At 34.6% G+C, this 72,089-nt stretch overlaps 1 long non-coding RNA gene across 1 annotated transcript; it reads right to left on the minus strand.

The window, feature by feature from the left end:
- Window positions 1-12,293: 12,293 nt before the first annotated feature.
- Window positions 12,294-45,137, minus strand: LOC309628730. Its single transcript, XR_014244677.1, has 2 exons — window positions 25,599-45,137; window positions 12,294-19,383 (listed from the first exon to the last, which is right to left on the minus strand). It is a non-coding gene; the product is annotated as an uncharacterized lncRNA (long non-coding RNA).
- Between the last annotated feature and the right edge of the window lie 26,952 nt (window positions 45,138-72,089).

The raw sequence follows: 72,089 nt of genomic DNA on the forward strand, positions 1-72,089 counted from the left end.
TATTACATATATATTATTACTATATATTATATAATGTATTATATATTATATATGTTATATAATATTCTATATAGGATATGTATTAGTAGTACTTTGATTATATAGTTGTTTAGTGGCTTTGATGGAAATTTGAAACCATATCAAATATTCACTTCCTGGTGCTCTCAGCCATAGACATATTTATAATTATTAGCTAATATTAAATTCCCAAATCTTCCAATACTAGTGATTGAATCTAATATGTTTCCCATTGAAGTGATTCTCACTTTGAAATGATGGTCCCGAACATAAATATGTGACAACTCTGGGGTTTCTTTTGAGGCTTTTCATCCTACAACCCAGTGACTGAAGCTGATAATGAGTGGGCATTTGACATATCTGAAAAATGCATATCTGAAAAAAATACATATGTCACCAGAACATCAAAAAGCATGATAAAATACGTAAAGAATTAAAGAGTTTAATTAACAAGATTTGAGTTTACCTCATTATCTTTATAAATTAAATTCTGTACCAATGGAGCAATCTAAGCTTTAAATCCAAAATGGAGTTTATATACTTCTTGATATAATTTCTCTATCTTTTCATGATTATAGCCGGCATACTGAGAGCTTTAACTTGCTTGGTTTACAAACACACATGGAGATAATTATACATGTTTCTTAAATGTCTCCTTCTCATGGAAATAAGAAAAATTTAGTTTATTTTTAAGCTGCACAGATTTTAGAAGGAAAAAATTGTGGAGCAGATTTAAGTGTATGAGGTCGTAATCCTTTATGATATGTTTGGATTAAGGGATAAATTAATAGCAAAACTAAGAATATAAAAATTAAACTTTATCAAAAACACATGGCAAATCCTAGGACAAAAATGAAGAGAATTTGCTGAAAAGAGAAAAGAGCATGTGGACGGTAAAAACAATGTAAAAATGAAAACATTTTATTAAGAACTAAGTATGTGGTATGAGTTATGACTGCCATCTAAGAAACAGACTATATTTGAAAAGCAGCAGCATATAAGTAAACACAGGGCAAAAATTTTAAATGACTCAGACTATTATAAGAACAGTTGAGATTCATTAAAATATAAAAACTGAAAATGCAAAAGAAAGTGCATAAGATAATGAAAATTTTAGTGGCAGAAATGAAAACATTTGCAATAAAAGTCAACCAAGATGAAGGATTATGCAAAAGTATATTTCTCCCCTGTGTGAGAAAGTCTCTGTGTGAGGTTCAGATGGAAAACAGGATTACAAATTTAAAGACTGTTAGGTTTTGTGATGTTAAAGTCTACTTTCTAAAAATGTGTACCCAGATCTTATGGGAAAATGACATATACTGAATTATATTTGTCAAGGATGCAGTATTACACTGGGTACCAAATCTTATTTACTGTGACGGGTGTCTCTGTAGACCCTGGAGTCGTCCTCTGGTCATTAACTTTGTGTAGATCTCAGAGGTCCCATGCCTGTGGGATCTCTAGGACATATTACACTTTCATTCAGGTCATCACAGAGCTCAGAAATGTCATTAAAAATTAATCAGTGGTGAAACCAAGCACTTAATCATTTATTTGGAAAATGATTTCACACTGGGTAACACGGTGTAACCTCCTTTTCTATTCTAGCCTTTGGTCAAGAGCTTGGAGATCCTTCAATGCATCAAAGGGAGATGCTAAGGCAGGTGCTCTCCTGAAAATGTTCTCTGCCTGACACTCAAGCAGGTCCTTATTCACCTTGTAAAAGAATGGAGGATGAGAATTGGCCTGGGTGACTTAGAGGGTTCACCTTTCCATCATTGTTTTGGCATGAAGAATTTATGCGTTAAGACCCCATTTTGAAAAAAACTAGAAGTGAAGGGATTTCAGAAATTTGTCAATTCCCTGTTCATAAAGGCTTAGTAGCAATAGGAATTGATTACTCCCTCAGTCATTCGCTTTTTATTTATAAGAAACATTTTAGCACTTTATTCCAGAATGTCTTTTATAACCATAGTGAGTGCACTGCATATCTATGATTGTCAAATAAGTGCCCAAAGACTTTTGAATCTTAATTTTGTCAGAATGAACATCGACTATTCATATATGTAAAACAGGGTGCTATCAAGAGAGAGATTAAACACAGTGCCCTTTTATAAGAGTGTTTAAAATGCCAGCTTCTCCTTAAAGTGCCTGAAGCTGGCTAGATTTAGGAAACAAGGAATTGAAATGATACTAATTTATAGAGAAAAAGGTTTTTTTAAACTTAATTTTATGGCAGTTTTGTGCTTTATGTGGATTACTCACTCAATTGTCATAACAAATCTTTAAAGTAAGTGCTGTTTTAATTCCCATTTTACATATGAGGAATCTAAGTCTTACAAATATTAAATGCTTTGCTTGGAGTCACACAGATATTAAATTGTGGAAGCAAGATTCTATGGACGATATTCTTCACTACAATTCCATTGTGTATAATAGTAAAATTAATAGATGATTTTCAGGACAGGTGAATGTCCATATTGTACCCTCAGGCCAAGAATAAGATCCAACAGCTTCATGTTAAATGAACATCAATTAGTGAAGTGACTTAATCCCCATTGATAAGAAACTTTATCTGAACAATCTAAAAAAGTTGAAGTTACACTTACACAATCTATAGCTTTACTTTTTCTCTTATATACCAAGGACATTAAACTTTTTATGATAATGTGAATTGTTTTCAAGTCAAATCAAACTTTTACAAGTCAAGAATTTAAAATTCACAAAGAACAACATGCACATTGTATTAAAGAAATGATCATGGGGTTGAATTGTATACCACCTAAAAAATGTAATAGTTGCAGATAAAGTATTACAAACATGAAGGCACAGATTTGAGGTCACCATTGGCTTTATCCCTACTGTCTTCCCACCTCATCTCCAACTCTTAAATCTCTGCACCTTCAGTTGCAGGCTGTGAACTTGGGTACCTGAACCCTAGAATCTCCCCCAAAGCTCCAAAAATCTCTTGTTTGTAAAGGATAAATTCAAGTGTTGCAACTATCTGCCTAAAGAGATGCCAGGATTATAAATTGGGAGACTGGGATTGACATATACACCCTACTATGTATAAAATAAATAACTAATAAGAACCTACTGTATAGCACAGGGGACTCTACTCAATACTCTGTAATGGCCTATATGGGAAAAGAATCTAAAGAAAAAGAGTGGATATATGTATGTATACAGTAAGTCCCCTACATACGAACATTCAAGTTGCGAACGTTCAAAGATGAGAACATGCACTGCCATGTCCAATCACATAAGTTAGTTCTCGTGTCTGGCATACATTGTCACGTGCGTGCATCCTCTACAAGTGGTTGTGCTTTTGTGTACTCTACTGTACAGTACTGTATAGAGTACAGTAGTACAATATCTTTATTTCAAGCACAGGATGTCTGGAAACAAGTGTAAAAGTGGCGGTGTGTAGCTGGTACTACTGTACTTTACAAGGTACTGTACTGTAAGATTAAAAATGTTTTCTTTATTTTTTGTGTTTGTTTTTTATGTATTATTTGTGTGAAAACTATTATCAGCCTGTTACAGTATCGTACTATATAGCCGATTGTGTTAGTTGGGTACCTAGGCTAACTTTGTTGGACTTACAGACAAATTGGACTTACTCTTGGAATGGAACTCGTTCGTATGTAGGGGACTTACTGTACAACTGATTCACTTTGCTGTACACCTGAAACTAACACAACTATGTAAATCAACTATACTCCAATAAAAATTTTAAAAAAAGAGATGCTGGGATTGAACGTGCTCTTAGCCACAGCTACACATAACATCAAGTTTTGGATTTTTCTACAGTTCATATTGTCTTCAGGGTCCGGAGGAGTGTGACCTCAGATTTTGCTTCTTCGGGACCATACTTTAAGACTCAAATGAGACTGCTTGTGACTAGCATGGATGAGCCCATTATCCCTGGCTGCACCAGGCTCCACCAGGATGCCCTGTAAGGTAAGAGAATAAATTCCTCATGGCCCGCCTCTTACTCAGTTGGGTCACATCAGGATGCCATAGCCTATCATTTAGAAAGCTCTTCCCTTGAGCATTTTCTGGAGTCCCATTGTTAGTCTGACTTCTCTTAATGAAAAAATAAAATACAATAAAAATACTGGCTAATTAATATCTGACTTGGACATAAAACAGGATAAAATTTAGTTTGTAATATATTAGCAGTTGTTTTGACTAACACATATGTGTGCTCAGTTGGGACTTACTATTATTATCAAGTATCACTATTTAATTTATGAAAACTATAGAAAAAATTTTTGTACTCCAGTTGAAAACTATGCACTGGCTATACTTCTGAGTTATTTGATTCTAGTCTTTTACTATCTTTGAGCTATTTTTATAACTGTAATTTGTAGGTTGCTGATTAACATGCAAATTCCAGCCTATGTAGTAAAAGTTCAATTGACTTTTCTCTCCCACCCTGTGGAAAAACCCAACTTTGCCTCCATGTACATATTTATTTGAATATTTCTAATCTATAAATATGTCTAATTTTGTATTCTCTTTTGAACCAAACATAACATTTGCCTGGCCTTTCATTAAATAATTAAATAAAATTCTTAACAATTGTTCATTTTTCCAAATTTTTTCCTGAAATTATTTTGCCTTTTTCTGAAATTATCTTTTAACAAAACTGACTGAAGGCCTCCTTTACTACTGTCTTGTAACCCAAATAAAAAGGGTAAATTTAAATGAGATAATGTGTGTGAAAATGCTTTGCCAACTCTGAAACCCTTTAAAAACATAACATAGAGTTATTACAATAACAAATTAAAGAGATATAAGAAATATATTATTGGAGAAAAATCTAGTATTTTCACTAGAAAGGAAATGAAAGTTTTTTGTTTTTTTTTTTCTGTCAGAATAAATTCAGATACACTGAAAAAAATAGGAAATGCTGATCAGAGTTGAGAAAACAGGGCATTCAGAGAGTGATGAATTGTTTAAAGAAAATCAGTCTGGATCACAGTAAGACAACCACAACTGACAAACCTGATAGTATTTGGCTTGATAAAATAATACAGTTGTCAGAGAAGATTGGGGACATAATTTTCCTACAGTACAAATCGTTCCCTAAATGACCAGATAGAAAACTAGATCTACAAGGTCAACTGTTATGGAGAGACGTGGAAGACAGCTACTTGGATAAAGAACTGTCTTGAAGAATGAAGACAAATGATAACAAGAGAAGAAAAACCTCAGAATGGATAGAAGTGACAAGTGTGATGTATCAAAGACCCATGTTAGTTCCAATTGTAGAAAGTTAGACACCAGTGATGTGAAAGGCAGAATACTCAGCAAGGTAAACAGTGTTCATTTGAAAAAATCTTTGAGTCTAAAGTCAGGAAGTTATTCCAGGATTAGGGTCACCAACCTTTAAAGTTTTGGCAAGACTATGTTGGACATCATCACTGTAGTGAGTTAAATGTTATTCATTGTAATAAGACTAAGACAATTAAGCCACTGACAAGGAAGGGAAAGATAATTTCAAATTCTTCAAGGTTATAACATATTAAAAATAAAAGGAAAAATTGCTTGTGTGTGTAATGTGTGTGTGTGTGTATGTGTGTGTGTCGAGTGCTTCTTTGAGCACGCATGCTCACGAACACATGCAAGGAAATAATCTTTATTCCTTTTCTAGTGTCCTTTACCTTTTCACCTAAACCAGAAAAGCTGAAAGCGTGTCATCATCTCAAATCTCAAGAAAAAGTTGCCTATTCATTTTAGCATATCAGACATATGAATAAAAACTAGTGCTGAAATCTTCATGAATGAGGCAATGAACAGCCAAATTGAAATTGCTGTGCAACCTCAGTGTCTGGGGTTTGAAGAATTTCTGAGTATGAAAATGGCTTTAGTTAGCTGATTAGCATGCTACTTCAGGCAGTTTGATAATTCAACAGTTGTAGAGATATGCTAAAATGAATAAAGAAAAATCTCTATTCTTCTATTCCGTAAGGAGGAGGAGGTCGTGAGGGAAAAAACTGTAGGGAGGATATTACACAATCCTTTCAAATTAACTTACATTATTTTGCTTTTCCAAGTCTAAGTTTAATATATGAATATTATGAAAATATAGTGGCGCATAGATGAAAAAACTTTTAAAGAATGGATATTTGATATTTAACTGGCCATATATGTAATGTCAGTTTCATGAGTTTTTGTTGTTGTTGTTTGTTTTCTTTAAAATTAAAGAAAAGAAAATATTTATCGAGTGACAGCATTGTATTAATCACTTCTCTATGCATTTATTTTTTACATAAACTATCTCAGTATTTAGAAAATGCTATTGGTGACCCGGATGTAAAATATATACTTTATTTCATGCACATAGAGAAGAATGGAACCTATGATTTTTATATGTAATAATATAAATATGTCCCACTTTTAACCTTTTTTTCTAGCACAAAGCACAATGTGCAGTATCAATAAATGGGTAGAAATTTAAATGATTAAGATTTTAAAACTAAGACTGTATGACAATATTACAGTTTTATCACCTGATAACTGGATGGAAATGATGTATATTGTGTGTTCGTTTACCTCTTTTTTTCTAACCAGACCAGCACTTCCTATGAGAACTTCCTGCAGTGATAGAAATGTTCTGTAATGGTGCTATCCAATACTGTAGCCACTAGCCACATATAGTTATTAAGTACTTGAAATGTAGCCAGTGCAGCTGAGGAACTGACTTTTGCATTTCATTTGCTTTTTAAAATTTTAAATTTAAATAACCACATGTAACTAGTGGCTACCATATTGGACAATGCATATCTAGACAATTGTATTTTTCCCCAAGTTAAGGATATATATTATTTGTGTTTTGATAAAGCTATCCACGTGGAGATGAGATAAGCACCCATGGATACTTTTATGACATCCAGGAAGTGGTCAGATCCTTAATATCTGGGTTCTGAAAAACAATTCCACTCCCTATATACAAATTGTCACACTTGTCCTCATGTTAATTTCTTTAAAATGACAAAGCATCTATAAATGTTTATCAGTTTCTTTGATGAGATCTGTACAAATGGAAACAAAAATAGCTGACTTGAGCTTAAGTGAATGTAGAAAATATCAGAAAGGAAAGATCAAGTCACTAAAATTGCTAATATCACACTGTTTGCAAAGCTTGTTGTATGTTTTCCTACCACAGCTTAGTCCAACTTAAATTCACTGAGTATATTCTAATGGATATAATAGTGCTTGGTTCTAGGTAGAGATGCAAATATTAATGGGAGATACTTCCTTTCTAGTGTGTGTGTCCTGTGAAATGTACTTTAATCTTTCTTCTTGTTTTATTTCTAACTCATTTTTGTTGGTATTTTCAATAACCCTTCAGATTCTGGTGATGAAATATGCAATATGTGTTACTCAAAAAAAAACTTAGAACTTCTCTCAAGATATTTACAAGGCACAGATGGGTCACGTAAATACATAACAATAACTTGTTTGTAGAATATTTTTGGATTTAGAAAAAACGTTTACATATTTGGCTTGTTTTGAAAATCATAACTTAGTGAGTCAGGTAAAGCCTTCACCAGTGAGAAAACTGAGACTCCAAGTAATTAACTGATGATTGACTAAGCAAGGACTTGAACTCCCTTGTCAAAATACAGTAACACCAAAAATAGTTAACCCAGAAGTAATAGCACTGTCTCTACACTAGAGGGCCTAAATATGAATGATGTTGAATTATTACACAGTGATCTAGAAGACACTTGAAAATATTGAGATAAACCATGCCACATGAAAATAAACTCTAAATATTAATAGTTCAGATGGAAAATACATTTTTAAAGTCAGTGAAGATTAGCTTTATGGGCTGACCTTGGAGGTTCTACACGTTTGCAAGTCCCCATGGACTTGCTTTAACATGTTGTCTCTAAATACAACATATACATCACCATACATGTGCTTTCAGGTTGACTTGTTAAATGATTTCAAGATGGTGTATCTTGTTCATGTAAATCACATGAATATATGCAATAAAAGTATTTGAGTAAATAAAATTAAAAGTCTAGGGGCCCTAAGTCTCCTATTTATGGGTTCAAGGAAAACTCCAAATGTGTTAAGGAAATCACTACCAGGATCAGAAGTCAGAGAGATGGTAAATTTCTCTAAATCTGAGCTCTTGTTTCACTAGCAAAAATCATAAGGAATTTGCATAGAGAATCACTTCTCAAAGCGTATTTTGTAATACAATAATGCCTAGGCTCTTAATTATTTTTTGCATTAAAACAAAAAATAAGTTCATTATAATAACCAAGGGGTTGTACCAATTTGAATGGTATTATTTACTTCAGGATATCTCTGATCCCTTAAAATACTAATGCAATCGATGGAGAGGGATTTCGAAGAAAACCACAGGATATGTGTTAATATGGAAAAAGCAGATATTACTCAGAAAAACTATTGCAATAGGGGAAAAGAGACCTCAGCATTGAAATGGGATCCAATACCAATACAGCATGGTCAAGTGGGAATTTATAGTCAAGAATCAAGGTATGGGCCAGTGGATGGAAAACTTACTAAGAGGAAACTTCAAGGGTGAGGAGGGATTCTGGCTATATTGACTTAATAGGAATCTTGCTGAAGACAGGCCAGACTAATCAGATATCAAGGGTGAAGTGTGAGAAATCTGATCAGATATTGAGATTCTTGTTAAATTGACTTAGCAGGATTCTTGCTAGAACTGGAATCTATAAGGAAGGACATTGAAGCCCAAGGTGGAATGTAGTCTAAAAAAGATCTCTGAAGAGCCTGACCAAAATTTAGCCAAGGAGAAAATCTTGTCAAGGATAACTTCTGTTTTCTGAACCTTTTAGATGCCAAAGATGTTGTCATTGTTGTTTTCTATTAAACCTCTCGTAGAATCTGCTGTCACTTGGAACATACTTTGAGAAATGATTGATGTAGCATCATTTCGGTCTATATTTCTTAGACTTGGGCTCTCTAGTTTTAGCACAAGGGCAATAATTGGATGGCTTAGTGGCTTTTGCTGTTAGTGTCATGATGCAGTAGGAAAGAAAAAGGACAACAATTAAGAGAATTGAGTTATAGATCTAACTATGATATTATCTACTATCATTACCCTGTGCAAACAATTTAAACACCTTAATCATCAGTATATTCATCTGTAAAATTCAGGATGGAAGTTGTTAATAGCAAATTTATTTCCTCCAGGTCCTCGTATTTGACTTTCTTTGCTCACTTTTAAAATTTTTATTTGACTCAGGCATTTCCCTGATGTGATTTTGAAAGCTATTTCTATTAACTTACCTTACTTCTTATTCTTTATCTGTCTAGTCTTTCATTCAATGGTCTACACCTTACCAGGATAGAATAAAAGTAACTGAATCCTTTGAATTCTTCTTATATCACTGCTTCCATCTTTTTCAAAATTATATTCTAGCAACAATCTGATCTTTAATTTCCAAGTGCTGTTCTAAAGGGTTAAAGAATATCTCATAGCTAAGAGGCTTAAATTGCTTCTCATGAAATTAACTGAAAACTCAGTCAGTCATTCCAGAACAATCCTAGGAGCTAAGTCTCTGAGTGTAAAAAGTTTACCACAGAACAGGTGTCCAAAATTTAAAAAATCTGTCATTAACATATTTTGTACTTCATTACAGTTTTCACACCATGTAACGTATGAAGGAGATATAACTATATTTACATAGTTGAAATATAAAACAGGAAGGTAAAGGCTGAATATACCATTTGTTAAGAATTGCTCAATTTTAGGCAACATGCTAGTGACAATGTACTGAAAAGTCTTGACATCTCGCCCTCAAAACAATCTTACAGGTCATATCTGTATCTTGCTTTTACTGATGAGAAAACAAAGGTTCAGATGTTATTCAAGAACACTTATCTAGTAACTTGGAGAAACAGGATTCAAACAAGGTCTTCCCAGTGTCCACACACTTTAAATGCAGAATTTTATACCACATTGAAAAAGAAGAACAAGCAGAGATAAATTTGAAAACAGGAGTGGTGGTGGGGGTACTGAGAGAGAGAGAGAGAGAAGATTTTAATGAATTTTACTAATCAGAAAAATAAAGTCAGGTCTGTAACTGACTAACACACATATGTGGGTGGGTCCCTCCAGGAATGAAATCAGAAATACATTTCTATTCCAGTGATTTCTTTGTGGAATAGGCCATCTCAGAAGGGAGTTAAATGACAAACCTAGGTTGGAGAATCGGAGGCCCAGTCCCCAGATTAAATCCTGACCTTCTATATCACTTCAAAATAAAAGCAGGAGATTAATGTGTGTTCTCACGTCATGGTTATACAAATTATATTTCTCTAAGTCAAGATAATAAAAAGCCCTGAATTATAAAATATACAGGACAATACCCATCCTTCCTTGATTATTCCCTTGCAAAACAAACAAATGAACAAAAGGATGGTAATATGATTAGGAAAATGCTACAATTCTAGACTCTTAAAGGTCTTTAAAAAATGTAATACCCTCAATAATTATATTCTATTCCTTTCTTCTTATCTCTATCGTATTAGGATAAAGATAGGAAGATAGAAAATGCATATGTTTTCTTGGAAGGCTTTTCATTCTAGAACATAAGTGAAACCTAACTTTGTTGTAAACTGCAAATTTATAGGGGAAACATCCTACGTCTTCATCTATTATTAAACATATAGTGTCCTTGTGATAAATTTAAATGTCTCTAAAGGCTTCAGTAAAGGAAAATCCTTTGTGCCAAAAGATGCTAACTCACATATTTTGTTGTTTGTAAAAGTTTAAGCAGTTGGGTTTTTTGTTTGCTTCTTCAAAATAATAAAACATGAGTAATCTTATAGATTATGAAAAAGGCAAACTTCTATAAATGGATGCAAATCCTACTTTGAAATTCCAATCAGAGATTCCTTGAAACTGAGAAAATAAGACCTATACTGTGAGAGACGATTCTGTTATGTTTCAACATTTCATTTTTCTAGAGAGGATAAAAATTTCCTATCCCAAGCTGGTTGAAATTTAGAACAAATTAGGAGAATTGATCTAGGTAAAAAAATTAAGACAATTAGTGAAATAGGGCCTGGAGGTGCAAGTTAGTATAAAGCTACAGAATTTTCTAACATTTATTAGCAGTGTTTATGTCATTGATTCATGTGATGGGAATAATACCTCTTGCTAATATATGAGCTGACCAAATGTCTTTTTCATGGAATAAATAGCAAAAAATCTATCTGTGTAGTTTTACCTAAAGCATTAAAACAGAAACTTTTTCTTGTCTTTTATGACATCTGTTAAATTTCACTTGCCATTCATTATATTGTGCACTTCAGAAGAATAGTGTAGTAGGAAAAAATGAAAAAAAGGAGGGGTGTGTAACAATAAATCTTTACCAGGATATTATCCTAGTTATTTTATTTTTTAAAAACTCAGTGTAAGTTTTTGGTCTCACAAAATCGATTTTGTCACGTCAGTGATATGCTATGAATCTTAATTGCCATTTTGACTAATAATTAATGCTTTTGTCTTGGAGGAGTTATAAAAAGACTTGAGGCAATTCCTGCAGAGAGGAAATAAATTGAATTTTTGAAGCGTGATAATTTTTTAAAGTTGAGAGAAACTGAGGCTTTACATGTAAATGTGTAGGGAAATTTTTCATCATCTTTATAGTCTTTGTGGCCTTTTCGAATTTAACATAATAAGTGAATAAATGTCACTTGAAAGCAAATTGGATTCTCTTTCACAGTCAGTGTAACCTTCAATTCTTTCGCTATAAGATATTGTTTATCACTTTGCCATGGGAAGCCATTTATAATTTGTAAAGGAAAAAGGAAATGACTTTAACTAAGCTGCTTGTAATTCCAATAACAGATCATACTTTCACCTTAACTTACTAAAGATTCAAAATGCAAACTTATTTTTTAAAGAAAAGTTTTAAGGAGTATTATATTATCTGAATGTTTTAGGCAATTTTTTCAATATATTCATAATAAGAACAAGAGAGATAATTGTCACAGTCAAGGACCAGAATGAGAGATAAAATTAGAACCTGATATTAGAACCTGATACAAATTAGAACCTGATACAAAATTAGAACCTGATACAAATCCAAATATACTCAAGTTTTAAGGTAAAAAAGAATTTGGAATATTGAATCATTTTTTTCTCAACTTGTTGGAAAAGTCAGCTTGAAACCTTACTGTAGCTGATATTGTGAGATCCTAAAATTATTAGTAATGAGTGTGTGGTCTCTAGCTACATTTTTATTTTTAAAAAAGCCCTTTAGATTTTTAAAAATACAAGATAGATAGAACTATAATACAAGTAGTCAGTTTTTCAATATTAAATTATGGAAAACAAACATCTACCTCCACCACAACTATTAGAGAGAGTACCTTCTTTGCTACTTTTGTATTGCACAATTTTGGAATGTACATCACAGATAAGTTGAGGATGATCACTCAAGTAATTTAAACACAATAAGCTATACTGCTGATCAATAAGACATATGCACTTAGAAATTTACAATATTTGGTTGAAGTACATACTGTATATGAATTCATTATTTTAAAGGAATAGGAACATGGTTACTATTGAAAACACTATTGGCTAAATCAGTGGAAATAGCAAAGACTTCATTAAACAAGTAGTATTCAATCCTTGATGGATGTTAAGAAAGATAACTTGAACGAAGAAAAGTAAGAACCTGTTTTGGGGAGCTCAGAATTTATAAGAATACAAATAATGGATGTAAGAATTTTAAAATGTTTCTTATTTATCTGTCTAGATCTTCTTTGCTTCTTTTAAACTTGAGAAGCTAATTAGGCATTACTATATTTGGGTTTCAAAATAAATACATTTCTTGGGCCTTATCTTTTTGTCCCTCTTTGCTTCTTTCCCTGCCTTTTGTCTGACTACCATTTTCTAGTAAAATAGTTATTTCTCATCTAAGCTTCTGGAAGAGGGAAATTCGATCTGTGGTCCTTGGTGATAATTGATTTTGGACAGTAATCATTAAATCTTAAAACACTTGTGAAGTGAAAAAAATGTTCTGGAAAACAAAATTGTATTAAAAGCAGAAATGATGAATTAATAAGGTGATTGGTTAATTTTCAGAAGAAAATTATCTGTAGAAATAATAATAAATCAAAAATACATGTTGTAATCATTAGATTCACCATTAAAATTTTAACTATCTCTATAACTAGCTAGTTTGTAAAAAAAACATGAAAAAATACTTTATTAGTGCAAAAGAATGAAGGAAGAATAATAAGAAAAATACAACAGAGACGAGTTCAAAAAATAGAAAAGAAGACATAAATGTCAAATAGGTCATTAATTAATTATCTACATTTGAAATACTCAGAATAAAGGTCCAAGATGATCAGACTTGATTAAAAATAAATATACCTATATGCTTATAAGAGCTGCATATCAAGTGAAGGACATAGAAAGATTTAAATAAAAGGGTGGAAAAGATATATTATACTCTAATCCAAAAAAAGTATCTGTATGTAAACAGGACACTATAAAGACCAAATGGGGCTTATTTCAGTTACAAACAACAACAACATAAAAACAGTTTAACATTTAAAGATCAACCCTCTCTCATTAACACAATGGTAGAAAAAATTATAACATCTCAATAGTTACAGAAAATCTATGACAAAATTCAACACACATTTATGATACAAATTCCCAGTAAACTGGGGATAGAAGGAACCTCCCTTAATTTGTTAAGGAGTACACTCACACACACACACACACACACACACACACACACTCACTCACAGACACAACTAGAAAAAATAATATATAATTAATGAAAAGTTATGGCAAGTATTCGTTGGAAATTAGGAATATGACAAAAAGTACTTGCTATCACCACTTCTGTTCAAGAATTTACTAGTATTCACCCTATAAAACATTAACAATAAATAAAAAGCAAATAATTAGAAAGAATAAATTAGCACAGCAATTATTGCATATCAAAAAATTTTGTTCATAGAAAATTCAGATTTTACAAACAAAAATTTAGAATTAATAAGAGTTTACCAAGATCAATAGGTACCAGGAAATTTACACAAATTAAATGAATTAATTGTATTTCCATCTGCTGGCAGCAAAAACACTATATAATTTTAAAAAGTGATTTTCACTTACTGTGTCATCAAAAACCGTCAAATATCCAGAGGTGGCCAAAATGGCAGGGTAAGAAGACCCTGAACTCACCTCCTCTCAGGGACACACCAAAATTACAACTCCTTACAGAGAAGCTGTCTATGAGAAGGACCTGAAAACTAGCAGAAAAGATTTTCCACAACTAAAGACATATGAAGAAACCACAATGAGATGGGTAAGAGGGGCAATAATGTGGTATAGTCAGGACCTCCACCCCCAATAGGTTTATTAGCAACCCATAAACAGAAGGAGTATCACAATTGTAAAGGTCCTCCCTAAGGAGTGAGAGGTCCAAGCCTCACATTGCTCTCCCCAGCCCAGGTCCTGCACTGCGAAGGTGAGCCCCCAGAATGTCTGTCGTTGAAAACCAGTATGGCTTACATTCAGGAGACCTGGAGGGCTATAGCCAACAGAAAATCCACTGTTAAAGGGCGTACACAAAACCTCACGTATTCCAAGTCCCAGCACAGAGGCAGTAGTTTGAGAGGAACCTGGGTCAGACCCACTTGCTGATCTTGGAGAGTCTCCTGGAGAGGCAGGAGGTAACTAAGGATATACCTGGAGACAAAGACACTGGTGGCAGCCATTTTGGGGAGCTCATTTTACCACTATAATACTGGTACGGATGTGAAGTTTTGGAATCTTCCTTCTAGCCTGTTAGCACTGGGAGCCTGGCCCCATCAACCAGCAAGTTGGCAACATCATCAAAAAGACAAGAGATAACAAATGGGACATGGATGTGGAGAAAAGGGAAACCTCGTGCACTGTTGGTGGGAATGTAAATTGGTACAACCACTATGGAAAAAAGTATGGAGGTTCTCAAAAATTTTTAAATTGAACTGTCACATGATCCAGTAATTTTACTTCTCGCTATTTACCCTAAGAAAACACAAACACTAATTTGGAAAGATATATGAACACTAATGTTCATTGGAACATTATTTCCGATAGCCAAGATATGGAATCAAACTAAGTGTCCATTGTTAGATGAATGGATAAAGGCGTGATATATATACATGATGGAATATTACTCAGCTTTAAAAAAAGAGAAATCTATCCATTTGTAACACCATGGATGGATCTAGAGGGTATTATGCTAAGTGAAATGAGACAGAAAAAAACAAATATATGAGTTCACTAATGTGTGGAATCTAGAAAACAAAGCAAACAAATGAAACCAAAGGAAAATAGATGAAAAGACACAAAGAACAAATGAGTGGTTGCCAAATGGGGATGGGAATGGTTGGGTAAAATAGGTGAAAGGTATTAAGAGGTACAAAGCTCCAGATATAAAAAAAATAAGCCATGATGATATATTATATCTCATAAGGAATATGATCAATAATATTGTGGTAATTTTAATGGGGAAAGATGGTTACTAGACTTACTGTGGTCATCATTTCACAATGTATGCAAATGCCAAATCACTATGTAGTATACTTGTAACTAACATAATATTGTACATCAACTCTATTTCTATAAAGAAGCAAAAGAAAAACAAAAAAACCCAAATGTCCAGGAATAATGAAAGATGTGTAGGACATATACAATAAATACAACAAAATACCATTTGAGTAAAATCAAAATAATAAAATGGAGGCAGAGAGAGAGATGAATAGAGGAAGAACAGAGGATTTTTACTGCAGTGAAACTACTCTGTGTGATACTATAATATGGATATATATCACATTTGCCCATATCCATAGAATATACAACATCATGAGTGAATCATAAGATAAAGGATGAACTTTGTGATTATGATGTGTGAATGCAGGTTCATCAGTTTTAACAAATGGACCATCTGATGGGGATATTGATGATGGGGGAGACTATGCATGTGTGGGAGCAGGGGGAATATGTCTCAAGTTTACTGTGAACCTAAAAGTGCTCTAAAAAATCTCTAAATTAAAAAATGAATAAATAAATAATAAAAGAGGGATCAGAAAGCTCAATAATGTAAACATGTTCTTTTTCCATACATTGATAGATTCAGTGATAGCTCGATTAATATTCCAGACAGTTTTGTATTGTATGTGTGTATGTGTGTATCCATAAGCAAGTTGAATCTAAATGTACATGGGTCTGTTAGGGCCAAGGAAAGACAAGACAATCTTGAAGAAGAAATAAACAGAGAAATTACTTATTATAATATTCTAGTTATTGAAACAGCATGGTAGATGCGATGGTAGAATGGACTAAGTGAACGAGAGTAGAACACAGGAGCAGAGCCCTAAGCGCCATCTGACACTGACAGTGGTGACATTGTCGTGTAGTAGGTCAGGTGTGCTGTCTCAGTGAATGGGAAAATGATATCTTGGATATTTACACAGAAAATAAAATTTTTCTGAGCTCTACTTCCCACTATACTATTTCCTTTTTCCTAAAAATACTTGCTGGATTTTAGATCCAAACGTAAACAAAATTTTTGAGAATGTAGAAAAAATCTTGTATGAGACTATTTTTTCTGACATTCAATAGGCAGAGGACATTTAAATAAGACACAAAAAGTGTTAAATTTGAAAGTAACAGGGAAAGTGCTTGCATTAAAACTAAGAATTTTTATTTCTCAAAAGTCAACTTTAAAAGAGTGAAAATGAAAGCCACTTTGTGAGAGAAAGTATTTGCAGTAAATATATACAATAAAGGGTGCATATCCAAAATGTATAAAGAACTCTGACAATTCAATGAGAAAAAAATGCTTTAAGAGTATAAATTAGTATTCCCTTTTAGAAAATTGTTTGCCATCACCTACTAAAGCTACATAAAAATGTGTAAATTTTCTGATCCAGCAGTTTCAATCCTAGATATACACCAGAAATGCACACATGTTCACCAAAAAAGACATGTAAAATAATGTTATTGCCTAACAACCTTATATTGGAGAGAACCAAAAATTCTTCTCAATTGTCAAATGGATAAACTGTGGTGTAGTCATAAAATGAAATATCATAAAGCAGTGAGAATGCATGAACTTTTGCCACGTGGAAACGAATGAGTTTCCTCAACATAACGTTGAGTGAAAGAAGCTTAACATAAAAAGTATACAGTGAATGACTATGATCGTATAAAGTTTGAAAATATGCAAAATTCCTGTCTAGTATTAGTCAGAATCATTATCGTGCTGTGTCAGGGTGTAGTGGCTGGAAGGGGACATGGAAGGGGTTATTGTAATGCTGGAACTGTTGTGTTGTTTGATGTGACAGATTGTTACACGGGTGTTGGATTAGTCTTCTCTTTCTGTGTAATCAGTTCCCACAAACTTACTGGTTTAGAACAAGACAGATTTGTTATCACAGTAACTGTGGGTCAGGAGTCCAGGAGTGGCTTAGCAGGGTGAACAAGGTCTCACAAGGCTACAGACTAAGTGCTGGAGAGGATGTGCTCCTTTCTGGAGCTCGGGGTCCCCTTCACAGGTAATGTAGATGTTGGTGACATTCAGTTCCTTGGAGAAAGAGCACTGAGTCTGTCTTCTTGTTGGCTGTTAGCTGGGGCTTCCTCTTAGCTCCTAGAGGCTGCCCACAGATCCCCCATAGGCCCTGTCACAAGGGGATTATTTGGCTTTTAAAGCAGTAGGAAAATCTCTCTGACTTCAAGTCTCTCCCTTCAGGGGAGGTCTGGACCCTCTTTAAAGGGTCACTTGTTTAGGTAATCCTACCCAGATAATCTTTTGGATGAACTCAAAGTCAACTTATTTTGGTTTTAGTAATATTCATCTCTGCCACATTATGGTGACTTAATCAAAGGAGTGCATCCCATCAAATTCACAAGTCTTGCTCACACTCATACAAGACCTGTTCACTAGAGGGGGGGATCTTCGGAGCCAACTTACATTCTGTCTGCCATGGGTGTGTTCACTGAAAATTCATTAAGCTGTATGTTTATGATAAATGCATGATATATGCACATTTCTTTCTATATGTTTTACCTTAAGAAAGCAAAAATAAGATAAAATGGGAAATAAGCTAGTCCTGCAAGGCAGAAGATGAAGATAAAGAATATAACAGATGCCATAAGATAACTGTGATTATATATTCATAAGAGATACTACATAGTAGAGATACTAGAATGTAGGGAATATGGGGAAACGGATGATTAGGAAAGAAGTAGCTCTAAGGTGACAAAATTTTGAGGCAATATTTTATTACAGTCAGACTTATATTGTTTGCTTCCTTTTATAATAGAGAAGCAGCCTCAGAGTTTAAGAGGTAAAAAAAGGTACATGATTGCATATACATATACTTAAATGAGCTATGCATACTTAGATCAAATATTAACCACTGAGTATTCTCAAAGAAACCAAAAGGGTAGGAAGATTCAAAAAGGAGAATTGAGTGGAAACACTTCTCCAGAGAAGCCAGTTAAATTGGGGTTTCAAAAAAAGACATTTAATTTGTCTGAAATAATTCATTGGTCATCTTTGCAATGACAGATTCAATGAAATGTTGAAAAACTAAACTGATTTAAAAGAACTTTTATAGGTAATGTTTGGAAAGGCAAATGAAGATTTAGACAGTAGTTCATAATTCTACTATTTTAAAACGCAAAAGTTAAAAAAAAAAAGGGAAAAAACCTCCAACAACTGAAAAGTGATAGCTTAAACTATGGCACACCTGTAGAATGAAATATTATATAGTAAATTTTAGAAATATTATTTTTGCAGTCATATATTATCATTGAAACAGAGATAGTGGATATCCAAAGATTTAAGAATTTTAATCATGAAGAAATTGCATAAAACATAAGGGAAATATTTTTATTTTGTATTTTTATTATTTTTAAAATGTTTTAAAATCATCAGTGAGTGTCATTTAAGGGAGAAATAAATAACTGTATAAAACATAAAACTTCAGGCATCAGAGGATAAATTATACAATCCTTAGAAATTGAGAGAAGAGTAACAACAAAAAGCAAGTCAGAGAACAGGCTGAACACAAATTGTCAATACCCAACAAGGGCATTTCTCAGGTCTTCAGAAAAGAAAAGGGGAAGAATAGGTCTCCAACTCCATCATTTAGTTATTGAGAATATGCCTGTTAACATTTGGAAATAGTTAGATGTCGAGTAAGAAAAATTCCTTCAATTTCTAGCTATTTTTAAATTTGAAAGTGCTTCCTTCACAAACATCTGAACTCTGTCTCTCAACAGCCATAAAAATGCACAAAGTGAAGCAGCCTTTTGAACACCTCATTTTTTTTTTTAATGTCTGAAACATTTATATTAACATATTTCCATACATATTTCCATACAAATACAAATATAAGATTTTTAGAAATTTCATGTAATGTCTGAAACATTTATATTAACATATTTCCATACATATTTCCATACAAATACAAATATAAGATTTTTAGAAATTTCATGTAATGTCTGAAACATTTATATTAACATATTTCCATACATATTTCCATACAAATACAAATATAAGATTTTTAGAAGTTTCATGTAATGTCTGAAACATTTATATTAACATATTTCCATACAAATAACCCAATGAAAGTTTAGTATTAGTTGTTTTGTTTGTTTTTTTATACTGCAGGTTCTTATTAGGCATCAGTTTTATACACATCAGTGTATACATGTCAATCCCAATCGCCCAATTCAGCACACCACCATCCCCACCTCACCGCAGTTTTCCCCCCTTGGTGTCCATATGTCCATTCTCTACATCTGTGTCTCAACTTCTGCCCTGCAAACTGGCTCATCTGTACCATTTTTCTAGGTTCCGCACACATGCATTAATATACGATATTTGTTTTTCTCTTTCTGACTTACTTCACTCTGTATGACAGTCCCTAGATCCATCCACGTCTCAACAAATGACTCAATTTCGTTCCTTTTTATGGCTGAGTAATATTCCATTGTATATATGTACCACAACTTCTTTATCCATTCATCTGTTGATGGGCATTTAGGTTGCTTCCATGACCTGGCTATTGTAAATAGTGCTGCAATGAACATTCGGGTGCATGTGTCTTTTTGAATTACGGTTTGCTCTGGGTACATGCCCAGTAGTGGGATTGCTGGGTCATATGGTAATTCTATTTTTAGTTTTTTAAGGAACCTCCATATTCTTCTCCATAGTGGCTGTATCAATTTACATTCCCACCAACAGTGCAAGAGGTTTCCCTTTTCTCCACACCCTCTCCAGCATTTGTTGTTTGTAGATTTTCTGATGATGCCCATTCTAACAGGAGTGAGGTGATACCTCATTGTAGTTTTGATTTGCATTTCTCTAATAATTAGTGATGTTGAGCATCTTTTCATGTGCTTCGTGGCCATCTGTATGTCTTCTTTGAAGAAATGTCTATTTAGGTCTTCTGCCCATTTTTGGATTGGGGTGTTTGTTTCTTTGATATTGAGCTGAAGGAGCTGTTTATATATTTTGGAGATTAATCCTTTGTCCGTTGATTCATTTGCAAATATTTTCTCCCATTCTGAGGGTTGTGTTTTCATCTTGTTTATGGTTTCCTTTGCTGTGCAAAAGCTTTGAAGTTTCATTAGGTCCCACTTGTTTATTTTTGTTTTTATTTCCATTACTCTAGGAGGTGGATCAAAAAAGATCTTGCTGTGATTTATGTCAAAGAGTGTTCTTCCTATGTTTTCCTCTAAGAGTTTTATAGTGTCCAGTCTTATATTTAGGTCTCTAATCCATTTTGAGTTTATTTTTGTGTATGGTGTTAGGGAGTATTCTAATTTCATTCTTTTACATGTAACTGTCCAGTTTTCCCAGCACCACTTATTGAAGAGACTGTCTTTTCTCCATTGTATATCTTTGCCTCCTTTGTCATAGATTAGTTGACCATAGGTGCGTGGGTTAATCTCTGGGCTTTCTATCTTGTTCCATTGATCTATGTTTCTGTTTTTGTGCCAGTACCATATTGTCTTGATTACTGTAGCTTTGTAGTATAGTCTGAAGTCAGGGAGTCTGATTCCTCCAGCTCCATTTTTTTGCCTCAAGACTGCTTTGGCTATTCGGGGTCTTTTGTGTCTCCATACAAATTTTAAGATGATTTGTTCTAGCTCCGTAAAAAATGCCATTGGTAATTTGATAGGGATTGCAATGAATCTGTAGATTGCTTTGGGTAGTATACTCATTTTCACAATGTTGATTCTTCCAATCCAAGAACATGGTATATCTCTCCATCTGTTGGTATCATCTTTAATTTCTTTCATCAGTGTCTTATAGTTTTCTGCATACAGGTCTTTTGTCTCCCTAAGTAGGTTTATTCCTAGGTATTTTATTCTTTTTGTTGCAATGGTAAATGGGAGTGTTTCCTTAATTTCTCTTTCAGATTTTTCATCATTAGTGTATAGGAATGCAAGAGATTTCTGTGCATTAATTTTGTATCCTGCAACTTTACCATATTCATTAATTAGCTCTAGCAGTTTTCTGGTGGCAGTTTTAGGATTCTCTATGTATAGTATCATGTCATCTGCAAACAGTGACAGTTTTACTTCTTCTTTTCCAATTTGTATTCCTTTTATTTCTTTTTCTTCTCTGATTGCCGTGGCTAGGACTTCCAGAACTATGTTGAATAATAGTGGTGAGAGTGATCATCCTTGTCTCGTTCCTGATCTTAGAGGAAATGCTTTCAGTTTTTCACCATTGAGAATGATGTTTGCTGTGGGTTTGTCATATATGGCCTTTATTATGTTGAGGTAGGTTCCCTCTATGCCCACTTTCTGGAGAGTTTTTATCAGAAATGGGTGTTGAATTTTGTCAAAAGCTTTTTCTGCATCTATTGAGATGATCATATGGTTTTTATTCTTCAATTTGTTAATATGGTGTATCACATTGATTGATTTGCATATATTGAAGAATCCTTGCATCCCTGGGATAAATCCCACTTGATCATGGTGTATGATCCTTTTAATGTGTTGTTGGATTCTGTTTGCTAGTATTTTGTTGAGGATTTTTGCATCTATATTCATCAGTGATATTGGTCTGTAATTTTCTTTTTTTGTAGTGTCTTTGTCTGGTTTTGGTATCAGGGTGATGGTGGCCTCATAGAATGAGTTTGGGAGTGTTCCTTCCTCTGCAATTTTTTGGAAGAGTTTGAGAAGGATGGGTGTTAGCTCTTCTCTAAATGTTTGATAGTATTCACCTGTGAAGCCATCTGGTCCTGGACTTTTGTTTGTTGGAAGATTTTTAATCACAGTTTCAATTTCATTACTTGTGATTGGTCTGTTCATATTTTCTGTTTCTTCCTGATTCAGTCTTGGAAGGTTATACCTTTCTAAGAATTTGTCCATTTCTTCCAGGTTGTCCATTTTATTGGCATAAAGTTGCTTGTAGTTGTCTCTTAGGATGCTTTGTATTTCTGCGGTGTCTGTTGTAACTTCTCCTTTTTCATTTCTGATTTTATTGATTTGAGTCCTCTCCCTCTTTTTCTTGATGAGTCTGGCTAATGGCTTATCAATTTTGTTTATCTTCTCAAAGAACCAACTTTTAGTTTTATTGATCTTTGCTATTGCTTTCTTTGTTTCTATTTCATTTATTTCTGCTCTGATCTTTATGATTTCTTTCCTTCTGCTAACTTTGGGTTTTGTTTGTTCTTCTTTCTCTAGTTTCTTTAGGTGTAAGGTTAGATTGTTTACTTGAGATTTTTCTTGTTTCTTTAGGTAGGCTTGTATAGCTATAAACTTCCCTCTTAGAACTGCTTTTGCTGCATCCCATAGGTTTTGGGTCGTCGTGTTTTCATTGTCATTTGTCTCTAGGTATTTTTTTATTTCCTCTTTGATTTCTTCAGTGATCTCTTGGTTATTTAGTAACGTATTGTTTAGCCTCCATGTGTTTGTCCTTTTTACGTTTTTTTCCCTGTAATTCATTTCTAATCTCATAGCATTGTGGTCAGAAAAGATGCTTGATATGATTTCAATTTTCTTAAATTTACTGAGGCTTGATTTGTGACCCAAGATGTGATCTATCCTGGAGAATGTTCCGTGCGCACTTGAGAAGAACGTGTAATCTGCTGTTTTTGGGTGGAATGTCCTATATATATCAATTAAATCTATCTGGTCTATTGTGTCATTTAAAGCTTCTGTTTCCTTATTTATTTTCATTTTGGATGATCTGTCCATTGGTGTAAGTGAGGTGTTAAAGTCCCCCACTATTATTGTGTTACTGTCGATTTCCTCTTTTATAGCTGTTAGCAGTTGCCTTATGTATTGAGGTGCTCCTATGTTGGGTGCATATATATTTATAATTGTTATATCTTCTTCTTGGATTGATCCCTTGATCATTATGTAGTGTCCTTCCTTGTCTCTTGTAACATTCTTTATTTTAAAGTCTATTTTATCTGATATGAGTATAGCTACTCCAGCTTTCTTTTGATTTCCATTTGCATGGAATATCTTTTTCCATCCCCTCACTTTCAGTCTGTATGTGTCCCTAGGTCTAGGTGGGTCTCTTGTAGACAGCATATATATGGGTCTTGTTTTTGTATCCATTCAGCCAGTCTATGTCTTTTGGTTGGGGCATTTAATCCATTCACGTTTAAGGTAATTATCGATATGTATGTTCCTATGACCATTTTCTTAATTGTTTTGGGTTTGTTTTTGTAAGTCCTTTTCTTCTCTTGTGTTTCCCACTTAGAGAAGTTCCTTTAGCATTTGTTGTAGAGCTGGTTTGGTGGTGCTGAATTCTCTTAGCTTTTGCTTGTCTGTAAAGCTTTTGATTTCTCCATCAAATCTAAATGAGATCCTTGCCAGGTAGAGTAATCTTGGTTGTAGGTTCTTCCCTTTCATCACTTTAAGTATATCATGCCACTCCCTTCTGGCTTGCAGAGTTTCTGCTGAGAAATCAGCTGTTAGCCTTATGGGAGTTCCCTTGTATGTTATTTGTCGTTTTTCCCTTGCTGCTTTCAATAATTTTTCTTTGTCTTTAATTTTTGCCACTTTGATTACTATGTGTCTCGGCGTGTTTCTCCTTGGGTTTATTCTGTGTGGGACTCTCTGCGCTTCCTGGACTTGGGTGGCTATTTCCTTTCCCATGTTGGGGAAGTTTTCGACTATAATCTCTTCAAATATTTTCTCTGGTCCTTTCTCTCTCTCTTCTCCTTCTGGGACCCCTATAATGCGAATGTTGTTGCGTTTAATGTTGTCCCAGAGGTCTCTTAGGCTGTCTTCATTTCTTTTCATTCTTTTTTCTTTAGTCTGTTCCGCAGCAGTGAATTCCACCATTCTGTCTTCCAGGTCACTTATCCGTTCTTCTGCCTCAGTTATTCGCTATTGATTCCTTCTAGTGTAGTTTTCATTTCAGTTATTTTATTGGTCATCTCTGTTTGTTTGTTCTTTAATTCTTCTAGGTCTTTGTTAATCATTTCTTGCATCTTCTCAATCTTTGCCTCCATTCTTATTCCGAGGTCCTGGATCATCTTCACTATCATTATTCTGAATTCTTTTTCTGGAAGGTTGCCTATCTCCACTTCATTTAGTTGTTTTTCTGGGGTTTTTTCTTGTTCCTTCATCTGGTACATAGCCCTCTGCCTTTTCATCTTCTCTATCTTTCTGTAACTGTGGTTTTTGGTCCACAGGCTGCAGGATTATAGTTTTTCTTGCTTCTGTTGTCTGCCCTCTGGTGGTTGAGGCTATCTAAGAGGCTTGATGGGAGGCTCTGGTGGTGGGTAGAGCTGACTGTTGCTGTGGCGGTCAGAGCTCAGTAAAACCTTAATCCACTTGACTGTTGATAGGTGGGGCTGGGTTCCCTCCCTGTGGTCAGAGCTCATTAAAACCTTAATCCACTTGACTGTTGATGGGTGGGGCTGGGTTCCCTCCCTGTTGGTTGTTTTGCCTGAGGCAACCCAACACTGGAGCCTACCCGTGCTCTTTGGTGGGATTAATGGCAGACTCTGGGAGGGCTCACGCCAAGGAGAACTTCCCAGAACCTCTGCTGCCAGTGTCCTTATCCCCACGGTGAAACAGAGCCACCACTCACCTCTGCAGGAGACCCCCCCAACACCAGGAGGTAGGTCTGGTTCAGTCTCCCCCAGGGTCACTGCTCCTTCCCCTGGGTCCCGATGCACACATTACTTTGTGTGTGCCCTCCAAGAGTGGGGTCTCTGTTTCCCCCAGTCCTGTCAAAGTCCTGCAATCAATTCCCACTAGGCTTCAAAGTCTGATTCTCTAGGAATTCCTCCTCCCGTTGCCGGACCCCCAGGTTGGGAAGCCTGACGTGGGGCTCAGAACCTTCACTCCAGTGGGTGGACTTCTGTGGTATAAGTGTTCGCCAGTCTGTGAGTCACCCACCCAGCAGTTATGGGATTTGATTTTACTCTGATTGTGCCCCTCCTCCCGTCTCACTGTGGCTTCTCCTCTGTCCTTGGACGTGGGGTATCCTCCTTGGTGAGGTCCAGGGTCTTCCTGTCAATGATTGTCCAGCAGCCAGTTGTGATCACACCTCATGTTTTTAGACGACATTTTCCAAATTACACAAATTAAAAAAAAAAAAAAAACTTTAACATGGCTTTAAGCCATTTTATACTGCACATGTTTCCTGTCTTGTAACAATTTAGACCATATTTCTATTTCTTGAAAGTGATCTTGTCTTTAATATTTTAATGGAAGAATGGACAATTGTTGCCCTAATTTTCAACTTTGATCTTTCTTGCTAATATTAGGGTCACATTCCCACACATTCTGTTATCTCAGTAACCTGCACATATGATTCACAAAGGGATTTCTCACAATGTGTAAAGGATGGCTTAACAATTCCTTTGACGAATAATGCAGTCACAGATTATTTTTCAATTTTCCTGAGCTTTATTTTATTCTCCTTCCTCTTGCTATGAAGTATTGAGGTTGAACTGAATCTGCATATGAAAAATATGTCAGATGCAGAATTTTGTTTAAATTAGTAGTGATATCTTGGACTGAGGGAGAAGTGTGGTACTCAGTGTATGGATAAAAGTGATTAATTATCTAGCTAATCAAGGAATATATTAAAGAATGCATGGGCTTAAATCTGCCTGGGGGATTGCTGTAGCTTTGGATACTTTTGCACACATAAGTATTAAAAATAAGGAACTTTTATCAAATGCCTATCATTTAATAGGCACCAGGAAATAGAAATCTGAATAAAGACCCATCAGGAAATAGAATTCAAACTCAGACTAAAACAGCTTAAGTCAGCATAATCATCAATATTTTCTTAATTTGCTAAAAATAATAATGATTTTAATTGAGCCAATTATTTATGCAGGAAGAAACAGTTCGAAGAGAAAACTAGGTTTTCTTCGTTTTGTAGCTCAAATCAACTCAGGAATTAAGTAGGAATTGACCAAAAACCAAAAGCATGCTTCTTTTCTCAAATCAGAATCACTTGATTGATTAAGGACATGCAACGTGTTATAAAATCTTTCATCTCTATGTCACTATCCCAAGCACCATCAAGACTAGTCAAGACTAAAAGTTGTTATAATGTGATGGATATTAAGTGACTCATGAGAACTTGCTAGTGGTCTGATTTCAAGTCCTGGAAGGCAGACTGCCATATCTCAAGCCCGTGCTCAGGACAGTTATTAATTTAATGCATCAGACTTTACTAAATAGTTCTTTGGAGTGAACTGTCTGCCCTCAATAAGGTAAATCCTACAAAAATTAATATTAGGAATTTATGCCCCTGCACATCTTCTTGCATGAATAAACACATTATTCTATGATTTGCCTTCATTTGAATACTATATTTAAAAAGTGTTTTTTGTTTAAAAAACCAATCAAATAACATGGAGTCGATGCATTATTAAAAGCGACAGATGAATGTTTCCATTAACATTTTTTTCCATGCTAGGGTTATAAAATAGCCTAGTGGGAAGTTTGCCACCATTTATTCTTCAGCTAAAAGTATCAGGGCAGGCTAAGCATCTTGACATATCCATTTAACCCCTGCTTTGTATCTAAAAGCTGAACATTTATCAACCTCCACAGCCTTGGCTCTTTGAATTGCTTACAATGAGCATCTGTATTCAAACATATGTTGTGGGTAACTACTAAGATATTTTAGTCAGTTTGGCTTAGTAGCTGTTCTGTAAAAGTGAGATGAGTAATTTAATAAGCGGCTCTCCTTGACTCTAATACTCTTCCCTCAGTGTATGCCTACCTCAGCCAGAAATGCAACCTAAAAAGAGTTCACTGCTTGTGAGACTTGAAAACGGAATAATGATTTATGCAGAGGACCATCTTCCAGGCGCTGACAAGTGCTCACTGCCCCACGCAAGTCATCACTGCCACTCTAAAGAGAACAGATGGCTTTGCACACACCACTAACAAAGAAGGAATTCTGCACAGATAGCATGAAACTTTACCACTTCTATGAACACATCTTGTTATAACAAAGTAATAAAAAGAACTTGCCAAAATGCAACAAATATGAACTTTGGTCTCGCTCCTTGGAAAACAGAACTGAGGTTAAAAAATCTTTTAAGAAATGGGTGAGGATAAACTACATCATTTGTTATTTCCTGTATTAAAACAAATAGATATTCTCACAATATGAAACCAAAGCAAATGCCTTGATGTATTTGAAAATTCAGACCGTGAAGTTATCAATACAAGAAAAAATTCTGGGTTAAATAATACTATGCCCAATATTTGTTCATAGAACTATATCAAATGCTTCAGAATTTTAAATTCAGTTCAAAATGAATGCTAGTTATGTATTTTAGAAAATATTTTTTAAAGAGAACACAATAGACAACATCCTGGTTAGTAGTATTTTCTTGATGTTTCATGTAAACATTCCATGTAATGATTATTCAAGGCATGTATTCCCTAACAGTCCCGCAACAGACGGTACTTTTGTTATGATGTATCAATCAATTTCCATTATATTATTACCATACAGCATATTCAGTATTTTGGGTTTATAATACATTCCAAAATTTATAGGTGGACATTTTTATTCCAAAAGCATATTCATTCACCATTGAATCCTAGAAAAATGAGTACAGATAACATAATCGTGGACCTATTTGGCAAAGCATCTTAAACCTCCTTTGGAAAAACAGCAACAAAAAATTTGCAAAAAAAAATAGAAAATTTTCGATTGCAATGTTTCCTTTTTACATGGTTCAAAAGAAGATTGGACATTATAGCCATGGTTAAAACTGTGGCATTTTGCTGAGTTTGCAGTCTTGGCTGCCATATCTTCTGGACCGGCTACAGAGCATGCAGTATATGCAACATCAACATCGGCATCCTCTAGGAATTTCATAGAAATACATACTTTCAGGGTCAACCTGTACCTACAAAATCAGAATCTGCATTTTAGCAAGATATCCAGGTGATTTACATGCGCATTATACTTTTGGAAACACTGCTCTAGCCCTATGGTTCTCAAACTTGACTCTACACTAGAAAAATCTGAGGAGCTTTGAAAAATTAGCCATAACTGGGAAGCATGCCCGGACCAATTACATCAATCTGTCAAATAAGTGTGAACAATACAGTTCAGGGCCCTGATCCTTTTGAGAATACATTCTAGTATTTTTCCCTCTAGGTGCACATAAGTCCATATGCAGAGCATAGCCAAAAAATATAATCATTGAACAACATCAATAAATGTAGTTAATGCTAATGTTTCAAAAGCCAAATGGCTTTGTTGAAAATATGAGGCATTGTTTGATTTGGGTCATGATCTCTTTTTATTGAACAAAACACTCTCAAAATCTCTCTATTCTCTGAGTTCATAACAATAAAAAGAAACCCAATTTCAGATTTCTGAGGCACACATTGATCTGCATGGCATTGTTTCTCCAGTCCGTATCTTTATCAATATATGAAAACATGTTTTTTCTTCTCTTTTTGCCATTGCTCAGCTGTAGGTCACTATAGAGTAAACACAGAGAAGGCTTCATGAAACTGGATAAGAAAGCCAACCAGAAACCTAGAACAAAACAAAGACAAAACCTAATAAACAGCAAGGGAACTGAAGAGGAGTCCTGAGATATATTTGACAAAATCTGAAATAACTTGATCTTTAACTCAAGGTACATTGTACAGATTCATAGCAGTCTGAACTGGGGTGCTTAATAAAATGAAAATGCCATCTGCTATGAAAACATGTCTTCTATTTGAAATCCAACGACAATTGTTCATGTAGAATTAGGTAAATTATAGATCAATTTTGTGGTATTCTGGGATGTTGGTGCAGGTAACATTTAAAATATGGGAGTAGCCACATATGAATCCATATATATGTGTAAATATATATATGCACATATATGTGTGTGTGTGTGTGTGTGTGTGTGTGTGTGTGTGTGTATATATATATATATATATATATATATATATATATATATATAACAACAAAGCAGGGGTAACATTTTACCTGTAACTTGGAACAGAAATTATGTAATGGAAGCAACTGTCTATACATTAGCCCTTTATCTTTTCTCACTTCAATCACTGGCATTTATAACCTAAAAGCCATTTTAGACAGTTGTTTATGCTAGTTGGAACTCCTTCTATGAAAAACAAGCAAACAAACTGATTTTAAGCATCTCCTGTGCTGCTGAAATCTTCCAGAGCACGGCTTATTTACAGTGCTGACAACTTCAAGAGTCCTGACGTCACCTCTTCAAGGTAGTAATGGAGCGCCTTGTCACCTGGAGCCTTCGCTGACCTGCTCTTCGTTTTAGGCTACACCACTAGGCCACGAATGCCATTTCTCCTTTCCTGGGTCCTAGGCAATATGTGGTGATTTAATTTCTGGTTGTAAATATAACCCTACCTGGTATGAATGTTCCCTCTTTGTAGATAAACTGAGGAAGTATAGTCACATCGGAGTGGGCTAGGTCAGACAAGTTGTTGACAAGGCTCTCCTAGACCCTGCTACAGCACAAGTTGGGTAGGAGGTGACAAAGCTTTCCAACCCCAGAATTTACTTATTCCCTTGTCAGGAAATGTTGATTTAGCACAGGGCCAGACTTTCTCATGTATCGTTAAATAGGTTTGAGTCACAAGATGGAAAGATGATGGACACTGAACTCTCAGCGCCAGGTTTGGATGATGTATTTGTGACAGAAAAGGCCCTTGGTGTTTAGCATCAAGTAACTTTTAAGTGGTTAGACGAAAGTATAGTGATCAAGTTCAAAGGCCTAGAAAGTGTCTGTGATTTACTGCTTCTCCCACATTAAAAAGAGAAGACTAGTTGACTTTGGATTATTCTAAAATCTGATATTGTAAATGATAGTATTTGTCAAAACAATGAATGCCTGTGTGACTAATGCTGAATTGCCAACTCAACGGAAATACGATGATGGTTGTGGTCTTTGTCTATACAGTTAAATTTATTACGTTAGAGAAAATTTGTGGCAAGATGCCAAACTCCTCAAAGCCATCTCTTTCTAGGTCACCCTACATCTAGATCCTAGCATTGTTTCTGGAGCAAAATGGGCACTCACTGAATATTTATTGAATAATCTTTTCCCAGGTGTTACTATTATGGATTCTATATCAGCTTTGGACAGTTCCTTCGAATAAAATTATAATGTTTATTATCTCCCAGACTTTAAGAGAACATAGGGAATGAAAATCTTTGGACTTCTGTAAGAGCTGCAGAGTTCAGTTGTGCTGACTGTGTCAATATCATACTTGATCTCATAAACGATGCTAGTTCTCAGTTTACCCACCAAAAGGAGAACAAGGTGCCTGAGTTCACAAACAACATTTAATCTGCTGCCAGCCTGGCAGGCTGTCCTTGACAACTTGGATTTTAATATTCAATGTTCTTTCAGACAAATGCAAGCCTTTTATATGGGTAACCATAGATAAATCCCAACACTTTCACAAAGGACTGGCCCACAAAGAAAAGAAAGGACAAACTGGTGGTAAATTGTGGAAGCTAAAACCAAACAGAAGAAACTAGTAAAATGAGAAGACAAAACAAGAGAGCATACAGTACTTAGAAACATTTTTTGGTCGTTTACTCTACTGTTAAAAGTGTAGTTGCAAAGAATACATATTATTTTAACTCATAATATTTGTTATTCTGCATACACATTGTTACAAAATATAGCTCTTGGCCAAAACGTTTAAGATCTGTCAGAATCAATTTTTTTCAATCCCAGTTATGTCTGTGGTGAATAAAATAGGGTAACAGTAGCCCAAGAAAAAATCATATTTTTCCTTGAAAGTTCATTGCACATTCTTTGAAGAAGTGGTACTATTAGAATCTTGGGTGAAATCTAAGTCCTTACACCAATCTGAAAAGAGCAATAAATAATATGTTACACTTGGCTTCATACTTGCGAACTCAAGTTTCTTGGTTTAATATTGTGATTAACAGAATACAAATGTTCTAGCTTTCAGGGCAATCGCTTTGAAAAATCTGGATGTCTCAATTCCTAAATGCCACGTGGGCTGTGTGTGTGTGCATGTGGTTGTGTGTGTGTGTGTAAAACAAACACTTTGTAATTGCACTCTGATGTGTGTGAGTAGTTTCTTAGCATACCCCTAGCGATCCAGTTAATGAAGTGTGCGCCGTACTAAATTGTAAGATGCCCCTTTGCTATGTTGATTGTTACTTCAGTGCTCCAAGAAGAATATCTGCTATGTGCTGTTAGTCTAGAGAGAGTCACCCTGTCACACACACAGTGGAATGAAGGGGCAAGCTTTCATGTCATTTTCTGCTAAGGGTTTTATTGCCTCTTACTTGAGATCCTTTCTGAGGAATTTGATGAGTAGAAGAAATGTCAGAAGAAGATGAGTTAAGGTCTGTTACAATGCCCCCTTCTTTATCATATCTCAGATGTGAAAGCCATCAGTGTGATAATGTATTTTCTCTAAAGGTCACTTTTACTAGAAAATAAATAAGGGTTTTGACGATAGGTTAATCAGTGTACATGTTTTTGGAAAACAATTACTTAACATCATCATCAGTTATGCTTCTGAACACCATACTTTCACAGAGTTTCCTTGAACTCAATTCTATATTCTTTCATATCACAACATGACATTATTTTTACAGGTGTTTTTTGCTTGTTCATATATTTATTTGAGATTTCATATATTTCTGAGATGATTATAAATTTTTCATTACTACTACCACTTCTAAGAATATTTTCTACTTTATCTTTGGTGAGTTCTAGCAACGGAAATCATTTGACATCTCTGTGTAGGAATGTCTGTTGTTAAGTAAGCACCTTTCCCAACCTCTTCTATGCTTTTCCCTGGGGACCCAGGGTAATCCCTTTAGGAAGGTTCTAGGTTAGATTTTACTGATGAAAAGCATTGAAAATCCATTGTTCTTCAGTGGGTTCTGCAAACTGGCACATGGAAATGTGCACACTTTAGATATGAGATTTTGCTGTCTTCAGATGAGCAGATTATTCATTTTAGTTCTACAGAAAGTTGAGATAATAAGCCAGAGTGCTTTTCAGATCTTGGGACCCCCCAGCTTTTCTAAAATATTATGTAGATTAAACATTTCCTGCATTATATTCCCTCCTGTTAAATATAGCCAAAGTATGCTTTCTTCACTGACCTACACGGTTTTAATATTACATGTGATATTGAGATCTATTATCTAATATTCCTTAACATTAATATGAATATGTTTGCCACCTGCTTTTCCAATTTAGCACCCAAGTTTCTAAGGCTGGCTGTGGTATCTTTACAAATGGGGAAATCATCACATGCTGGTAATACAGTGCTTAAATTCAATCCTTCCAGCCTGAGTTTTAACTGAGGAGCCAATATCTGTATGAGACTACAAAATGAGCAAATAAACATGTAGAGCTTTAAAAAAAATGTCTAAAAAAACTTATTTCATGACTCTTGAACACCCCTCTCTCATTCAAGTAATATTTTAAAAATCAGAGGGTTAAGTGTTTTGAGGAGAATTTTTGCAGTTAGTTTGCTGTTAGTTAGTTTGCTGTTAGTTCATTTGCCATTAGTACTGTTCCATCTTTCCTCAAAGAGAAGTGAGTGCTACTCCTTTTTTCAGCTCAAGGTTAAAGGGCAGAGGGCTTTTCCAGAACTCTAGCTGTTCTACCTGTATGGGGGTCACTCTGGCCCATGGGCTTCTGCAGGGCAGAACCAAGAGAGTACTAAAACCCTAGGACTGACCTGATACTCCAGAATACTGGAGCAAAGGATATGTGTTTCCCATGATTCAGATGTGTGCCGTGTTGGGAAGAACATTCTGGTGAGCAACTGCTTTGTGTCATGTCCAAGAAAGCTGTCCAGATGGGTGAGGAAATCTCAGCTAAAGGAAGCTGCAGTTAACAACCAGATGCCTAGAGCAAAGGAACTGTTGCAAGCAAGCGACCACCTTTATTAAAGATGTGGAGATGTCTCCATCCAAAATGAGATACCCATATAAAAATCTGGCATGAGATAGTTTATTTCTGTTAAACAAAGTTTGTTTGTTGTTGTTGTTTTTAATTAGGGAGTTGTGTCATATTAGTATTTCCCAACAATAGGTACACATTAGAATCACCGGCAAAGCTTAAAACAAAACAAAACAAGACAAAACAACAAACAAACACCAAAACAAACAACAAAACAATGAAGTCAAGGCCCCAGCTCCATGAAAACAAAAAACAAAAGACAACAACAAAAAAATGAGAAACCTGCAGGACAGAGGATCCAAAGTAGGAAACTTTTAAAAAACTTTTGCCAGATCCAGAGAAAGTGAAGTCAATGACAGGTGAACTAGCCAGTTCGTTTCTGTGAAGGAGGAAGCAGAGAGGAAGATCAATGCAAAGAAGCTGAATGTAAAATGATGTCAAATTTGCCTACGTCACTCAGCAGTCTCCCGCCATCAATCGAGTTCTAGTCTCAAAGGGAGAAAGATTTTATACTAAATCAAGTTCAGGGTATTGATTATTATCTTGAAGTGAACATTCCATTTCCTGAAGTAAGATGTGCTAAGGCAATGAGAAGCCACATGTTTATCTATTATGAAAGAACAGAAAAGCCATGGAATCTATAGGAATTTCCATGCAGGAGCAAGTCAGATTATACCCACTGAATACTGCTGAAAGAAATGATGAGAGACAAGGTTGAGTTAGTCACTATTCATGTCTCATGGAGGTACAACTTTGTTACATATTGTATATCCATGATGACAAATAGCAGCATATTGACAAAAGATTGGACAAGTAAAAAAAAAAAAATCCAGTCAATTATCATAATTCTCTGTTGCATCTTGATTTAATGCATTTGATTTTTTTTCATAAGATGAGAATTTAATCAGTTATATTTAAGGGGAGCTACTCCCTCAAAGCATGTTGGACAATTTCTCTCAATGTCATCCTGTAAGGAGCAGCTCCCTGGACAGTGGTCTTATAAAATGAAACCTCATTTTTTAAATAGAGAAAAATAAACTGGTAGCTTTGGAATCAGACAGACAGCTCTGAGTAATGATTGGTTCAATAATTAATGTCTTAGAGTTTCACTTTCCTGAACTTAAACTAATATGGGAAGGGGAGAGAGACAGACAGAGAGGGAGAGACAGAGAGAGAATACCAACATCTATCTCGTAGGGCATTATTAGTGTTAAATTAGATAACATCTGTAAAATTCTCAAAATCAAGATAAATTTTAAGTTCTGTCTTTATCCTACCTCCACATAGAAGCCGACTGACAATGAAGTTTTGTCCTATTTGAATTGAACAGTTCACCTTCTGGTGAAAATTAACATTTAGATAGGAATAGACCCCCATCCACTCCTAATACAAGGAAAATAAGACACTTTAAATAACTGGATGTTGAATTCACCAGATGAGAATTGGGCTACAGATCATTTCATATTTTGTAAAAAGAATGGCAATATTAAAAATGAAGTTATCTTCAAAACTAAATTGAACATAAATTAATAATTTTAAAGTGTCAAAAATTTAACTCCTGATCTTAAAGTCATGATTTCCTATATCCAGGTCACATTGATATACCTCCTAGGTTTAATATAAATAGCAATTCTTTCCACTGTCCCCTAATTACTGAGGATGCATCCCTCTTCTTTTCTTTTTCCCTAAACAAATAGAGCTGGAAATTATTTTTTATTGAGTAATAATTAATATACAGTGTTATGTTAGCTTCAGATACACAGCATAGCGATTTGATAGCTTCATACATTATGAAATGATCACTGCAATAAGACCAATTGTCACCCATCACCATACAGATTTGTTGAAATATTATTGACTATATTCGCTATGTGTACTTTATATCCCCACAACTTATTTATTTTATACCTGGAAGGATGAAATAGGTGAAGGAGATTAAGAAGTATAAACATCCTACTTTTCCCCTGCCAATTATCAGCAAAAGAAGACCGTAGATGCCAAAAGACTTAAAAGGCTGCATTTAAAATATAATGTATACTTACAAACCCCAAACCCCTTTCTTGAAACTTTGATGGGAAAAAAAATCCTGCTTAGAACTCAGCTGAATGACTTACACCTCCTTAGAAAGCTATTGATTAACTCACACAATATAGTATTCTTTTAATCTTGAAGGTTCCACTGAGATCACCATTCCTCTTTGCCTGGCTGAGCAGAATTTTGAGAGTGGGTGGGTGTGAACATTGAATTTTGAAACTGGCAGCTGAGGTCAGCTTTTAATTTTTCTTACTTTGATCTTTTACTATTAGAATATAATCCATAGCCTCAAGGGATTGGGTTTGATTAAGGGGGTTTGCAGAGACAAGGTACATCTTCTAAAGTACATAGCACTGGCTTATTTTACCAGTGAGTTGGGGGTTCCTCCACTATGAATGTACAATAGGTTCATAAGAGTGCATTTCGTTTTCAGTTTCCTCAATTTAGTAGAAATAGGTTATTCATTTAGTCATTATAGGGTATATATTTGGTTATTATTTATTGGGGGTGCAAACATAAAGCAAAGTGAGAGCCCCAGGAGAGGTATACAACTAAAATACCATGGAAGTTCCCCAGCTGGCGATCTCAGTGCTATTGGCACACAGGATGAGTTTAGAATCAGAAAACATGGAAGAAGTTCTTGCTTATTTAGCTCTTCATTTATTTAGCCCTTCAAAGAATACCTTCTAGGTGTTTACTGTTTAACAGAAACAGAGGGAAGACTTGAGGCCACCTTGAGGAATAAAGGAAAGCTCCTTCCATGGCAGGCTCAGAATAGTGGCCTCTTGGTTCTGTTTCTTAATCTGTAAACTGGGGATAATCATCAGAGTTCTCATTTCTTAGGTTTATTGAGAGGATTCAATCAGATTATTCCTATTGTTAGAGAAATGTAAATCAAAACTACAGTGAGGCATCACCTCACACCAGTTAGAATGGGCATCATCAGAAAATCTACAAACAACAAATGCTGGAGAGGGTGTGGAGAAAAGGGAACCCTCTTGCACTGTTGGTGGGAATGTAAATTGATACAGCCACTATGGAGAACAGTATGGAGGTTCCTTAAAAAACTAAAAATAGAATTACCATATGACCCAGCTATCCCACTACTGGGCATATATCCAGAGAAAACCATAGTTCAAAAAGACACATGCACCCCAATGGTCATTGCAGCACTATTTAGAATAGCCAGGTCATGGAAGCAACCTAAATGCCCATCGACAGACAATGGATAAAGAAGATGTGATATGTATATACAATGGAATATTACTCAGCCATAACAAGGAACAAAATCAGGTCATTCGTAGAGATGTGGATGGATCTAGAGACTGTCATACAGAGTGAAGTAAGTCAGAAAGAGAAAAACAAATATTGTATATTAACACATATATGTGGAATCTAGAAAAATGGTACTGATGAACCGGTTTGCAATTGCAGAAATAGAGACACAGATGTAGAGAACAAACGTATGGACACCAAGGGGGGAAAGCAGGGGGGTGGGGAGGTGGTGGGATGAATTGGGAGATTGGAATTGACATATATACACTAATATGTATAAAATAGATAACTAATAAAAAAAAATCAGATGATTCCTGTAAAATGCTCTGTGTACTGCCAAGCATTCTAAATATTAGGTGTCTATTCTGTTAATGTTGCAGGAGACCTGAAACTGCTTTCCGAATGATCAGTGTGTGAGAGGCTTGCCAAGTCTCACCCTCCACATATCAAGCTCTCTATATTTTATATGGGCATTAATATCTGAAAATAATATCTGGCCCATTAGACTTAACATTTTCATAATTTGGCACTAAGATAAAATCTTGGCGCAAGGGCGAAGCAGCTTGTATCCAATCAGAGTCATCATTATGAACATCAGTGAGCATTGATTACATGAGGCTATGGATATAGACAGTGAGAAAGCTGAGCCAAATCTGTGTTGAATTCAGCTTCCTTTTAAAAATAAATCACAATCAGGATTTGTTGCTTGTAATGCATGTCTTTCTTATAAAATGAACTGCAAAAGTGGGAGGGAAAATCCATTCATTCAGTGTTTCACCATCAATGGGAAATATATGTAACTTCACTCACTTTTACACACACACACACACACACCCTCATACTCACATACCACTTGTTTCCAGATTACATAGAGTTTCAAACAGAAAACTCTATTTGTCAGATAGATGAGCTGGTATAACAAACAGTCCCAAATATCAATGCATTAACATCATTTAGGTTTATTTTTCAGCCCAATATGGATGTTCTTGGTCATACAACTCTCTTGGGCCACTCTCCTCCAAGGGGTAAATTAGGGAAGAAAATCCCTTTCATTTCCTTGGTTTTATGGCCACTAAGGCACTTGCCATCCTGCCATTGAAAATAAAGGGATAAAGTGGAAGCATATGTTTTAGGGCCAGGAGTGAAAGTGTACTACAGCACTTCTGCCCATATTCCACTGTCTGTAACTCGCCACTTGGTCCCACCTAGTTGATAGAGGACCGATGAAATGGAGTCCTTCCATGTACTCAGGAGAAAATGAAAATGGTCCAATCAAGTTATAGCACTGTCTGTATCATGGAAGCCCACTGCAGTGACTACATAGGGAATTTTAGAAAAGTACACCCTCTTTATCATTATAAGGAACTGAGATGTTCTCTAAATGAACAACTCACATTTGCTTACTATGTACTTATAAAAATAAGGGAAGGGATAACTAGAATTTGTGATTATGAGATTCCTTTGCCAGATGTTAATCTTAGACTTTAACAAGAAGTGGGCAGTTTGGATTACTAAAGATAAATTGTTACATTTCCCTTTATTCACTATTTTTGGTGGAGTCCACAAGATAATGATATCCTCTAAATCACTTTCCACCTACACTTAATCTTAAAAGCAAGACTTGTATACCAGAACTCAGGTGTTTTCACATAACTAATACAATCTCATTTGTTTTTACTGAAATTGAAAAAATACAACTGCATAGAAAACCTCTTTCCTTTCCTTTTCAGTCATAACAAATTTGAATGAACATAACATTCAAACTGTTCAGTGTTGATTCTTCTCCTGAAATGGTGAATAAAATACATTTCATTGTGATCTGAATAAAATTTCATGGGGTGAAGCTTATTATACAATAAACATACACACTTAAATTTTGTTGAGTCTTTTTTAAGTTGTTATAGATTCCTATACCTGAGATAGTCCATAAAAAGGCAGTATGACAAATCACTTATAATTTCACATTTATCTTAAAGTTGATTACTGATGAACTGCTGGACATGTGAGGAAGGGTTATATATATTTACCGTAAAAGATGATTTTAAGTTTGTGTTAGATAATCTCTCTCATCTCAATATCAAAATTAAAACAAGACACTATGTAGCATCAGGTTATCTGTCTCAGACTCTACTTCACATGTAATATAATAATATCTATACTTTTGAAAAGACTGTTTTCATGATAGATAATTATTTGGCCGATGATGTTTGAATATTTAATCAAGTATGTGTCATGTGTAATAGACATACATCTGAAAGCATTGTGATAGCAATGTGATGGCAAATTCATTTCTGCCAAGGACTGTTTAATGAAATACTCTTTCCTTTGGATTGTCGGCTTTGTGCTAATCACAGAAAAATTCTCCTTTTCACCAGCTAGTATGTCTGTTAATCTAGCCAAGAAATTAGAAACTTACTTTATGTTAAAACTGAAGTATGCATAATAAAGGATTGACGTATAAATAACGGTCAGTCCCTAATCATTACCATAAATTTATTTTAATAATATATCCTCCAAGAAGCTAGGAGTCACTTTATATATTGGTAGCTGTATCAGTGCAATATTTTTCTCTTTGTTTATATGTAATTTCAAACTTAGTAAAACACTGCAGGGACAGTGCAAAGCTTTAGTCCCCGAAATCCTTTACTGAGATAGAAGTTCACCAACTGTCCCAATAATCTAATCTTCCATCATTCCTTGCATTGATCACCATGTTTCTTTAGTCTTCCTCCTTCTGAAATAATTCCTCAGGGCTTTTGATCTTCCTGGTCTTAAATTTTTGATGAATAGAGGCCAGTCTTTTTGAAAAATGTTCCTCAGTTTGAGTTTGTCTGATGTTTCCTCATGATCAGATTACGGTATGTATTTTTGGCAAGAATATCACAGAAGGGATGCTGTGTCCTCATTGCACGTCAATCTATCACTTTCCTGGGGATACTGACTTTGATCACTTAGTTAAGGGTGTGTGCTAGCTTTATGTAGTGTAACATTTCCCCCTCTATAATTAATACAAATTCTGCTGGGAAGTACTTTGAGGCTATGCAAATATTCCATCACTCCTCTAACTTTTACATACTAGTTGTAGTGTTCACTTATGTTTAACAAATGGAGATTTACTATTTCAATCACTCCTCTACACTTATTACATTCGATTTTGAGGAAGAACTTTCCTCTCTCTCCATTTATAATTAACTTGTCTATTTACTTTGGTTTAGACTCATGGATTCCTATTTTATTCAAAAGGATGTAATTTATTACTATCAATATGTTTATTACTATCAATATGTTGATACATAACCTTTGAGGGTGAGTAACATGGGGAGTTGCTCACAAATGGTGAATTCAGGGGCAGTTCAATACAGATTATACTGAATTTTAGGAAGACAATATCTCCCTGAATGAATAACACCTGAAAAATCATTTTGAAAAGTTTTTTACGGTATTGTACTTCCTATTTTACACTACTAAATAATTTATTTTGATAATCCCAGGGTTATCTTATTCTAACCATTCGAAAACACTCAAGAATGAGATCCCAAATATCAAAATTTCTGAATTTCTTAAGGCAAAACTGCCATATACTTCTACTGTGTGGAATATGTCAGGAAAATGTGTTAAAATACACCTGATAATCTGTGGAGGCTCATTAAAAGAGTAATATTCATAAACCTGTCCCCATGACCAGATAATAAGTCCCCTTATACTCTGTTCATACCACTGCATATTGCATAGAATTTCATATGTAAGTATAATCATTTACAAAACTTTAGCCAGTTTATAAAACTTGAAACAGTTTTCCATAAACATATGACACAATATGGCTTACAATCACCATACTGCAAGAATGCTACTTTTTGACTTAGCCAAATTCTCCATAAATGAAGCACTCTGTAGAACCAATCTGAATTTCCACTTTAATGAACTGAGATAATTACCAATAAATGAGTACACTATGAATTGCTGAGGATCCACAAAATGATGTATAAAATGTAGCTATGCCGAAGTAACTAAAATTAATCATTAAATGTGCATTTAAGCTCTTTATTTTGCAGTCTTATTCATTTTGGCTGTTGAATTTACTAAATCTCTTTGAAGAGATTTTCATGCATACTCTTAAATACTTTCAAACTAAAATTTAATACTTGGCATCTTTGAATCACAGAGATCTCAGAGGATATTTTAGGTAAAAAATGAACTGTCTATTAAGAAAACTGGAAAACTAAAGTTTATTTCTAAATCATATAGCATTGTACTTCAAAGTGGACGCCAAGTTGTTATATTGTTAATATATTTTATAATCAAAACTAGGGGTGAGTTAGAAATGTTTATTTCACTATGGTTCATTTTATTATAATAATTAAACAGATTAGAAATATTTGTTTTAAAGAACTTTTCTTTTTGGATAGATTCTTTAGAAGAGAAAGGAAAATTTATGTTGCAAATGTGACCATGGACATTCCACCAATTGCTTACCATAAAGAGCATCTCACAATAAAAGCAACTAGCATCTTAGGAGAAGTAAAGACAATTTTGAAAAGGTTGTAGAATTTGAGAGCGAAAATAGCACGCAGTGGTAACCCTGACCTTGTACCAGAAGAAGGTTAGTATCAGAACAATTTCATTTTTATCTCTATCCTCAAAATTAGTTTTGAAAATAACTCAGTGGGTATTAAAGTGTGAAATTTAAGGTGGTGACTTACATAAAGATTCAGAAATGTAAATTGGGTTGTTTTTAATATCACATGTAGAGATATCAGTTATACACTCTTTGATTGGAGAACATTCTTCATTGATTATAATCGCAGAAGGAAACCTTCCAAGAGCTTAATCTGAAGGAATATCTTCTACTCAAATTTATATCAAGATAATTTCTATCTGTATTTTAGGAAATGGAATCTTTATAAACTTACTGTGTTATCATGTTATTGTGTTACGATATGTGAATTACACAAAATATTTGTTAATATTCATTGTTGATGGAAACAGAGGAAAGTTGATTACACACACACAATACACACATACACAGTATACTAGTGTTTTAATTTTCTATATATTTTCATTATATAAAATGTTTTGTAAATATTCAACATGTACATTTTTATTATTTTTTTGTATTATTCCTTTTTTGTTTTCTGATACTAAGATTAAATTACTTAAAATGTGTTCTATTATTAAGTTTAACTTATATTGTGGTGAAGAAATTGGTTGATATTTTACATCATAATCTTCTTTTAGGCATACTTGGTTCAGTCAGTGGGGAATCCCGTCCTTCCATGCTAAAAATCTGTGTATGTTGTTAATAGCTTACTAAACATTTTACTGTTAAATCTGCACAAATATTAAAACTGCCATTGTATGGAACTCCAGGAATACTGAAATTTACCCAGTGTTCCTCTCTAGTCTGAGCTATTTTTAAATTATATCTAAAATAAATGCATTACCTCCTACAATGTTTCCCATAATCAGTGCTTAATATTTCAGTCCAACCTGTATTTGCTGCCTATTTTTTCAACAATTACCACACTTACTACTTCCAATTTGCCCTTTCTTTCCAATATATCTTTTCTGGAGTGATTGTAATTCAACTAATCCTCAAACCTCTAGTACTTTACCTTGAATTTTAATTGCTTGAATGTTTTATTTGCTTAAAAATAATTGATGTTTGTAAGAATTCTCAACAAAACAAATCCCCCAGCTTGGCCAAAGGGAAATTCTCACAGATATTACTTTTAAAAAAGTGTCTTGTCTAATGTGTATAATAATTTACACACACAAACAATGACCATTATAATTATGTGCCCAGGATATAACCATCATTCTATAAATATTTGTCAAGTAGATAAATATAGATTTGGCTCCATTTTTTAAAACTTTCATTTTTAATTGCTAACACACTAGGTACTTTGACATTGATAGATATACATGTATCTATAATGTGTATTGATGTGTATTGATACGGTATTTTTATCTCCACTCTTAGATGGAGAAATTGTATTTGGAGGGCCAGATAAAGACTTAGTCATACAGCTGGCAAAATTAGCTGGACTCATAACCTATGGACTTCCATCACATTGGTTCCTTTCATAATATTTATCTTCTCATACAGAAGCTCAATATTTAGAAAAGAAAACCTGAGTAAAATAGGAATTAATTTCTTATCCCTTGGATGTTTAATGCTACAGAAGTATACTCATGGATATAAGGCCCTGAGAAAGAACTTTATACATTCAAGCTTAAATAAAAAAGAAGTCCATATGTTAAAAACAAACCCCTGTTTTCTGAGAAAAGGATGCATTATATATGCTAAGAAGCTTAGAACTCAATTTTTAAAATAAATCAGAGAAGTAAATCTTAGGGAAGTTACCTATGTTATTTTCAAGCGTGCCCTTGAAACAATGTATTTATGAAGTATGTTTTGTTTTTAGCTTTAATCACATCCAGTTGATTCCCATCTGATACGGATTTTGAGTTCCTTTTTACCTTTACTCTACAAATAAATCAGTGATGTGAGGAGAACTTGATCATAGGAGGAAAATATTTTCACAGCTGCCTGCCTTTCAGTAATTAATGCTTGCTTCTCAGGATACAAAATACTGGGCTCACACATGCGCATGTTTATAAAATATTTCTTAGGTGAAAAATAAATATAATTTTCCTAACACGTAACATCCCAGATTGGTATACTTTATATTAATTCACATGGTGTGGAAAGCAAAGGATGCATCTCCCAAAACAACTACACATCTTCCCTGACTTACAATGAGGTTATGTCCCAATAAAAACCATTATAAGTTGAAAAGATCCTAAGTCGAAAATGCATTTAATACACCTAATCTACCAAACATCCAACCTTAGCCTAGCCTGCCTTAAATGTGCTCAGAACACTTACATTAGCCTACAGGTAGGCCAAATCATCTAATCCTCTAACACAAAGCCTATTTTATAATAAAGTGTTGAATATCTCAGGTAATTTATTGAATACTGTACTGAAGGTAAAAAAAAAAAAAAATAGAATAGTTATATGGGTACAAGATGGTTGTACACGTATATATAGGTTGTTTACCCTTGAGATCCTGTGACTGACTGGGAGCTATGGCTCCCTGACCCCACCCAGCATCAAGAGAGAGTATCTTACTACAGATTGGTAGCCTGGGAAAAGATCAAAATTCAAAATTCGAAATATAGTTTCTACTGAATGTGTATAGCTTTCACATATGGCAAAGTTGAAAAATCAGTAAGTCCAACTATCTTAAGTTGGCAACCTATTGCTTACTGTAGAATAATATATTTACATCAAGAATGAAAAATAAATGGTAAAAAATAAAATACATGCATTGAGAGAAAAGTCATTTGATGTAAGGAAGATTTAGTGATTTTTCTTCCATTTGAGTGTTAAAGAATAATATCAATTTCGGGAAATAATAGCTATACTTTTTATATCATATTTTACCTTGAAATAGCAAGATGTAAAGTCTTTGGCACTCAAGTGTTTGCTCAAAGGATGAATGAATGGTCACTCACTACAAAAAGCATTCTAGGAATATAGCTTCTACACCTGATTATTACTGTCTGTCAGTTGCTGGAGAATTTCAGATTTTTTTTTTTCCAACTCTAGCTCTAATTTCTTATGCTTAAACTTCCACTGCCTAAAGAATTCCTGAGCTTTCAGGTTCAGCTCTTCTCTACCTCTTGTCTCAGGGTCTCTGACTATGAAACTCACTGGGTTACAGGTCAGCAGGCTTGGTTGCACCCTCAGTGTAGTGAATCAGCTCTGAGATCTGGAGGTCAGCATGCTTACCCTCCATCTCCCATGTCCCAGAGAGATTCTGGATCTCCTTAAGTCAATCCAACATCTGAGTTGCTCTTTTTTCTTGTGTTCCAATTTGCGTGTTAATTTCTAGGGATAGAGCAAGTGAAATGGTAGGAACATAGTTTTGCTAAAATTAAATGCGTAACATACCATTAAATGATAATCTTTAATGGAGGTCATCTGTATTACACTTAATTAGCAATCGATTTAGAAAAAAAGGAAATAATCGATAAAATCTTTTGACAACTTTTCTTAGTCCCTTTTCCTCATGTTAATGAGGAAACACAGTAAAATTCAAAAGTTCAAAAAAGATATATTATGACAACACTTCCTCCCACCTCAATGAAGGGTGATTTGAAGTTCCCACTTCAGATCCTAACCACTCAGTTTTTCCACACTACCAAACCAAATCCTATCATCCTTTCGTGTTTTTTTTTTTTTTTTAGAGATATTTTATGTGCATGCAAGGGAGCTAGCTAGCTAGATATTTGTATTTTTGTATAAAATGATTACCATACAGAGTAGTCTCCTTTTTTTCTTTAAATTAATAGCTACTTTATTTATTTATTTAATTTATTTTATTTATTTATGGCTGTGTTGGGTCTTCGTTTCTGTGTGAGGGCTTTCTCCAGTTGCGGCAAGCGGGGGCCACTCTTCATCGCGGTGCGCGGGCCTCTCACTGTCGCGGCCTCTCTTGTTGCGGAGCACAGGCTCCAGACGCGCAGGCTCAGTAGTTGTGGCTCACGGGCCCAGTTGCTCCGCGGCATGTGGGATCTTCCCAGACCAGGGCTCGAACCCGTGTTCCCTGCATTAGCAGGCAGATTCTCAACCACTGCGCCACCAGGGAAGCCCCCAGTAGTCTCCATTTTAACATTTTCCTCTAGCAATATTTTTGGAGACGATTTCTTCCAATTTTCTCTTCATTTCCCTGTCTTTTCTGGGGCTGTATGCAGTCTATGTGTAAATCCATTCTATATACTTTGTCTTGACTTTTCTTGAGGTGTTCATGTGTCACTTCAAAATTTGTGCATATACTTGAACTAAACACACCACAATGGGGTTTTACTGATTTAAAAGATATTTGTTATTCTAAGAGATACACTATTTGCGAAGATAAAATATCTGCCCACAATGCATTTTGCCCACAATGCACTTTGCAATCCCACCAGCAGTAAATGGCAGCTATTCTTATTCCCCATCTTGCTGACATAATGTCATCCAACAGTGGCATCTTTGCCCATCTGATAGGGGGAAAATCATACCTCAGTGATTTTTTTTTTTCATTTATTTGTTATCAGAAGGCCTAACGTCTTTTCTTATGTTTAAAAGCTACTTGTATCTGCTTTTCCATGAACTCTTTATTTACCTTTTTGCTGATTTTTTCTATTGTGCCTTTTATTTTCTTTGAAATAGATTTTTATAATTATATAGTTGTCTCAGTTATGTGCTGAAAATATTTTCCCTTGTTAAACAAAATGTCTTTCTAATGGTGGTTTGTTTTCTTTTCTAGAGGATTTTTAAAAATTTTTGCGGGGTCAAAAATTTGCATGTAAGCAAATATGTCTTTTTCAGTTTCATACAATTTGGTCATAGTTAGGAAGGTCTCATCCACTAAATGTTGGTAAAGCAATCTTCACATGGTTTCTCCTGTCACTTTCATGAATCTAGTTTCTATCTTTAAAGTTGTTTTCCATTTGGAGTGAATACGGATTCAAGTTTATTTTTTTCACCAGATAACTGTCATTGATTTATCAAATCTACTCCCTGACTTCTACAGTATACTAAAATTTTATAACATTTAGGTGCATTTCTGGACATTCCATTTGTTTTACATTTACCTGTCTGCCTTCTCACTATCATATTTTTTCTAATAATTTTTATTATGGAAATATTTATCTATTCATTTTTTATTAATGATTTGATGTCATTATAAATGGATGTTATCTATTTAATATCTATAATTATATTATGATATATATTATATATAAGTGGTATATATTACTCTATATAATATATATTCTTCACGAAATATCAAAAGATTTTGCATTCCTGAGGATGGAAAAATTATTCCTTGTCATTTTTTATTATTATTTTAATATGTTTCTGATTTATGTTAGCTAATAGTTGATGTTTTTGCTTGTGCATTAATCAGTTAGATGAGTTTATTGTTTTTCTTTTTTTGCATCATCTTTGAAGAATTAGGGCATTATGATATGAAAGCTTTAAAAAAAATCTTTCTTTTTATTTTCCAGAACAATTTTAATATGTGTAGAAACTTCTGTTCCTTAAAATTTAAATTCCCCAGTATACTATCTGGATTTTGGAGTTTTTGAGGGTTTTTGGACAAATTTCTCTCTTTTTTTCAATGAGCTGTTTGCTCGTTTAGTGCTTTTATATGCACTATGAGTATTTACAGTATGTATGTTCATACTAAATTGTCTACTTCATTCAGGACCTCAAATTTATCTTTGTAGTTTTGAGCAAAGTTGACCTCAAATTCATTTTTATAGTTTTGAGCAAAGTTATTCCTAAGTTTCTTTAAACACCCAATATACCAATGGTTATTTTCCCATTATAATTGTGTTATGTATGTTGTATATTCTTCCTTATTTCTGATTACTACAGCTGCTTATTTTATTTTATTTTTTCCCCATTTTACTGAGGCATAGTTGACATACAGCACTGTATAAGTTTTATTTTTTTTTCTTCTCATTTTATTGAGCTATAGTTGACATACCACACTGTACTGAGGTATAGTTGACATACAGCATGATGATATGACTTAACATGCATCATGAAATGATTACCACAGTAAGTTTAGTGAATATACATCATCTCATGTAGATACAAAAAAACAGAAAAAATAATTTTCTTGTCCTTATAATAAGAACTCTTGTGATTTATTTTAATATTTTATTCAGAGAATTGGCTTTAGGATTCAATAACCAAGTGTTATCCTATTTTGCTGCTAATCAATTAATTTTTGTTAATTTTTATTCCATCTTCTTTCCTTATTGTGTGCTCTTTCCCTAACTTTTTGAGTTATATGCTGAAAATGTTAATTTTTATTTTTAATTTAATATGAAAATTTAGAATTATCAGTTAGGCTTATGATAATAACTTTAGTTGTATCCCAGGTGAAATTGCAGTTTGAATTCCTTTTGACCCAAGAGTTGTTTGAAGAAGAGTTTTGTTGATGTTGTTGTCTTGTTTTTTCATTTTCATGTGCAGTGTTTTTTTTTTTAATTTCTGATTTATTATCCATATCTAGTTTTATTCTATTGAGACTATAGACTATTTTTTGTATTATTTCTTCTTTTTGGAATTTATTGAAGCTTTTTTTGTGGGGAAGTAGATAATTATTGTTTGAATGTTCCATGTGCAAGATAATCATTATTTAAATGCTCCATGTACAAAAGAATGTCAAATCCCTGCTTTCCAAAAATATAGTACAATATATTGGAATTAGATTTATGTGGTGTTAAGTGTCTGTATATTCTCCCTTATCTCACTTGGTTTGACTTAAAGTGATAGGAGTATATTAACGTGTTTCTTCTTATGCTCTATCTCCAACTATTTTTCTTTGTTGTTCCATGTGGTGGTTGTTATGGATGCAGATGCTATGATATTTTGATGCTTAACTTAGGCATTTGTATGATACTTTGATATAAATTTTAAGTGTTTGAGTAAAACTTTATTTTTAAAAACTGTGTTGTTTTTCAGTCATTCGGAAGAGTTCCCAGAACCACCCCCATCATCTCCACCAAATGTAGAAGGTATTGTTCTTTTCATTTTTTGGTAATAAGCTGGATGCATCGTGATATATCATTGTGAATTCAGTTTTCATTTCCTTGACCAGTAAGAAGATTAACACACCATTTGACATCATAAGTTGAATGGTCATTTGGTTTTCCTATTTGTGAATTTTTTTCATACATTATTTTTCTGTTTATATGCTGGCTTGGGTTTAATTTTGTAATCAAGTTACACATGTTTTTTATAGTAGAAATAGTAATCTTTTATTTGATATCCAAGTTTCAAACATTCTTTCTATTTATTTTTGTATCCTAACTTTTATCCAAACCTTTTTCTTTTGTCTTACAAAAGTTTTAAATTTTATATAGGCGAATACGATTTCTTTTTCTTTTATAGCTTCTAGGTTTCCTGTGTTGATTGAAAAAGTGAAACCCTACATGACATGTAGGATTTCCTAATTTGTCTCTAAGAAATTGGATCTCTATTTCCATGATAAACCAAAAAATTTAACACTAAACTAACCATTTTATGTTTGCCCCTTTAAGAGTACTTGGTCTATTTATGGACTTTTGTTACTGTTGTTGTTGTTGTTCCATATAAATTTTAAAATTATCAAGTACTATGATGAACCATATGTGACCTCTATTAAATTTGATTTTTATAATTCTTAAGAATGTGCTATATCTTGTTATTGACTTAGGTTCCCTTTTTAAAATTTTTTTTTATTGGAGTAAAATTGCTTTACAATTTTGTGTTAGTTTCTGCTGTACAATGAAGTGAATCAGCTATATGTATACCTATATCCCCTCCTTCTTGGGCCTCCCTCCTATCCCTCCCCACCCCACCCATCTAGGTCATCACAGAGCACCAAGCTGAGCTCCCTGTGCTCTGCAGCAGGTTCCCACTAGCTATCTATTTTACACATGGTAGTGTATTTATGGCAAACCTAATCTCCCAATTCGTCCCACCCTCCCCTTCCCCATCTGTGTCCACATGTCAGTTCTCTACATCAATGTCTCTATTCCTGCCCTACAAATAATATGTATGTACTTTGTATATTTTGTTTCTATTCTAAATTGTCTCTTAAAACTGTTAAAGTATAACCTTGAACATGGTCTTTTAAAAAAATAATGTTTCTAACGTTGTTTGAGAAGAATATGAACACAAATTGTTGGGTATAATAGTCTACATATATTCATTAGTGAATTTCTAATTGTTTTCTAATTGTGTTGGTCTTATTACACAAACCTTTATTAGTTTCTTTTTTGATCTGTTTAATCAGAAAAAAACTGTTAAAATTTTTTCCATTTTCAAATTTATGTCAAATTTTCATTTTGGTATTTTGGAGTTATGTGATCCTTTGCATTAGAAATTTTGTATTCATTAATCACCATTAATTGAATATACTCATTATTTTTTATACTGCTCTATACTTATAATATCTTTTCCCAGGAAAGTTAATTGTTTTGTGATATTAATTAAGTCAAAGTATATTTCCTTTTATTATTTTTCTGGCATGCATTTTCTATCCTTTGTGTTTCAATATTTACTTCCTAATAATGTAGGGACTTCTTTATACATAGCATATAGCTGGATTTTGTATCTTTATGCAGCCTCATTATATTAATCTTTTAGTTACATATTAATCTATGTAATATATTGTGCTTCTGACCTATATTGATTACTTCTAACATCTAATTAGATGTTTTCTCTTTGTCCAACTTTTTCAGTCTCATTTTTGCCCACTTTCTCTTTTCATGCTTTCCTTTGCAATGACTGAGTTTTATCATCTCCAACATTTCCTTCCCCCTTCCCTTTTCTGCTGGATTGCTGGTTCCCTGCTTATTTTATAGATATTATTAGCAGTTATAAAATTACTTTACATAATTACATCTCAAGCAATACAAGGACCTTGTCGCTCTCTTCCAATGTAGGTACTTAATTTTGCCAGGATTCTTATTGGGTATGTTATTTCATTTGCCTTCACAGTAAGGTTCAGAACAAGCTGGTGGGAGATCACAGTTTGTTGGGAGGCACAGCAATTTGTTATAATTGGTTTAGCAGGCAGCTGCATTTTCAGGATCTCTTCCCCAACCTATTTGCACAACTGCCAGGGCTGGCAAAAGCTCCAGTTCTCCAGCAGATGAGGCAGAGAGGAATCAACTATCCCTAATTCCCTCATTCCTCTAAGATACATACACTTATGCCTATGTTACAGATCTTTGCAGGTCATGACCTCTCCATAATCTGCTGCTTTAAATTCACCCTCCCCTAGATTTCTTCCATAATTCTCTCCCCCTGCTTTTTCAGAAATACCTAAATATTTCTTTATTTCTGATGGTAAAAGAAGAGATAAAGCATATATAAGGGGGTTGGGGATGGCAGCAAGATTTTAGATCAAAATCTATCCAGAAACTTTTCTATTTTCACAGATATCTTTAAATAATTTGCATTAGATTTGTATGTTATAGACATTATAATTTATTTATTAAGAGCACTGCTCAAGTCGAACTAGCTTAAATGCTACCTCCACTATTTACTTTCTGTTTGACCTTGGCATTTCCTTCCTATCTCTAAGTCTTAGTTCCTTCTGTAAAATGGGGTTAAGCATCAGCCTTATAGGACTGTTGTGCAGTAAGATATTCAGAACACTGAGCAGGAAGTGTGACACCAAGGACAGTTCAAGAACTTATAGATACTGTCATTCTTCAATTTTTCTGGTTGCAACTTAATTAATTGATGCATTTTAAAAATTGCATACTAACTATTGCTTCTCTACTATTGAATTTATTATTTGTTTTACTTTCTTGAGATAAGTGCCTACATTATATCCTTTAAAAAAATTTTTAATGATGAAATACTTTAAGGATAAGAGTTTTCCTTTTGACGCAGATTCGGTTACACCTCTAATTTTTGATTGGTAATATTTTCACTTTCGCTATTTTTTTAAAATAGATTTTTAGAGCACTTTTAGATTCATAGCAAAATTGAACAGAAGGTACAGATTTCCCATATAACCCCTGCCTCTACGTACACATAGTCTCTCTCGGTATCATCTCGCATCAGGACACATCATTACTACCCACAGTCCATAGTTTACATTAGAGTTCACTCTTTGTGTTGTACATTCTATTCTTTTCAGTTATCTGTAATTGTGATTTTTGCACCATGTTACAGGAAGATTAGCTAGCATTATATACGTACATAAAAATTATTAATGTTTACCAATTCCACTTTAAAGTTGTACTCACAAATGTAGTTACGAATTTAGGTCTCAGATTCATAGTAGCTTTATTTATTATGATACAGGCTGGAACACCAACTAAATCTCCAGTCATTCTGGATTGGTTTGAAAAAGATCATTTAAAATATCAGTTAAAATAGTAGTGACATATTACTCATTAATTTGAAATTGCATTGTAATATATTCAAACCTTTATTAGTGTTGTAATATTTTTCATATTAATTTTTATGCAAAACAGAATATTTGTATATTTGAGTACATATATGCACGTGTGTGTGTGCTTATAATATTGAAATGGAGCTAACTGAAAGCTGGGAATGGAGAATGCAGAGCTAACCATTTCATTTTCCGCAATCATTCTAAAGTTGCCCTCTGGCACCTCTGAAGGATTATTGAACTATGTGGAAGTGGAAAATCACTATTTTACTAAGTATTTGCAAAAAAATGATAAATATTCATGATATATTGTCCCAATTTAAAACAGTAGGTAGAAATAAGAAAAAAAAACTGTATTTAAAAGATACAGCAATAATTGTTTTTAAGGGATTATACATTATTATATTCACAGTTTTTAGAAATTTTTGTAAGTGAATATGCCCAACTGATAGAGTCCTCTCTTCAACCCAAACTGTGGGGGAATATTGATTTGAACTCTGAGTTCTGTATACCTTTTGTGAAAGACCATAGGCTGTAATAAAGCCCTGGCAATGTGCCTCCATATACATGCTTACATATGTTGTTAATATTTGGCTCAAGATACAGAAAATCCTAGAATATAATATATACCTTTTTGAAGCAAAAATTGTGTGGGAAGTATTTCTACATTAAGAAGAACGTTTTTAGCTAAACTTATTCTTTAAGTCATAATGTACATAATAACACGCATAACATATAAGCACAGTGTATAACACATCATAATGGAAATATTGTATAAGAGTAAAATTTACATGGGTGTCTGCAACTAATGGAAATTTATCTATAGCTTTCTTTTGGAAAAATAAACTGTTGCTGTTTTTTCAATGTAAACACCTAACTTGCTAACTGTCAAATAGAGTCCATAAGAAAACCTTTGTTCTTTTTCTGGCAAAAAGAATAGATTATGAGGAATTACAATATTAATGGACATAGACTTCTTGAAGTTATGTCTTATGAGAAAATTGGAAAGCATAAAAATGACAAATATCTGTCTTGTATTGACTATTCCTTCTGCCATAAATTGAACTTAATTTGACTCTTTCTGGTATACTAATCAAATGCTATTTGTTGCTACACGGCAGTTTGATATAAAAGACATGTGAGACATTACAAAAAGTTTCAGTTCATTTTTCCCATTATTTATTGTGTGCTTAGCACCATATCTGACACACATTTAAGCAACTAAATAAGTGAATAAATGTGTTAATGAATGAATGAATGAACAAAAGAAAAATATTTAATATGTCCATAATATATACTACGATCATTTGCTACAGCATTACTTCTCAAATCCCATGGAAGATATACAAAAGGCTTATTAATTTATCTTCTCTATCTCTTTCTTTCTCTCATATACACGTGTGTGCAAACCCACTCACCTCCATACACAATCTTATACAATCCTCAATAGAACAAATATTGCTTTGATTGCAGAACTTTGAGAACAATTGCCACATCCAAATGCCTCCCTCCCTCAGACTGAAGCATTTCTTGGAGACCCTGGGGGAGCTAACTGGGAGGACCGGTGTTATTTTAATTTCCAAATCTCTAAACTCTCCTAGAGTTCATTGCCTTTATCACTCATTTGACTCTTCAAATATATACAGCTTCATGCTGGTATGCATTGTTTTATTTCTATGAGCCGTATATCCTTCCCTAAAAGGTAAAATAAACCTAATTGCAAGGGATGTACCACCATTTTTCACTCAGTACATAATTTGATTGTTCAGAAGTCTTGCAAATGAAACAAAAGCTATTATACTTCCTAAATCAATGGCAGGACCAAGTCAGCCCAAATCTCATATATAGAATTATGTAATTCTTATCATATCTCCTATAGCTATGTACCTTTTCCTGACATGTGTGTGGCACTTCAAGTTCTTCAAGAACTCTCTGGTCTGTGTGAAAAGGTGTCTTGAACTATTTAGCACAGTGCAGAGATGTCTCCAGATCAGTTCTAAACTTTTACCTTCTGCTCTGAAATCCAGAAACATTGCAATTGGAATTTTTTAAAATAACTCCTTTGAATGACAAAATATGGTTGCAACGATCATGGTACTATTTAGGTTTCTTTGTGCTGTTGTTACTTTTTTCAGTTGTAATTAATGTGTGCGTGTTTCATCCATTTTATTTCAGCAATATTACTGTGTACTGCCAAGATCATACTGAAGTGTTAAGTGATACACCATACATGTGCCAATCTATCTTTCTAAAATATTAAAATATGAATTCTGAAACACATCTGGCCCCAAAGATTTCAAGTAAGGGACTGAAAATCTGTAATTTTTATTGAGTGCATACCTTTTGCCATGCTTTCTCAAAACAGTATATATGCAAGCAATTGATAAAAAAATAAAGCAAATAAAAATCTGCAATAAATTGAACTGAAATAATACCTGCATGGCAGCTTTGAACTTCCTCTATAGAAACTAGAAAAGAATTTTTCAGATTCAATAGTTTAATAAGAATTCTAACAATAAAAGCATTCTTCTAAATAATTCAGATTATCTAAGGTATGTTTCCGTAGAGCAGAGAAAATATACAGGGAGAAAAATAATCCATATAATATCTTCTACATCTTGTATGTGTTCTCATATTGGTAATTCATTTTGAGGGTTGGCACAGTTTGTTAATATTTAGTGTACCTATCTCAGTGCTTTGCACATTGACTTGAAAGTACATGTTTGAGAAGTAAATTTAAACGACAGCTTAAATTAAAACCAAATTAGAAAACATTTTAAAAGTTACACACAATAAAAATAGTTTTATAAAGCCTATTAAATAGAGAATATTTAAAAGATTCTTTTTTCCATGGCTAAAATATAAATGTTTAGATCCATATAGCTCAATCCAATGACATTTAAATCCATTGCATTTTTAGTTTACCAGGTTTTTTGTCAGTATATCCAAACCTTCAATATTTATTGTCTCAGTATTTATACCCTTTTCATTCTTTGCAATGTACATGCCATCCTTGAGAAAGGGGGACGGGGAGGGGGGAGAGAGAGAGAGAGAGAACTATCACTCTCTTAATGAATATGGTCTTTACATTTCATATAAAATTGAATTATATGATTGACTCAACAAAGTCAATGAAAAGACTTTGGTGTGAATACAGAGGCAATTTGTATCTGATTCTTCCTGTTTCTCCTCCTTTAAACCATACAGAATAATTTGAAGAAATGGAAAACCAAAGCCTTATAAACTGAGCTGCATTTTCAGTGAAACTAGAAAGCAGAGATTATCCTCATAATAAACATTACGTGTAAGTCATGACACAGCAGCTCAGAGTAGCAGAGCCCTGTGAAAAGACAGAAGTAGTGACCAAAGCAGAAAGGAAGAAGAAGAGGGTCAGGAACCTTCACAGTGGCATATTTCAGAAAGAGCCAGCAAAAACATATTCCCCGAAGGAAAGTGCCTCACCCAAAGGGGGAACTGCTGTGAATAGGGTCAAGATCAACCAGAGTAAGAATATTGGTAAAGGTAGAGAGAAAAGGCTCATAAAGTACTCAGGTACCCTGAAGGAGGAAAATCCCAGAATATACTAGCCAATTTATCCATCCTTAAAGATAGGCATGGTCCATGCTTTGGAGTCAGTAGCCAGTGAGGTCATGGGTAACTCAGGGCTAGACTTAGAAGCCATCCTTAACCAAATGAGGTGTGGAGAGAGAGAGGAAGTGGGACTGCACAGAGTTATCTTAATTTATTGAAACTGTAGAACAGAGTAGCAACAGAGAGGGAAACATTAATTTGCAAATCTTGAAGTCTATCTAGTCCCTTCTAACTCCATTTTTCCAACATCCTACAAATAAGAGGACAAGTAAAATCCAAGCAATTGAAACATGAATTTTTGAAAAGGAATTGTCACATCATCCATATAAAGGTACTACAAAAAGTTTGAGGGTGTAGAACAGCCAAATATTCCCACAAGTGAAACAACAATAACAGCAAAATCAAAAACAGGAAGGAAGGTAGAGGATTTGGCCTTAGGTAGAGGTGAATTCAAAAATACTGAAGTAGAACTTGGTAGAGATATGGAACTTTCACTTGAAGAGTAGGCATTTGAATGAACAAGAGCAAATAAAATGGGATTGCTGGGTGATAGGAAAGGCCCACTTGAGTTTTATGACTATTAACTGGAAATGAGATCTGTAAGCCTGGTTTGCGCTAAAGTACATTTTTCTCAAGTCCAGTGATTGAGTCAAACAATTGCATAATATTTCCTGTAAAAGAAATCATGTTTTAACTATAAAATGAAACAAAGTCTAAATTTTTAGACCATTTGATAATTATCATTTATAGTTAGATAAAGAACAGCAAAATAAAAACTATTATTTTCAAGACAATTTTTTATTAAGCCTTCAAAACTTAAAGACCCCATCTTCCTGAAAAACAAATAGTAATTAGAACAAATTATATTTTTAGTATAAACCATAGCATGAGACAACATAAAACAGAACAAAAATAAATTAAAATTATAGTAGACTAAAAGAAAATTTATTACTGTGATAAAAATACAAAGAAACTTCTCTTTGTAATAAAATAATAACAATCCTTTAAGAAATGTTTCATTGCTATAAATATAAAATATTAAGATAATATTACCAAAAAGAACAATGTCTCACTGTTTCTTCTAACTAGTGAAAAATCTGAAGTTGTTCTTTACTGATCAGCATAAAGAATTGCTTGAATGGAAAATGATTTCTTTTATGCTTTAAATTGTTGAGGAAGAGAAGATATGTAATAAATGTAAACTCATGTCTAGTATCATACATTTGATAACATGTTCACTGCCTTATAATTGCTCTCTGTCTATGAAGATTTCTTCTGTATCAAATACTAAATACATTTTTTGTACATCGCCTATTTTGGAAATCAATAACACTTTCTTGCAAAATATATCTCACATTCTACTGGCAGTGCTATCTAGCCCTAGAAGATACGGGAGGTGGGAAAAGTGATGATTAAGCCCTAGAAATTAGGGCTTTCAGGAAAAAGCAACAACAGATACATTTGCCGATAGGTAGGGTAAAGAGACTTACAAGAAAACACTATGTCCAGAGTTGCGACTAGCTTTCCAGATGATCTAAGATAATTCAAGGCAGATGTATTGGCGGGACAACATGTTGCCTGTGGGTGTGAACCCGGGAATTGAGTGCATTCTGGTTATGTCTTGTGAGAACCTCAGACTCACTGTAGGAGAATGACTTCTACAAGCTAATGCCAAGAATTTGAAGATTACTTCCTGTCCTTCTCTAACTCTCCAAGGCATTACAATAAAGTAAGCTTTCTAACACTTTGAAATTGAAACTGAACCCATTTATTGAATGTATAGGCATAAAGAACATGTAAATTGCTCCTTCTCTCAGGCTGCACTTTGGCACTCTGTCCCAGGGTAAGAGGCTCTCTCCTAGTTGTATGCGGCTTATAGGTAATGTGACCAATTTTCCCTGTTTGTCAGTACACTATTGTTTAAATCTGTTTTCCCAGCATAAGTATTAATAGCATCCATTTAAACTCTAAGAGTGGTTTGTTTTGGATAATAAATTGTGGTGAAACTGACCTCCATGCAGAGGCTGTTAGGGGCCTGCTGTGTACCTTAGCTTTTTTCCTGCCTGGGGATGGGAAGAGGAACAGAGGGTCTCATTGTATCATTCTAAGACAATACTTCACAACTGACAGCAAATTTGCTTCTCAAAGGACATTTGGCAATTTCTGGAGATTTTTTTTTAATTGTCAAAAATTGGGAGTGAGGGGGAAGCTGCTGTTACTTGCATCAGGTGGGAAAAGACAAGGAACATACCTAAAAATCCTACAGTGCTCCGAACAGCCCCCTCAGCAAGGAATTATCTGCCCTAAATTGTCAATTGTGCTGAGGTTAAGAAAGCTGTTTCAATGGAACAGATATTACACTAACTACGGCAACCCTTCTCTGCCACAAGGACTCAGACATCTCCTTAAGGATGCTTCTCTGCTAGTGTCTGTCCCTTAGAGCAAAGCCAGCTTTCACTGGTTCTTTTCTCCCAAGCATGCCCTCCAGGACTGGATACATAAATTGGCAGGGCCGATGGAAAGTGAAAATGCAGGGCCCATTGTTCAAAAATCAGGACGAATTTCAAGATAGCAATAGCAGAGTATAAACCAAGCTCAGAATCCCATCTGACTGCCTTAGTTGCACATCCATAAATTGGGCCCTGATGCCCCATCAGCAGTAGAAGATTAAATTGTAATGAGTTAATTTTATGAAGACCCGATCAGATGGTTGAATACCTAATTTTCTTTGATTCCGTGGTAGTGTTTTTTAGAGAGACAACTTTGTAAATTTAAAGCGTTCTGCTCATTGGGTCAACTTGACCAGTTATATACTCTTTTTTGATTTAAAAAAGGGCTGAAACATTTTGAAAACTAAAAGCATTACTGTGAGCTTTCCTTCTACTTTTAAGGAGAGGAAAACTCATAAAAAAGTATTTAGCCTAAAAAATACCTAATAAACAAACAGATGCTTGCTTCATTATTTTATCTGGTCCATCAAGGTTAGAGCATCTCCAACAGACCATTAAGGACACCCTTTGGCATCATTTACAATAGTGCTCTACTGAGGTGTTTTTAGAATACTGAGAGTTAGAAATAACTAATGTATTCATTCTCCCTCACATCCCAAAACATATTTATATTAGCTAGTCGCTTCAACCCTTTTTACTATCTATAACATTAAGGCTTAAGATGTTGGATTATGGCACCATCAGCTTTTTTTTTTTTTTTTTAATCTTCACAGTATTTCCAACCAGAGCATGCTTGCCATCACTATCATCTATTTCAAAATATTAAGGATGTATCTCTCAAATGTATTGTTTTATCTACTTTTGTTCCTTCTCCCACTTACCCACCCAACCTTATCTAATCATAAACAGTGGCCTCTTTAAACTTTCTTTATGTTTGGCTTACAGCAATATTTCAGAATTTTTCAACCTTACCACTAAATCATAATTTGGTCTCAGAGTCATATAATCATTTGTTTTCTCAGCACAGGTCCATAGAGATTTGAGATAGAGATACAGTTTTGATTTAAAAGTTATTTAGATATCTGATCCCAGTGAAAATAAGGTTTTTGAGAGGAGACAAGTTTTCATATTCCATTCAGCAACTTTTCTTTCTGAAAAGGTAGGAAGCGTCTTCATTTTTCATTCCTTTAAACAGGGTTGAGTAATTATGGGAAGACTGTTCTGTGCACTGAAGGATGTTGATCAGCATCCCTGGATGCTATTCATTAAATGACAGTAACACCTTTCCAGTTGTGAAAACTGAAAAAAGTTTCCAGACAGGGCAAAGTGTCCCCTGGAAGAAAAAATCAGCCCTGCTGGAAAACTACTGCTTTAAAACAAATTTAAAACAAATATAACAGATTTTCACATTGAATTTCCCTTTATATTTCCCAAAGGAACTCTGTGAGTTTTCATGCAATGATCTAGAAAGCTACCCAGACAAAGCAAAGTAGACAAACCAAATAGAGATTCTATTTTATTGATATAATAACAAACCTCCCTGATACAATGAATGTGTTGATTTTTTTATGTTAAATTTAAAAAGAAAATGATGTGGCCTTGAGTTGTGCCTTGGCATATTAAACTCAAATATTACTTCCATGGTCATTGTACTAATATCACGAATTGCACTGAGGTCAAAATGTGCTCTTCTTATTCACCAAAACAGGAGAACAAAGGCAGCATTTTCTTTGGAGTCAAATATTTGTTCACTTCTCAAACATATTAACATCATCATGTCATTTTAGGCTGTCTCTACTTAACAATACAACCATCTGAACCAAGAAAAAAATCAAAGAGCTGCATAAAAGATGAACCATAACTATTTTCACTGACTGTTTTTTACTCTCTACTTGCACAGATTCCCTGGATCTTTTATGATTATGATTGTCCTTACCTTCAAAGGGTGAAGCAGTTACACTGCTGTACTTAAGTTGTAAATAAAGGATGAATTAACTGCTCATTTGGATGGATTCCATTCAATTGTTAAACTTAGAAAATGTGGTTAGACATAGTTCAGTGATGGTTGAATTACATACATCTACAAAGAGAGTTATGTTTTTATTTTCTTTAAAAAATCTTTATAATTAGGCTTTATTTAAAATCTCCCTATTTTCTGTCATTCCAGATAAATTCATCTAAAAACTGAATTCCAAAAACTCAAAAACACATATATCCACACGGGAAAATGTGTGTTAGAGCAGGACAGATGATTATGGATTTAACGATATTTCTATACATTGTCCATTAATGGAAACTAAGAGAATGATTAAGAAAGAATAGTTGCTTCAACAAGAGACTAGTGAGCTTAACTTACTGAACTAGTAAAATTAAATTATAGAAGACTTAAGGTTAGGTTTTTTATTTGAGATTTTTCTTGTTTCTTGAGGTAGGATTGTATTCCTATAAAATTCCTTCTTAGAACTGCTTTGGCTGCATCCCATAGGTTTTGGGTTGTTGTGTTTACATTGTCATTTGTTTCTAGGCATGTTTTGGTTTCCTCTTTGATTTCTTCAGTGATCTCTTGGTTATTTAATAGCATATTGTTTAGCCTCCATGTGCTTCAGACTATACTACAAAGCTACAGTAATCAGGACAGTATGGTACTGGCACAAAAACAGAAATATAGATAAATGGACCAAAATAGAAAGTCCAGAGGTAAATCCATGCACATATGGTCACCTTATTTTTGACAAAGGAGGCAAGAATATACAATGGAGAAAAGACAGCCTCTTCAATAAGCGGTGCTGGGAAAACTGGACAGCTACATGTAAAAGAATGAAATTAGAACACTTCCTAACACCATACACAAAAATAAACTCAAAATGGATTAGAGACCTAAATATAAGACTGGACACTATAAAACTCTTAGAGGAAAACATAGGAAGAACACTCTATGACATAAATCACAGCAAGATCCTTTTGACCCATCTCCTAGAGAAATGGAAATTAAAACAAAAATAAACAAATGGAACCTAATGAAACTTAAAAGCTTTTGCACAACAAAGGAAACCATAAACAAGACGAAAAGACAACTCTTAGAATGGGAGAAAATATTTGCAAACAAAGCAACTGACAAAGGGTTAATCTCCAAAATATACAAGCAGCTCATGCAGCTCAATATCAAAAAAACAAACAACCCAATCCAAAAATGGGCAGAGGACATAAATAGACATTTCTCCAAAGAAGATATACAGATTGCCAACAAACACATGAAAGGATGCTCAACATCATTAATCATTAGAGAAATTCAAATCAAAACCACAGTGAGGTATCACCTCCCACTGGTCAGAATGGCCATCATCAAAAAGTCTACAAACAATAAATGCTGGAGAGGGTGTGGAGAAAAGGGAACCCTCTTGCACTGTTGGTGGGAATGTAAATTGATACAGCCACTATGGAGAACAGTATGGAAGTTCCTTAAAAAGCTAAAAATAGAACTACCGTATGACCCAGCAATCCCACTACTGGACATATACCATGAGAAAACCATAATTCAAAAAGAGTCATGTACCACAGTGTTCATTGCAGCACTGTTTACAATAGCCAGGGCATGGAAGCAACCTAAATGTCCATCAACAGATGAATGGATAAAGAAGATGAAATATTACTCAACCATAAAAAGGAATGAAATTGAGTTATTTGTAATGAGGTGGATGGTCCCAGAGTCTGTCATACAGAGTGAAGTAAGTCAGAAAGAGAAAAACATGCCATATGCTAACGCATATATATGGAATCTGAAAAAAAAAAAATGGCTCTGAAGAACCTAGGGGCAGGACAGGAATAAAGATGCAGATGTAGAGAATGGACTTGAGGACACAGAGGGGTGGGGAGAGGGGAAGATGGGACGAAGTGAGAGAGTAGCTTTGACATATATACACTACCAAATATAAAATCGATAGCAAGTGGGAAGCAGCCGCATAGCACAGGGAGATCAGCTCGGTGCTTTGTGACCACCTAGAGGGGTGGGATAGGGAGGCTCAAGAGGAAGGTGGTGTGTGGATATATGGATACATATAGCTGATTCACTTTGTTATACAGCAGAAACTAACAGAAAAATGTAAAGCAATTATACTCCAATACAGATGTTAAAAAAAAAAAAAGATTATTGAAGACAAAGTTTATTTTTAAAGAATCAATTACTTTAAAAATGATTGTACTTATATTCTTAGGCTGATTGCTTTATTGGTTTTCCCCATAAATTAAAACTAAGTGAGACATGTTTAAACTATCAAAGAAAATATTGTTGCTCTATCTTGACTTTTATTGCATGATTATTTATTTGCATCATACTGCAGTTAAAATTTGAGGGGAGGTAGCAATAGTTTACTAAGCATGAGCTTTGTTTTTAAATGATGTTTATATTTCAGGGAGGGTCTGGAGTAAGATTTAGTAAAAGTGTTGGTTTTCTGGTATTACTGAAAGAAGATCATGAATTTCTTTTGAAAAAGAGACTTGCTTAAAGTCTTATAATCATATAGCAACTAGAAATGCCTTCCCTTTGTAATCTGAAATGAAAAAGGATTAGAGTATGCAAATATGAAAAACCTCTAGCATGTAGATTTCTGAGTCACTCTTGATATTATAGTTTTACCACTTAAAAGTGAATTATTTCAGAAAAATATTGCAATCAAGACATAAAATATAATAAATATGCAGAATGCCAGCAAAACATCATATAAACTGTATTTTTCCTTGTTAAATTCTTCTGTGAGCCATGAATTATGCAAAACAACCAAGAGATCCTACTAAAAAGGTGATATATCTTCAGGATCCTAAGACATGAAAGACCATCTGAGCTTTGCTCTCAAGGTTATTACAAAGTTATCAGAAATCCTCAGAGTTTGAAAGTTTTAAATGGGAGTAGGATAGTGAGGATATATTGCAAATTATATGCTGGTAGTAGAAAAATCCTACAGAAAATAACAATTTTTGATGAAGTAATCAAAATCATTTACTTAGTAGGTCACTCATTGGTTCAAAACCACAATTTACAAAGTAATAACCTGACTACAGCAGTGATGTCACTGGTTAGAGCATGTACTTTGAAGACATTTTCATTAATATGTACAACATATCACCCAATAAGAGTTTATATTTACTTGTTTGACAGAATTCATTGTATTTCCTAGATGTCTCACTTAATGCTTTAAAGTCAAATTATTGGATTTATTAGTAATATACCTACCACTCAAGCATGAATAGAAGAATCTGATTAATTGTGAGAAATCACAGAAGAGTAGATTCAGATGGTCTGTTATGGGCAAGATTGTGGATTTAACCCTTAAAGCTGGTGCCCTGTTGGTACGCAACCCAAACTCTTGGAGCAGATGTGGGAAAGCTGGGTATCAGCTAGTTGCTTTCTTCACATAATCCTCACCAATTTATTAGTTTTTTTTCCTTAATAACCAATTATTTTGGCAAAACTAAGGCTGATGAATTTCAGTCAGATATGTCTACAGAATCAAGAGAGTAGATAATCTGGTTAGCTAATGAAAGGAATGACAAAACATTTTTGGCACATTTAAAGAAGATAATTTTTACCCCACAGGATGTCTAATTTCAATAATCTATTACGCGCTGCTGTTAAACACACAAACACGAAGCAGTTTCAATTTGTATAAATGCATAGTAGTAACCGTAGCACTTACAAAATATAGGATTAGAAAGAAACAAAGCACAATGTTACATGTGATCATGCTGTTTGAAACACTTGGAAACACTTGACTTAATTGAATCAGTTTGGAAATATAGTCCATTGGTATCTGCAAGGTATTGGTTCCAGGACCCCAGAGGGTACCAAAGCTGATGCTCAAGTCTCTTAAATAAAATGGTGTAGTATTTGCATATAACCTATGTACATTCTCCCACATACTTTAAATCATCTCTAGATTACTTATAATACCTAACATGATGTAAAAGCTATGTAAATAATTGCAGGTGTGCAGCAAATTCAAGTTTTGTTTTTTGGAACTTTCTGGAATTTCTTTTCTGGGATAATTTAGATCTGAGGTTGGTTGAATCTATGAATATGGATCCCACGGATACAGAGGACCAACTGCACATACATTCTGGAGGGTTCACATCACCCCGCAACAGTCCCCCGAAACCACGATGCTCTATGTTACCATTATTGTCCTGCGATTGCCATATTCCTTGTCATAGCCCAAGTTTTCACTGAAAATAGTTAAAGGCGTAGCAAAGGAAGGTTGTTACTCCACCAGCTTTCAGCAATCCTGGAGCTTTTAAACCAAGAGTCTGCATAGCTGTTGTTTAAGGCAGGGACTTTGGAGCCATAACTAGCTGTGACCTCACATGAGCAGCTCAGCTTACCTGAGCCCCCTAGTTGTCTTCTCGTTACAATAGGGATAAGAAGATAGCATGATAGGTAGGGCTGTCATGATACCTGCTGCTCCGGTGCTTTCAGCTGTTCTGTTTTATATCACATGGGGCCGTACTCCTGCAGGCTACACTTACAGTCTCCAAGTCAACGACAGTATTCGCCAGTGGGAGGCAAAGATGGGGGCTTTTGGGGCTGGAGGAAAGGAGAAGCCAGAGTATATCCCTAGCCTCTCTGTATTAGTTTGCTCGAGCTGCCATAACAAAATACCACAAGAGTGTCTGGCTTAAACAACAGAATTTTGTTTTCTCCCAGTTCTGCATGTTAGAATTCCAAGATCTAGGTGTCAACAGGTTAATTTTCTCTGAGGTCTTTCTCCGCAGCTTGCACTTGACTGCCTTCCTACTGTTTTCTCATATGACCTTCCCTCTGTGTGCATGCATCTTTGGTGTCTATTTTGTGTATCCAAATTTCCTCTTCTTATAAGGACACCAGTCAGATTGGGTTAGGGCCCATGCATATAACCTCATAATCACCCTTTTCAAGGCCCTGTCTCCAAATGCAGTCACATTGGGGTATACTGGGGATCAGGGCTCTGACATATGAATTTTGGTGGGGGACACAGTTCAGCCTGTAACACTCTCTCTGATGAGATGATGGCTTCATCTTCCCCTGGAATGTGTCTGCAGTTCCCCAAGGACAGGATCTCTAGCTACTACTGGATAGATCCTCTGTTCCTCCAGCTTTTGCTGTGGGCCACTTGGGCAAGCCCTGTTCCTCTCTTTTTTGTCTCTATTGGGAAACGGGAACAGGTTTCTTTTATTGCTAACTGGGATGCAGTAAGCATCCCTTTTTTTTGGGGGGGGGAATGTTTTATTTATTTTTATTTATTTTTTATTTTATTTATTTTTTTTAACATCTTTATTGGAGTATAATTGCTTTACAATGGTGTGTTAGTTTCTGCTTTATAACAAAGTGAATCAGCTATACATATACATATATCCCCACATCTCCTCCCTCTTGCCTCTCCCTCCCACCCTCCCTATCCCACCCCTCTAGGTGGTCACAGAGCTCTGAGCTGATCTCCCTGTGCTATGCAGCTGCTTCCCACTAGCTATCTACCTTCTTTTGTTTAGTGGCTGAACTCTTCATCTGTAACAGGTTCCCTGGATTAAATTATCTTTGTTTTAAGTACAAGGTTGAATCTCTCCCCTTGTAAAAGAAAGAATAAATACAGATACAGAAAGAGTAAACGAAACAATGCTTGAAAAGTCAGGAGAACAGAGATCATTGTGTAGTAAGCACCCTACATGTGTTTAAATAAGTGAACAATATTTCTTTATTCTGTGAATGTTCTCTGAACAACTTCTTTGCCTCACAGGAAATTACTTTATAAACAGTTTCAAAGTTGCTCTACTCAAGCTCTTTGCTTTTACTCTTTCAATAAATTGTTGTTCCTGAAAAGGGAAGGTTTGGAGTAGAACTTAGGAGTTTTGATAAATATGTAAAATTTTATTTTATTTTTCAAAGTGCAAAGAAAGAATGAACAGAACAGGTTTTTCTGGACTAAGTTATAGTCTTAGTTCTCAACCCATGATCCCAAACATGAATTCAGAAGCAAAGCAGCATCAAACCATCAAAACATACTATGGCAAACATACCTTAATATTTTTGTCCCAATTGAGTAAGTATACTCATTCTCTCCCAGCATAACAAACAAATCAACAAACAAGCAAACAAAGAACACGCACACATACACACACACACACACACACACACACACACAAAATCAGCCCTTATATTTTTGCTTCTATGATTCTGGACTTTAACCTGCCGTCACCAAAAGTATCTTTTGCTTTATTGTCAAGCTTTTTGGGGAAGTGGTCTATTTTCGCTCTTCCTTTTCTCTTATCAATTAGGCCAATTCCATGAATTCAGGTTTCTTCCCTTGATATTTTATTCTAACTATGCTTGCCAAAGTTTCCAATGAGTTAAGAATTATCCCCACGAATATTTTGTCAATATAACCTGCTTTGACCTCTCTATAACCTTTATTTAGGGTTCTCAGCCACTTAACTAGTGCTTTTTCTTACATTTTTTTCCCCACAGATTTGGTCTCATCTTCTCAGTTTTTTTGGAGGCTTCTTTTTACTAGATTGAAAAGCTGCTTTTCTAGAAAATCTTATCTCCTGGTTTGCTCATTACAGCTTGATATGTAAGACCTTACCTACAGCCATGGCATTATTTACCTCTTCTACGTAAAGACTCACAAATACCTGTGTCTGAAGCTGATCTTTCCCTGAGGCACCACTTGTTGTCCATATAATTAATGGTATGTGAAATATCTCCCAATGAAAGACCTTCAGGCAGGTCATATATTTAAAGATGTGGAGGTGAACCCATCACGTTCTTGCCAAGCCTGTCCCCATAGCTATGAATAGTTCCACAATCCAAAAAAAAAAAAAATTTCTAAACCTAAAATCATCAGTACTCTCTCCATCTAACTATAGATACATAATTATAGCCCTTAAACAGATAAACTCTCTTCTCTCCATTAACGTTGCTATAAACTTTCCTCCTATTCTCATTACTTTTTATTTAGTGATTTGCAAACTCCCCTCTCATCTCCCTGCCCCTTGAATTGCCCACCTTCTGCCTGGAGCTGCTACTCCAACCCCAAACCATATTTCATGCAGTGGCAGAGTCTTCTTCCACAAATGCAAATATTGTTAGTTTTTCTCTGCTTAAAATAATGCCCATAGCTCCCTAATGACTACAGGATGAAATGCATAATGCTCATTATGACTTGGTTTCTTCTCACAATTCCAAGCATATTTCATCATTTCATGTTTCATATTTTGCTCTCTAGCCATACAAACAGAGCTAGCTTGGAAATAAATAAGTATAACCATAAGCTTTCCATTCAATGACTTAACTCCTGCTTTTCTCTCTGTCTGGTGTCCCCTATGGCTTTTTCTTTGCCCTGTTAACTCCAGTCAGGGTTTTTGTTTGTTTGTTCATGTGTTTTTAAAAATTAAGTTTGTATGCATCCACCGTTAGGAGGCCTCTTTTGATTACCCAATCAGTATAAATTTTAAAGATGAAAAGAAGATAGAGGGACATCATCTACTACAGTTGATTGCTGTACTCAATCCTTATAGCAAGCTATGTCTTGCCTCTTGTGTTACAGAGTCTGGGAAGCTAAATCTCCTTTCCCAGCCTCCCTTGTGACTGAGGTTATGGACATTTTGAGACTCTGTCAATCAGACACAATCTCAAAAAAATCTGAATTTGAAGCCCATTTATGAAAACAGAGAATATTACCACTTTGTACTACATGAGCCATCTTTTGTAATGAATGATCCAGCAGAGGGAGTGTGGATCTAGAATGAGATATGGAAGCAGTGAGTTCCTGATCCATGGGCAGAAGTGGTAATGGTGTTTTTCTGGAAAAAAACAGCTGCAGCAATGGCTTATTGATTCCCCAACTTCCTGACTGTGGTACAGAGAAGCAGGTTTCTGGAAGTCTTAACTGGATCTTAGAACATGCTGCTCTGGGGTTACCAGTGACTATGTAAGCACCATTCTGTAACTTAAACCCCATTCTGCTTAAAATAGCTGAACATCTTCACAACAGTTCTATCAGGTAAATAACAATTGTTTCCATTATGTAGATGAAGAAACTGAGGTACAGAAAGTAAATTTTCTAAGGTTACACAGAGATTAAGCAGTTAATCCAAGAAATGAAGGCAGGCATTCCCTCCCAAATTTTACCTGAATCTCTACCAAATCTCTCCTATGTTGTCAAATTTGTCATAGTTGTCAGTCTGGCCAGCTCTGGGACTTGATTTCTTTAGAACATTTTGGACCCATTCATTTATATTAAATGAGTTCACCTTAGAAAGTTCAGTTCTTAACAAAAAAGAGGTGTAATTCCCACAGAGATGGAAAAGTTTATCTAGGTCTTACTAGCACCACTTTTTTATCCTGTAGGAGACCTATTAGGGAAACCACATTATAATTAAAATGTATTTGGTCAGCCTGAAATAGAAATGAAAAAAATTAAAGGAATAAAATGTTTAATGACTTCCATATCCCTAAAGGGTGTGGTCTTGAATACTGCAGTGGATTCTTGACAGTTATTTGCCTTTAACTCCTTGCATAACTCTTAATGATATAATTAAATTTAGTAGCAGAACTAGAATAATCAAAACAATTTGGCTAAGATCCCCACTCTCATGGATTGCTTTTTGATTAAAACTGTATACATTTGATCCTATGATTCCCTTGTATCTTATTTTTTTCCATTGGCCGACCTCTCTTCCAAGTAACCTCTTTCTTCCTTAGATCTGATGCTTAAATTCAGTAAATTGTCACTTATATCTTCAGGCTCCGGGACCATTGTTTCTTTGTGAATTCATTTATCACTCAAAAGGTAACGTTGTTTACCTTACCTTAAATTTTTTAAGGAAACCTCAGTGTTAACTCTCTTATCCCAACACAAGCAGTGCACTGCCCTTAATTCTAATCATCCCTTACACATCTTTCCGGTTAGAGTGAAAGCCCCAGGGGAGTAGAGACTGTGCCACATTCACCTTTGTAACCTTAGTTTGTAGCACAGCACAGGGCAAGATTGAAAAATACTCAACATATTATTCTGAATGAAATAATATTATATTTGAAGGGACTTTGCCGATTGCAAAATGCATACTGACTTAAGATATTAATATTATGAAGTTTGCTGGCCAAAATATACTTTCAGAATTTAAAGATAATTTAAACATTGTTTGCCAAAGAGCAAATCATTAGAAAAAGTTTTATGTTCTTTATTTTGTATGCATTTCCGTAGTACTAGCTCCCAAGAACTCAATATGGTGAATTATCATTTTGAGCTCTGAGATAAGAGGAAAAAGATAAATGCATATTATTTCAGCACTTCACACTTCAAAATTGCTCCTAAAATGCATTCTGAAAAACGTGAATACTCAATTGCCTTATTTGGCCTATCTAAGGATGAACAAACTAAAGAAAATATAAGATTGATTTGAAATATCTCTACTGGGGTAATAACTTATTTCTACTATTATATCATAAATATGCCATGGCAATCTTATTAACTGATTCAATCTAATTAGTGTCAAAGGCAAGGTGCTTGTCCTGAATGAAAGATTGCATTCAACAGCTATTAGAGCCAAGATATACGTAATGAGATACATTTTTCAAAGGAATGCTTTCATTGTGAGAACTTCTGAAAACATTTTATGGAACTCCTGCTCAGTTTAATCCAACAAATATTTCCTGAGAATCTATCATGTACACAGTGCACTAAGTTCTAGTCAAACACAAGTGAATTAAAAACAAGCTCATCAAAAGTCTACAGTAGGAAAATTAGATATTCAAAAAGTAAATTCTAATTACATGTGATAAGTGCAATGATAAAATTTTCAAAGGCTTTATGGAAGAAAAGAGCAGGATAGTTAACCCTGCCTTGAGGACTGGAGTTGGGATAGTGACAAGAAATATGCAGGCTCCCTGGTTATGGTGATATCTGAGCTAAATGCTGAAGAATGAATCCAAGAGAATGAGAAGGGAAAAATCTTTTCTTCAGACCAAGGGACTGGCGAAGCTGCAGAGACATGAAATAAATTGGTGGGTCTGGGAATCAAAAGTAGAACATCAGAACTGGAGAATAAACTGTGATACAGGAACTAGTGGAAGATTATAGCCTTTTTCAGTGACAGAAAGCATCCATGTCATGGAATCCCTTGTCTGCAAGGATTAAGAGTGGCTGGTGGAAGCTGTCCAAAGTATCACTACAGATACGGTGTTTTGTACAAAGGAGATGTTCTATGCATGCTATTGCCTTACTGTAAGTCATGAAAGCATTTAGTAATAGAGACATAAAGATAACAGTTAAAACACATTTAACTTTCTTTTAATTAGTTATCTAATGTGAACTCCAATTTTTAAATTATATTGAATTTAGTAAAGTATGGCAGACAATACTTGAACCTGAGCACTATAGATAGAATCAGCGGAACTTTCTGCATCTGTCATTAGGCAGGCTTTCACTGGTGGGCTACATTTGCATCCTATTGTTTTATAAAATGTGCCCTTCTGAACCTGGTCAAAACTGTAACTGGTCTAGCATCCAGTCTATCAGGCAGCCTGAAGACTAAAGCTAGAAAAGTAAGGTTACAAGCTAATATGGTAAAGTTGAAAGATCTTTCTAACACACCTAGTTGAAATAAATCTCACACAAAATATTGCAATTGCCTCCTTAATTTGCTTTCTACTTTTGTACACTTCTCCACAGAAGATTTCTTTTTCCAAACTGCAGCCAAAGTATTCTCTTTAAAATATTAGTTTTATCTTCTATTGTACCCTCATTTTAGAACACTTTATTGGGTTAAGACTGCATTTAAGATTAAAAATTAAATCTTAAACATGGCCTATCAGGTCCTGCATGTTCTGTTTCCTTTAAGAATCTGTAGCCTCACATTTTGCTCCCAGGAACACCTTGCTCCCTAAAAGTCAGTCCCATTGTCCTGTTTTTGTTTGTTGCATCACTAACCCATTGTATGAGAAGTTCTCTCTGTCCAAGATGTTTTTTCTAACTCTCCCCAAATTCCACTCTTCTTTCATGAAGTTCATTTGTAATCAACTTTCAGATCTCAACTAAATGGTCACCTACCCAGAGAAACCTCCACCAACCTCTTTACTGGTCCAACCATATTTAAAATATGCCTCAAGGTAACATTTAACTCCCCTTACAAGCACTTACCGTAGTTGTATTTTTACACTTTATTATTATTATTGTTATTGTTACCATTTGAAAAATGTGTAACTATCTTTTTAGATACTATGCTCCATGAGGACAGGGGCCATAACTCTTTTTGTTCACTATTGCATCTCCATGGCAATGCCTAATATATAACAACTATAATCAAAACTTAAACTCAGGCTTTCAGCTAAGTGCATGGCAATGCCTAATATATAACAGCTGTAAACAAAAGTTAAACTCAGGCTTTCAGCTAAGTGATGAAAATACAAAATTTGTTGTATCTCAAAAGATTTGCTGGCCCATATGGAGTTTTAAAACTGATGACTGGTAAGTGGTTCTCTTACTCATGTCTGTGATGTAAAATGTTTGAGGGGGATGGATACTGAATGAATAAATTTGAGCCATATTTTTAGGAAGTATTTTGAGTCTTAACCCATTCACCACCAAAAGAAGTAGTGATATGAAGATGGGGTTCTTCCTCTAACCCCATGTTTAGTTAGCTTTCTAGGTCATTCCTAGAGCTTACTGTGTATTTTATATAGTTGGAAGGGCAGAGAAAGTGAGATTCTGACTCATATTTGAGAAAAGTAGTGATGATTGGCAACGGGAAGGAGGGCTAAAACTTAGAAGTAACTATCAACTAACAGAGGGCCAGAGATGTATGCTTCCTGGAACCAGATGAGGTAACCTTCACAGGGGAGCTAGCCCAAGAGACAATCTGCCAGTGTTACAGGACCCAACAGTTGGAGGCTGTGGTCTGTTCCACAGGGAGGATATGCTGCAAATCTAGAGTGGCTGATCAAAAGAAAATCCAAGTCCATATCAGGACAATAGAGGGACCCAGCAGAGGACTCGCAAAACTATCTGTGAAAGAATGAGCTTTAAACATATACTACTCAAGAGAATGCAAAGCCATCTTACATAGTACCAGTCAGTTAACGCTTTCTGATTTCCTCGCCTATCTCTCTAACCTCTTTGTTCCTAAAAGAGGTAAAAGAGCAGAAAAATAAAGGGAATTGGTGAGTGACAACTGGAAGTCGAAGGGCCATAACTCTACCTCAAGGCAGCTTACAAGCCATTACAGCTGGCTGTAGCTGGGAAAAAAGTAATCTTATAACTGA

Source organism: Balaenoptera borealis (genome assembly GCF_965194805.1).
Source record: "Balaenoptera borealis genome assembly, chromosome: 5".
NCBI lineage: Eukaryota > Metazoa > Chordata > Mammalia > Artiodactyla > Balaenopteridae > Balaenoptera > Balaenoptera borealis.